Below are 72,089 nucleotides of genomic sequence, written 5' to 3'. Positions count from 1 at the left end.
GGAGCCTCCAATTCCAGCCACAGAACAGCTCCTAGGGTGGTTTGTGCTGCCAGAATAGGGTAATCACCAGTCTCCATGGCTTGGCCAGTAATTTCCTGGAGAGGCTGGTGCAGGTCCCCACAGCTTCCTCCCTGCTGGAGGTGGCACTGGGGCTTAGGCTAGAGCTGTGCCCTGAATCTAATGGACAGAAGCTGTTCCCTACCAGCAGTGTGATTTTCAGTCTACCCCACTTCCCCTCATTCTAGGTGTGGAGTTAAGATGGCAACCACTGGCTTCTTTCTGACTTGGACAGGTTCAAACTTTAGCTGTTCTCAGGATTATTCTTTAGCCTGCTGAATTTACTCATTAGTAGCTGAAGTTGGTGCCCAAGCATCTCTTCCTTCCCTGTTTTTGGGAAGTGGAGTTTTAAATTCCAGCTGTGGAATAGCTCCTGAGGTGGCTTGTGCCCCCAGTGGAGGATGGACACTGGCCCCCATGGCGTGGAGTGCTCTATTTATGAAGCTTCTCTGTAGATGGGCAGTCTCTACCTTCCATTCCTTCAAGAATGTGGCAGGATACTCTTCTGGCCTCCTGAAGCACCAAACAGGTGCTTCAGCTAGCTCCAGATAGCTCTGGGTGTTTACTAACTGCCCTGTAGCAGGAGCTGACTCTAAGACTTCCTTACTCTGCCTCCATCTTGCTAGTTGTTGAACGTTTACTTTTGAAAATGAAACTTAGCTTAGTATTATAGAGTGTCTAAGAGTTACCTCCTGAGAGCCTCCTTGTTGCTCAAATGTGGCCTCTCTCTTAGCCAAACTAAGCATATAAATGCATTACCTTCCTCCCAGCATGGGACATGACTCCTGGCAACGAGTCTTCCTGGCACTGAGGGATTACTACCAAGTACCAAGTAGCAATGCAACTGGAGGAAGACCTTGACCAAATGGGAGAAGAGGTAAAGACAAATGAGTTTGTATGGCTAAGAGACTTCAAAGTGAGTTGGAAGGTTCATTCCAGAGGTTACACTTATGCACATCTCAGCAGAATCTCACTGGCTGCCAAAGTACGTACTACCTCACATAGCAGGGCTTCTGAGGGCTCTGGAGACATCCAGAAACTATAATGAGGGCAGATAGCTCAGGAGCATGGTGCCTTTCCAGTGGGCCCTACTTTGGAATTTATGCTCTCCAGAGTGACAGAGTTGGACTCAGTTGTGATTTTCCCTGTACATGGCTTTTCTGACCCTTCTATTTGAACCTAAAGTTAGTACTAGAGTTGACAGGTGTACATCCAAGAGACTTTAATCTTTGAGCTGTCCATGTATCAGTTGGGCCTTGAGTCTCAACGGAGTTGCAACTCTTACTCTCCAGATTATTGGACTCATCCAGGACAACTAACAAGGTGATGATAATAGACAACAACCATCCCAAGAAACAAAGACAGCCTACAACTGCAAGCAAGAGAGTCCCATCCATATGCCCTATGGGATCAAAGTCCCCTCTCGATTAGAAGCGGAGTGAACGTCACCATCCCAGCATCCTCAGGATTGGGGAATGAACTATAAACTAAAGTAGAATTACTGGTATTCTACAATAGACTTGTGATTCTAGCAATTTAAGAACTTATATCATTGATGTGGAAGCAGTAGACACTAGAGAGGTCTGAGGGTGGGGGTGGGGGTGGGGCATTTTCAGGACTTGGGAATTATCCTGAATGACATTGCAAACAACAGATTCTGACCATTATATATCTTGCCATAACCTACAAAAATTTTGCAGAGAGAGTGTAAACTAAAATGTAAACTATAATCCATGCTTAGTGGCAATGCTCCAAAATCTGTTCATCAATTGTAATGAGTGTACTACACGAATGAAGGATGTTATTAATGTGGGAAAATATGAGAGGCATAGAGAGTGGGGCATATGGGAATCCTCTATATTTTTTATGTAACATTTATGTAATCTAAGTAATTTTAAAAAATAAAAAATACATATTAAAAATACTCTATATAGTCTTTTTTTTTTTTGGTGTTTTTTTGGGGGGGATCTTATTTATTTTTGTATAGCTGTCAAAAGTACCTGGTGCTTCCAATTCCATAAATTTTCAATGGTTCTGTGGCACATCTGCTCACTTCTTGGCCTTATACTTGCAGTTAAATTTCAGCTTTCTTTTCTCCACCCAGTTTTTAAATTCAGCTGCCACTCATTCATTGTCCTTTTCAGTTCCTAAATTTAGTGATACTTATAATCTACTGTCATCTGTCTCATTGTATTTTCCTCAAGGATTAATTCTTAAAATATTTTACTGTATTTTAGTCAAGTTTGGGGAGGAAATAAAGGTAAACACTTTATTTCATGTTTAACTGGAAGGGCATTAGTCCATCTCCTAATATTTAAACCTCCATGATTTCCTGAACTATCCTACTTAGATATATTCATACTTTAAATGCACACATTCATTGATTTCAGATGCTAATATTTTATTTAGAACATTTGCATTTTTGCCCATAAATGGGATTGACCTCTAATTTCCACTTTTTGTGCTGTTTTGCCTGGTTGAGATGTTAAGATCATCCAAGTCTCATAAAATATGTTTGGGAATTTTCTTCATTTTCTGTTCTTTGAAACGTTGGTATTAGAGACGAAATGACTGTCAATAATTTTGAAGAATACACATATATTGTTTTCTGGTCACAGCAAATTTTTACTCCTTTGATTTTGTGGGTAGATTTTAAATTGCTGATGCAAAATTTTTATTGGTTATAAATTGGTTAAGGTTTTGTATTTATTCTTGTGTCAGTTTTGGTAACTCATATTTTCTTTACATTTTGTCAATTTTGCCCAAGTTTTCATATTTTTTAGTTGAAGCTAGTCACTTGTATTTTTGTGTTATAAATTCTATTCAGTTACTCCTAATACTGTTTATTTTTACCATTGCTTTCATTTTCCTGATTAGTCTCAATAGCAATGTTTCTATTTTATAGTCTTTTCAGAGAACTATTTTTCTAGGTTTTGTGAATTCTATCTATTTTTCTTTGTTTTGTTTTTCATTACTTTCTGCTTTACTCTTTATTTTTTGCTTTATGATTTCTTTGTGTTCATTGTAAATTCTGATTTTGACTTACTGAGAACTATTAGCTCACCTATTTGCAGTTTTTCTTGCATTGTAATGTATTTAAATACAAGGCACTAAAAGAAGCAATTAAATCTTCTTCCACAAATTTAGATATCTAGAGCTCTTTAAAAAATTTATTTATTTATTTATCCCCCCCCTTGTGCCTTGCTTTCTGTCTGCTCTCTGTGTCCATTGCTGTGCACTCTTCTGTGTCTGCTTGTCTCCCTTTGTTGCATCATCTTGCTGCACCAGCTTTCTGCTGATGCAGCTGTCAGCTCTCCATGGGTGTGGGCTGTCAGCTCTCTGTGGGTGTGGGCCAGCTTGTCTTCACAAGGAGGCCCTGGGACACGAACCCAGGGCCTCCCATATGGTAGATGGGAGTCCAATCAGTTGAGCCACAGCCCCTTCCCAGATATGTAGTGCTTTTTATGTTTTATTCTGATGCAAATCATTGTTATTATTTTTAACCCATGAATTATTTAGAACTACGTTTTTAAGAAAAACTTTATTTCAATTTCAAAAAATAAAATAATAGAATTTCAGAAGTATTACATAAAAAGGTTCCATCCAGGCACATTTATCTTATTTAATCTGAAAAGCAAAGTCAATTGTTTCTCTAGTGTTCTGCAAGATGTATAAATGAGCACAAATTGGTTAACTGACATAATCAAGGTCTCTGTGTTAACGAAGGAAATGAAAAATTGCTTGATCATATTCACATCTCATAAAACAAAATCCCATATTCTTTTTTTTTGATGTTTAGCATTGATATAGTACCTTCTTTGCCTTTGCTAAAAAAATATTATACTGTTATTGTGAACTATATTCTATAAGTTGCATTAGTTGTATTTTCCCATATATAACCATATTCTTAACACCTTGTATAGCAGTTTGACATTGTTTACAAATTCCCAAAAAAAAAAACGGATATTGGATTATGTTTGTAAACTGGTCTGTTCCTCTGGGTGTGATTAAATTATGATTAGGGCTTTGATTGGGCCACATCAGTAGGACGTTGAGTACCCATGCCCTTGGTGGGCAGAGACTCACAGAGGAAACCACCCAACAGAGAAGAGAGTTGGAGTTTTGAACTGGAGCCTGGGGAATAAACCTGCAGGAGAAAAACACAGAGAAGCAGATATGTGAGGAAACAGAAAAGACTCCTTCAGACACAGCAGAGGCCCTGGGAACAGAGAAGAGCCGTTCTCCTGATAGTCTACAGCTGGCCTTGTGGCAAGAGCAGAGCAGCTGAGCCTAGAAAGAAACAAGTTCTGGGAAGAGAGGAACCCAGGAAGCCTGAATTCTTGCAGATGTTGGCAGCCACCTTGCTCCAACATATGGCAATGGACTTTGGTGAGGGAATAACTTAGGCTTTATGGCCTGGTAACTGTAAGCTTCCCCAAATAAATACCCTTTATAAAAGCCAACAGATTTCTGGTATTTTGCATCAGCACCCCTTTAGCTGACTAATACACCTTGTAATAGAGGAACATCCCTGTGTATGTATTATTAACCACAATCCTAATCTTTATTATCTTTTTAAAAGCTGTCTTCAATTTATTGATGCATTTGAAGTAAAAGAATGTGGTTTACATTATATTGAGTCTTTGGTGCAAAAATTTTATTGTGGTCTTTAACATGGTTTATTTTTATAAACATGTTATATATGTTTGAAAAACATATGAATTCTCTATTGTTGTGAGTAGAGTTTAATACATATCAAGGTTTCTTACTTTTTTATACATATAGTCCAGCCTCACTCATGGGTTTTTAAAAAATATAATAAAGTTTATTTTTGAAGAGGTTATAGGTTACAGAAAAGTTACATCAAAAGCATAAGAAATTCCCGTATACTACCCTCCCCCTCCCACATCTTCCCCTATTAATAACATCTTACAATTGCATACTACATTTATTACAATTGATGACTAATTATTGAAGCATTCCTACTAGCCAAGGTCTATAGTTTACACTGTAGTTTATACTTAATTCCATTGCCCTAAGAATGCCCTTTGACCCTCTCCCCTCAGAACCTCTGGTAACCACTATCTTTATATCAATGTTATATGTTCTTCCATTACTACAATATTAATAAGTTTACTTTGTCTATGGATGCCTTCCCCCCTTAATGTTTGTTCATTCCTCAACCTTGAGGATTTTGAGATGGTGATGCCCATTCTGCCTCAGATTGAGAGGGGTCTTAGATCTTATGTTGCAGAAAGAAGGAACTGTTTTGCTTGCTGTTGTAGATACTCTCTGACTTTTGGGATGGGGGTTGTCCTTCATCATCATTTTGTAAATGGTCCTGGATGAGTCCCATGAACTGAAGAGTGGGTGTTGGCTATGACTCTGCTTTGATTCAGTGCTCAGCCAGCATGTGAACACATGAAAATTTAAGTCTCTGAACCATATATTTAAAGGGTATAGTGCAAATTATAGGCTCAAAAAAAGGGGGTAGAAGTATCATGTGTAGGGAAATTATAAGTGAGTCTAACTCTGTTACATTGGGGAAATAAGTTATCATATATTCCAAGGTAAGATCCACTGACAGGGTGCTGATTTCAAGGGGTTGTATGCCTACAGTGTCCGGACGGCTTCAGTGCCCTCAAGAGCACCACTCTGAGGCTTTGTTCACAGTGGTAGTTAGTGAGACATACCTATACTCCAACAAATTACATAAGTGTAACCTCTGGAATGACTCCCAACTCATTTTGAGTGTTTAATGTTCCCCCCTTTTGGTCAAGGCCTTTTTTCAAATGCATCACTCATTGGTGCTTGGTATTAATCTCTCCATGCCAGGAAGGCTTACCCCTGGGAGTCATGTCCTATGCTGGGGGGAAGGTAGTGTATTTATATGCAGAGTTTGCCTGAGAGAGAGGCCACATTTGCATAACAAGGAAGTTTTCAGGAGATAACTCTTAGGTGATAGTTATTATTAGGCTAAGTTTCAATTTTACAAGAATAAGGTTCATAGTCACATTCATTAATATTAAGGTCATGGCATATTGGTCTGTTTTCTTTTATTAGGCACTGCTTATGTACTCAAGAGATTCTTCTTCCTCTCTTTGAGAATGTAATTTATCTTCCTAGGATGGAAGTTTAGTATTTTGTTGTTTATTGTATGGGTCTCCACCCACTGAGATAACATCCTATTACAAAATGAACATATTCATATTCCATAGGAGCATGCCCCAGGTGTACCCTTTCCCACACATCCATCCACCACAGACACCCTCCCCTGTCATATTTGCAAAAGTAACATTCTCACAATTGTATTTTCAATTACAAACCTCCACCTCCCCAGAGTTCACCTGTTCCTTATTTCAGCCCTCCCCACAGTTCCATGGATAGCCCAACCCATCCTCTAGTACTGTGTATCCTCACACTCCAGCACCATTGATCCCACTCACATTCCTGTACTATCACCCCTATCCACTGCCAAATCACCCCCTTCTACCTTATATTTTCTGCCCAGATTGATCATTGGATCACCAGTCTCTATTCCCTTTTCATCTCCTGGTAACTTTTGTTACAGACTCTATTTTTGTGAGTCTGCTCAGTATCCTTGGGTCATATCAGTGAGGTCATGCAATATTTGTTCTTTAGTGACTGGCTTATTTCACTCAACATAAGGTCTTCAAGATTCATCCATGTTGTTGTGTGTGTGTCAATACTTCATTCTTATAGCTGAGTAAAGTTCCATTGTATGTGTATACCACATTTTGCTTATCCATTCATCCTTTGAAAGACACTTGAGTGCTTCCAACTTTTGGCAATAGTGAAAATGCTGCTATTAACATTTATGTTCATGTCTCTGCTTTCAGTTCTTCTGGGTATATACCTAGGAGTGGAATTGCTGGATCATATGGCAGTTCTAGAGATAGTTTCCTGAGGAACTGCCAAACTATCTGCCATAATGGCTGCATCATTTGACATTCCCACCAGCAGTGGATGAATATTCCCATTCCTCCACATCCTCTCCAACACTTGTAGCTTTCTGTTTTTTATTATCAGCCAAATAGGTGTAAAATAATATCTCATTGTTCTTTTCATTTGTATTTCTCTAATAGCAAGTAATGTTGAGCATCTTTTCATGTGCTTTTTAGCCATTTTGTATTTTCTCTTCGGAAAATTGTCTATTCACTTCTCTTGCCCATTTTTAAAATGGGTTGTTTATCTTTTTACTTTTGAGATGCAGGGTTTCTTTATATATGTTAGATATTAGACTCTTGTTGGATAAGTGGTTCTTTCAAATATCCAAATATTTTCTCCCATGTGGTGGGCTACCTTTTCATTTTTTTGACAAACTCCTTTGAAGCACAAAAGTTTTTAATTTTGTGGAGGTACCATTTATCTATTTTTAAAAAATTGCTTGCACATTGGTGTAAAGTTTATGAAATCACTTCCTACTATAACATGTTATAGATGCATCCCTACATTATCTTCTAGGAGATTTTTTTTTGTCTTGGCTCTTATATTAGGTTTTTGATCCATCTTAAGTTCATTTTTGTATATAGAGAGTGAAATGTTGATCCTCTCTCTTTCTTTTGGATATGGATATCCAGTTCCCCTAGCACCATTTTTTGAAGAGGCTATTCTATCCTAGTTAGTGGGTTTAGTGGCCTTGTTGAATATCAGTTGGCTACACATGCATGGGTCTGTATCTGAACTCTCAATTTGGTTTCATTGGTCATTATGTTTATTCTTGTGCCAATACAATGCAATTTTGACCACTGTAGCTTGGTGGTATGCTTTACAGTCAGGTAGCATGGTTATTCTGCCTTCATTTTTCTTTTTCAATATGTTTTTTTGGCTATTTGGGGGCCCTTGCCCTTCCAAATAGATTTCATAATTGGCTTTTTCAGTTCAGTAAAAAAAATGATGTTGGAAATTTTATTGGGATTGTACTGAATCTGTAAATCAGTTTGGGTAGGATAGACATCTTAATGCTATTTAGTCTTTCAGTCCATGAACATGGAATATTCTTCCATTTATTTAGTTTTTCTTGGATTTTCTTTAACAAGGTTGTGTAGTTTTCTCTGTGCAAGTCCTTTATACCCTTAGTTAAGTTTATTCATAGATACTCGATTCTTTTTTCTAAATATTTATTTTTTATTTATTTCTCTCCCCCATCCCACCCCCAGTTGTCTGTTCTCTGTGTCCATTCACTGTGTGTTCTTCTGTGTCCACTTATATTCTTGTCAGCAGCACCGGGAATCTGTGTCTCTTTCTGTTGCATCATTTTGCTCCATCAGCATTCTGTGTGTGCGGCTCCACTCCTGGGCAGGCTGTACTTTTTTTCCACTGGGCAGCTCTCCTTTCAGGGTGTACTCCTTGTGCGTGGGACTCCTCTACATGGGGGACACCCCTGCATGGCACAGCACTCCTTGCACACATTAGCACTGTGCCTGGGCCAGCTCATCACATGGGTCAGGAGGCCCTGGGTTTGAACCCTGGACATCCCTTGTGGTGGGTGGACACTCTATCTGTTGAGCCAAATCCACTTCCCAGATAGTTGATTCTTTGAGTTGCTATTTTAAGTGGGATTTTTTTCTTGTTTTCCTTCTCTGTTTGCTCATTATTAGCGTACAGAAATGTTACCAATTTTTGCATATTGATCTTATATCCTGCCACTTTTCTAAACTTTCTTATTAGCTCTAGAAGCTTTGTTGTAGATTTTTCAGGACTTTCTACATATAGAATCATGTTATTGCAAATAGTAAAATTTTACTTCTTCCTTTCCAATTTGGATTCATTTTGTTTCTTTTCCTTGCCTAAGTGCTTGAGCAAGTACTTGAAATACAATGTTAAATAAGAGTGGTAAAGTGGGCATTCTTGTCTTGTTCCATATTTTAGAAGGAAAGCCTTTAGCATTTTACCCTTGGGTATGATGTTAGCTGTGGGTTTTTCATATATACCATTTATCATGTTGAGGAAGTTTCATTCTATTCTTATCTTTTGAAGTGTTTTTATTGAGAAAGAATGCTGTATCTTGTCAAATGCTTTTTCTGCACCTATAGAGATGATCATGTGATTATTTTTTTCTTTCAGTCTGTTAATTATATTGGTTCTATATAACCAATTATATTGGTTAATTTTCTTATGTTGAATCATCCTTGCATACCTGGGACCAAACTCACTATCATGGTGTATAATTCTTTTGATATATTGTTGAGTATGACTAGCAAGAATTTTGTTGAGGGTTTAGAGGGATTGGTGGCAGTTTTCTTTCCTTGTGTCTTTATGTGGCTTTGGTATTAGGGTGATGTTGGCATCACAGAATGAGTTACGTAATGTTCCTGCCACTTCTATTTTTTGGAAGTGTTTAAGCAGGATTGATTTTATTTCTTTCTGAGATGACTGGTAGCATTCACCCATGAAGCTATCTGGTCTTGGCCTTTTCTTGGTTGGAAGGTGTTTGATGACTAATTCAATCTCACTACTTGGAATTGGTCTGTTGAGTCCTTCTATTCTTTCATCAATGTAGATTGTGTGTTTCTAGAAATTTGTCCATTTCTTCTAAGTTACTTATCTTGTTGGCATACAATTTTTCAAAGTATCCTTTTATTATATCTTTATTTCTATGGGATCAGTGGTGATATCCCTTCTCCTGTTTTTATTTTATTTGCATATTCTCTCAGTTTTTCTTTGTTAGTCTAGCTATGTGTTTGTCAATTTCATTAATCTCAAAGAACTAGGTTTTTTATTTTTTATTTTTATTTATTTATCCTCCCTCCCTTGTCCCTTGCTTGCTGTCTGCTCTCTGTGTCCATTTGCTGTGTGTTCTTCTGTGTCTACTTGTCTCCCTTTGTTGTGTCATCTTGCTGTGCCAACTCTCCATGGGCATGGGCTGTCAGCTCTCCATGAGTTCAGGCGGTCAGCTCTCCATGGGCATGGGCCAGCTTGCCTTCACAAGGATGCCCCAGGATGTGAACCCAGGGCCTCCCATATGGTAGATGGGAGCCCAGTTGATTGAGCCACAGCTGCTTCCCAGAACCAGGTTTTGATTTCTAAAAAATTTTCTAGTGTTTTTTATTCTCTATTTCATTTAGTTCTGCTCTAATCTCTGCTATTTCCTTCCTTCTACTTGCTTTAGGATTTGTTCTTTTTCTAGCTTCTCCAGGTGTGCAGTTAGGTCTTTGATTTTAGTTCTTTCTTTTTTTAAAAAATATAAGCACTTACGGGAAATAAATTTCCCTCTATGCTGCTTTATCTGCATCCTCTAAGTTTTGATATGTTTTGTTCTCATTTTTACTTATTGAAAGGTAGTTACTGATTTTTTTTTTTTTTTTTGTAATTTCCTCCTTCACCCACTGATTATTTGAGTGTGTTGTTTAACTTCCATGTATTTGTGCCTATTCTGGTTCTCTGCCCCTAATTAATTTCCAGCTTCATTCCACTGTGGTCAGACAAATAACTTTGTATATTTTGAATCTTTCTAACTTCATTTGAACTTCTTCTGTGACCTAGCATGTGCTTTATCCTGGGGAATGATCCATGTGCACTTGAGAAGAACATATATCTCACTGTTTTTGGGTGTAATGTTCTGTGTGTGTCTTTTAGGTCTAGTTCCTCTAATGTATTATTCAAAGTCTCTGTTTCTTTATTAACTCTCTGTCAAAATGTTCTGTTTAATGGTGATAATGGTGTATTAAAGTCTCCCACTATGGTTGTAGAGGCATCTATTTTCCCTTTAGTTTTGCCATTGTTTGCCTCATGTATTTTGGGATAACCTGGTTAGGTGCATAATTATATATAATTGTTCTTTTTTCTTGATAGAGATACACATTATGTTTGTAAACTGTTCCTCTGGGTATGATACCCTTTGATTTACTGAAATTCAAAGGTTTTAAGTTGACTTAATTAAATCAATTCAGAGCCTTTCATTTGACCACATCAGTAGGGCATGGCTCAGGATTGAGTCCCTGCCCCCTTGGGTTATGTTAATGGACATTCAGTCAAGAAGAAGGCTCAGAAAGAAAGGGAGCTCTATAGACACAGAAGAAGAAGATATGGAAGAGGAGAGAACTAGGTCATGTGACAGAAAGGAGAAGGCTCAACAGCTAAAGCCCTGGGGAGAGCCGAGTCATTTGCCTGATAGGTTGCAGCTGAAGAGACCAGAGTCCTGAGCAGTGGGGAAGGCCTGGAAGGAAATGACCCCTCAGCCTATCACTTAGACTGGAAGCAGCTGGACCCACAGAGCCTTACAAGGATGAGGAAGGCTGAATCCTCACAAAGTAGCAACCATCTTGCTTCAACAAGTGACAACAGTCTTTGGTGAGAAAAGGTGGAATGAAATAAATGGAAGAGGGAAAAATGAAAGAAAGAAAAGAAAGACAATAAGATAAAAAATTTAAAAAAAGTAAAAAGAAAAATACAAAGGAAAAATAGGCCTCTTTTTTTTTCTTTTTTTTTAATTCATTTTTAAAAAAATATTACATTAAAAAAATATGAAGTCCCATTCAACCCCACCGCCCCCACCCCCCACTCCCCCCACAGCAACACTCTCTCCCATCATCATGACACATCCATTGCATTTGGTAAGTACATCTCTGGGCATCGCTGCACCTCATAGTTAATGGTCCACATCATAGCCCACACTCTCCCACGTTCCATCCAGTGGGCCCTGGGGGGATCTACAATGTCCCGTAATTGTCCGTGAAGCACCACCCAGGACAACTCCAAGTCCCGAAATTAGGCAGGCCTCTTTCTTAGGCCACTAGAAAACTCCTCAGGCTGCCAGTGCTGACCAGTCAGTCACCTCGCGGCCTGTCCTCTGCAAGTAAGGTTCTGGATGTAGAGAAAAAAAAGATAAAATAAACAATAAATACACAATTAACAAGGAAACAAGGCATAATAAACAAGAAAATATTAAGCTCCCATCCTGGTGAGTCCAGCTATGTTCTCAACTTGGAAGGCAAGAACATCTCAAGTACACAGGCATCATGTAATAAAAGAAAACAGACCAGTATGTCAAGTCTTCAATATTAATGCATGTACCTATGAATCTTATTGTTCAAAAACTGAAACTTAGTGGTTGTTATAGGTTCCAAGGGGAGGGAAGAATGGCAGTAACAAAGGGCATTTTGGGGGCATTGGAATTGTTCTGCATGATCTTGCAATGATGGATACAGGCTATTATATATTTGTCAGAACTTACATAAGTGTATGTTCAAAAGGTAAACCATAATGTAAACCACTAACCATGGTTAGTAGCAATGCTTCTATATTTGTTGATCAATTGTAACAAATATACCATATTCACGTAGGATGTTATTGGTAGCGAAGGATGGCGGGCAGGGGGGTGTATTGGAAATCTTTATATTTTCTCTGTGACTTTTCTGGAACCCAAACCTTTTTGGGAAATAAAGTGGAAAAAAAAAAAAAAAAGACACTGGGGGAACATACAGAAGAAAATACACAAAAAGTAACAGATAATACAGGGATGAAGGCACAATGCAAAAAAATTTTTAGCTTTAATTTAAAATTTTGGCTTTGTTTTTGGGGAGGTTTTAGATTGCATTAGTGTTACAACAGTGGCGGGGAGATCACTGGTGCGGGGTATCAGTGGTGGGGGTATGTGGGAAGAGGAGTGCACCTGGGATATGCCTCTGGGGAATATGAATGTGCTCATGTGGTCATGGGGTGTAGTCTTTGTGGGTGGAGACCCACAGAATAACTGACAGAATATTGAATTCCCATCCTTGGGAGTCCTGCTACATTCTCTCATAGAGTGGCAAGAATCTCTAGATTCTCTCTAGAGTACATGGGCACTGCCTAGCAAAGGACAAACCATTATGCCAGGTCCTTGATACTGATGTTTGTATTTATGAATCTTGTTCTTGTGAAATCTAAACTTAGCTTAGTAATATATATTGCCTAAGAGTTACCTCCTGAAAGCCTCCTTGTTGCTCAAATGTGCCCTCTCTCTAAGCCAAACTCAGCATATAAACTCATTACCTTCCCCTCAATGTAGAACATGACTTCTGGGGATGAACCTCCCTGCCACTGAAGGATTAATACCAAGTGCCAACTAGCAATGCATTTGGAAAAAGACCTAAACCATAAGGGTGAAATATTAAATACAAATGAGTTTTTAGACTTCGATGTGAGTTGGTAGGTCATTCTAGAGGTTATGCTTACCCACATCTGAGAAGGATCTGACTGACTGCCATAGTAAACAGTGTCTAGAGACATCTAGACACTAAAGGCAGGGCAGAAAAATCCAGGAAATTGACACCCTGTCATTGGGCCTTACCTTGTAATATACGATAACTCATCTCCCCAGTGTATCAGAGTTAGACTCATTTATAAGTATCCTACACATGGTTCTTCTGCCCCTTTTATTTGAACCTATAATTAGCACTATACCTATTAAATATATGCCCCAGAGACTTAAATCTTCTGGCTGTTCGTATGCTGTTTGAGCCCTGAATCTCAGAGTTGCAGCCAATACCTACTCTCCCGTTCATCAGACTCACCCAGGACAACTAACAAAGGATGATGATAACACACATTCCAAAGAAAAAGACCAGAGTATCTACAACTGCAAGCAAGACAGTTCCACTCATCTGCCCCATGGGATCTCAGCCAAGTGGGTATCATTATCCCCCAATCCTCAAGATTGAGGAATGAACAAACTTAAGAGGGGAAGGCAACTATGGACTGAAGTAGACTTACTATTACTCTAGTAATGAAAGAACTCATAACACTGATATAAAGACAGTGGTCACCAGAGATTCTGAGGGGAAGGAAAGGGGAGAATCAGTGTAACATGGGTCATTTTTGGGACATTGGAATTGTTCTGAATGATATTATAATGACAGATACAAGCCATTATCTATTTTGTCAAAACCTGTACAGTTGTGCAGTGTAAAGTGTAAACCATAATGTAAACTATAGACCATGCTTAATAGCAATGCTTCAATATGTGTTCATCAATTTTAACAAATGTACCACACTGATGAAAGATGTTAAGGGGGAAAGTGTTGGAGGGGCTTCTTTAAAAATAAAGGAAAAAAAAAAACCTTAAAAAAATCTCTAAGTTTCCTGTTAAGATGCTACTTCTCCTGCCGCCCCCCCTCCCCTAGGGAGCTGGCTGGCTGCTAAAGACCCGCTGGATCGCTCTCTGACCCCCTTCTCCTCTGGGCTGGTTGCGCGCCTGACAGCTCAGGGCTGCCTCTCTCGGTTTCCCTCTCACCTGGGCAGTTGTGCGCCTGCCAGCCCACCCCCCCCAACTGCCCCAGTTCCGCTCCCTCCCAGGGCGAGTGGGTATGACAATCCACCTGATCGGTTCGCGCCACTTTCCCTGAAGCTGCTTTAACAGGTTAGTGTCTCTCCCTTTGCAGCTGAGATCCGGTTTGCCCGCCCTATCTGCCCTCCCCGCCTACTCCTCTCTCCCCTGGAGCGGGCTGAGCGCTGGTCCCGCTTCCCCTTCCCGAGTGCCTGCTGGGCCCTGGGATAAACCCTTGGTCCCCTGGTGGCTTTCCTCACTGAGCCGACTGAGGGCTGTTCTTCCAGCCAGATCACTTCCCAGGCTTCCCTCTCCCTCAGCGCTGGCAGATGCTGGCTAGCCAACCCTGTCTCCCGGGGCTTCTCTCTCTCCGGTCCGACTAGGTTCGCCCTCCCTAGCGGCGCTCTCTGCTCGCCCCCGCGCTCGCGCGGCTTCCCTTCAGCCAGGTAAGCAGGCTTTCCTTCCGGCAGTTCCTGGAGGAGTGCAGCCTCGCGTTCCCTACTCCACTACCTGGCATCTCGCTCGCGGGCTTTCTTTAATGTTGTTATTGGCTCGACTTCTCAGTTGCTGCCAAGCAACAATTGATAGTCAGTGCAGCACAGAAGTTAAAGACGTGTGAGGGAAAACGGAAGCAAATCCCTGTTCTTTTATTCTCTAGCTGTGAGAAATTGGGCAAGTTACTTAGCCTATTTGAGCAACAGTTTCCTCATCTATAATTTTGGGATGTAATACAATCTACCCCTAGTGATTTTTTAAAACACTCATTTCTGTACTCATTTCACAAAAATTGATGGAACGCCCACCCCGTGCCAGTTATTTTCTAGGTCCATGCAATTCTACAGGAATGAAATAGGCAAAAATTCCTTCTTTCTTAGAGCTTACGTTCTCTTGAAGGAAGACAAAAAATAAGTATAAGAAATACTAAAATAAATAATATCTTAGAATTATCTTCTTTGCTATGAAAATAACGTAGTAAGGGGAATTGGGAGAGCTGAGGGTGGAAATAGGAGGCAGGTTCTTTCATCTAAGCAGGTCAGGCTAAGCATCATCCAGGTGATGAGTAGTGATCTGGAGGGAGTGAGGGAGCTAGCCATGCTGTTATCTGGGGCATGAGTGTTCTGGGCAGAGGGAAGAGCCAGTACTAAAAATATGGGGCCAGAAAATGCTTGGAATGGTGTAAGTTTCAGGAGGCCAGTTTTGTTGGAGTGTAGTGAGCAAGGGAGAGCATGATAGAAGAACTGATCTGACACGTAACGGGAAGTCCCATCTGTAGGGCTATTATTAGTAGTTTTGACATTCAATCTAAGTAAAATGGGAGTCAGGGGTTTTGGCAAATGGGTGATGCCATCTGACTTATTTATCAAAGAACCACCCTCACTACTGTTTTGGGAACAACTTGTATGGCGGACAGTGAGAAAGCAGTGAGACTAATTACAGGCTACTGAATGAATACAGGTGGAAAATGATGCAGCTTGGACTAGAGGAAAGCATGGGAGGGAGGGAGAGGTCACTGGATTTTGGACGTACTTTGAAGATAGAGCCAGCAGGAGTTCCTGACCTATTGGATATGGGATATGAGAGAAAATGAGCACTAAGGATCACTCCAAGATTTTTGGCCTGGGCAACTTGAGGAATGGAGCCGCCATCAGTTGAGATGGGGAGAACTGTGGGTGGGGCAAATTTAGGGATTGAAAATCAGGAGTTTGATTTGGGGTGTGTTAAGTTTGAGAGTCTATTAGACATCTACATAGAGATGCTGAGTAAGAGTAAATGAATTAATATATCGAGTATTTAGAAAAGTGCTTGATAAGCATTAATGCTATTGAATACTAAATTAGTATTAACTATTGTTAAGAGATGTGTTAAAATTTCACTCATCATAATGACAGATTTTCAAATATCTCCTTATAGTTTGGTAAATTTTTCCTTTATATAATTGAAGTAAGTTAAATGTGTACAGGTTTAGAACTCTTATATCATCCTCATGAATTGTTCTTTAATTATCATGCACTAAACTTCTTTATTCCTAAAATCCTAATGATAGGACTTTTTCTTTAAATTTCACTTTAAATGATATTGAAATAAATCCACTTCTCTCTAGCTGTGAGAAATTGGCAAGTTACTTAGCCTATTTGTGCTAGTTATTATTTGCTAGGAATATCTTTTCATCACTTAACTTTTAACCTTTCTGAATCATTATTGTTGAGGTATATCTCTTATAAATTACATATAACCAGATTTTATTTTATTTTCTGTATCCAATCTGAAATCTCTGTCATTTAAATGGAATTTTAATCTACTTGTATTTATGATGATTACTGACATATTTGAATTCATTTATGCCATCTTACTTTGTGCTTTCTATTTACTATGCATTATGCATTTTCTTTGCCTCCCCCCCTTTCCTCTTTTTATTACCCTCTTATTTATTTTTTTTCTACTGTTTTGTGATAAATACCATTAATTTCAATTTTTTAATTGGGATCTTTATATACTTAACATTTGTGGTAGTTTGGAGCTTTATGTACATGTACCCCAGAAAAACAGGTTCTTAAACTTAATCTGTTCCTGTATATGAACCCATTGTAAACAGGACCTTTTGATGAGAATCCATCAGTTAAGGTGTGGACCACCTCAATCAGAATAAGTCTCAATCTTATTATTGGAGTCCTTTAAGGTGGAATGAAATTCAAACAGAGAGAGAGAGGGAGAGAGACCAAAAGCCACAGGAAGGAAGAAGCTGAAAGTCAATGCGAACAAGAGAACAGAGAGGCCAAAAGAAGATGTCGTGTGCTTTGCCACATGACAAGCTAAGGACCAAGGATCATCTGACAGCTCCAGCATGCCACAGTCTTTGGGGAGAAAGCACTGACTTGATGATGCCTTTATTTGGACTTTCTTTTAGCCTCTTAACCATGAGCAAATAAATTCATATTGTTTAAGTCAAACCATTGCATGGTGTTTGCTTGACCAGTCTTGAAAACTAAAACAACAATCCATGAAGAGCATGTCATTTTATTTTCTCAGTAAGTAGGAAGGGGGAAGGTGGGGGTTTCAGATATGAGGAGAGTGGAGTAAAATAAAGCCATTATGGAGAGGGAGAGAATGGGTTGAATAGGGAATTCTATTTGGGGTGCCAGGTAATGGTGGGAGCCTGTTTGTGTTGGTGAACATGAGTTTAAAATGGAGTCATTCTATTTTGTTTTGTGATTTTCTTCAACCAGTATAGAGAATATAATAGTTGCAATCTAGAATTGAAATTTTCCTGACCAGCAAAAGGACAAGAGGACAAGAAAGTTTAGGGTATTTTAAGACAATCATTGAAATTATGGACCATGAAATCAAAGAGGGATAAGGAAGGAAGGAAGTAAAAAAGAAAAAAGATTTGGCAGCACAGACTACAGGCTAATGAAATAGAGATTTCAATGAGGGTTGAGTAAGAATCTTTCAGACAGCAAACTGGAAGAGAAGTTTGTGGGATACTTGAATAATTAATTGTACAGGAAGTGGAATTGGAGGATTAGGATTTTCCTAGAAGATAACTGGACATAAGGTATCAAGGCCTAAATAGATATTGAAGACCCTCAGGATGATGGTAGGACCTGAAGGGGCATAATCAGGAGGTCTGTAGAGAAAGCAACAAGGAAAAAGTTAGGGAATTACCCTCAAAGGACCCCATTTTTAAGATAAAAATAAAATTATTTTTAAATAAGGAGGTGGAGGATTTGTCACCTGGGAGAAACAATGTGGAGCAAGGAGGACCTCAAATCACTCTGTCAATGTTTTGTTTAAGTATAAAATCTGATTATATTTATGGAATGCCTTTGGAACATTTTTGACAGAGGAGTAACACGATCTGGCTTATATTTGAAAAGAATCAATTTGGTTTCTTGTGAAGTATAGACTAGTAGACAGGTGTGGAAGCAGGAAAATTAGTTAGGAGACTATTATAGTAGTGGAAGTGGAAAAGACGGTGGCTTACATGGTGGTACCCATGGCAGTGGAGAGAAGTGGTTAAATTCTGGGATTCTCAATGTTTGGTTTCCTTTAATAACTCACCACTCTAGAATGCTCACTTGAAGATCTTGCTTGAACTGAAGGTTTTGTCCATTTTCTGGAAAGCTCTTTCACACCCTTCATTAGGTCTCTTCATTTCCAGGATCTAGTTTCAACCTTTTAAATTAGTCACAGGCTATCTTTCAATCTGGACTCAGAGGGAAAGCAAACTTCTGGCCCCAGAAGCTCCTGAATCCAAAACCAAAATTGGTTCCATAGAGGAAGACACTGGCAAAGACCTCTTCTTCAGTTTTTCCAGCCTCTATAGCATCTCAGTGATGAGTATGCATTCTTGTAGTTCTGGGTGAGCAAGAGGTGTGCTATATTCAGCACACCACAGGGACTAGTCATCCTGACTAAAATGCTTGCAATGTATGGCAACACTACAAAAAAGGGTGTTCTCATTGGAGAATTTGCACTTAAAATTATCAACACAAAGTTATTCTTGGGCAGGTGAACAAAGGTGTCCTTATCCTTGCCTCAATGGCCAACTTCTCACTTTTTTGCAACTTCTCCTCAGGTCCAGGGTTTGAAGTCATCCTCTTCTCTTCTTTCTTCTCAGTTTGAAGATTCTTCTCTTCCTCCTGTTGAACTTTCTCTTTCCAGTGGGTGTCCTTCTTAGGCTAGCTCTCTGCAAAATTTTAGAGTCAGTTGAACCATATTCTCACAATTACAACTCTCCCAAGACAGTTGGAAATTGTAGTCAGTGGATGCAGATGAGGAACCAGTGGTTGATACTGGGAAGGCCCAACAGTAAAAGTTTCTGGGAACTACTTGTGGAGACACGGTGGGGTCCTAACAATGGTGGCATTAGTTAATGAATCATATTCACCCACCAGAAACATCCTTTTCTTCAAGTGGGCACCCATCAGCCCCAGTGTTTGCTTTACATCTTCTTTTGCATTCTCTGAACATGCTTATTTTCATGTGGTCAGATGGTAACAAGTAGGGGTGGGCAATTTTGCTCCCAACAAACCTCACTGATCACTGGTAGTCATGGTCTTTGCTCTTAACCATACAGAATCTATCTCACCAAATGTTGTAATGAAAATGGCAGGAAACTTGCAGGGTAATTCAGCTGGGAGACAGACTTCGTCAAAGAGGAGTAGTGCTGAGGGCCTGAGTGAGCTCCACTTTATTGAGAAGAGACAAGGGCCTTGAAGCTTGCCACTTGTTTCATGATTTCTTCACAGGATGCCAGCCACAATGAACTGGCAGAGAATGGGGTTAGAATAGAAAAATTTGGAATATGAGGCTGGCAGGAGTTGTTGATGGATTGGATGTGGGTTTGTGAGAGAGAAAGAAGTCAAGAAGAATGCTTTGATTTGGGGTCTCTTTCAACCATATCTTTTAAAATATTTCAAAAATTATTCTCTCAAGCTAAGGGCCTCTGCATTTGTTTGTTTGTTTGTTTATTAGTTAGTTGAGGAAAGGGGTCTGGCAGAAGCAGGGACTTAAAAGCTTTTCTAGTGGTAGAATTACTAGGGATTGACTAGTTCTAGTTCTCTATTTTCTTGTCTAGAAATCTCACTTCATAAGTCTCTTAAAATTACTACATAAGCTTATAAATAGAATAAAACTCTGAGACTGATAGCCCTTCACCCACCACTGATTGCTCATTTCAGTACAAATGCCAACTGTGCCTTTTAATCTTTACCAGTAAATTGAAATTGTATTTTGGGAACTCATGGTACCAGTTAATGAGATTTAGATTGGTATGATCTTTGAGTCTTAATTGAGGAGTGATTGATATCTTGTGGTTTTGCTATTGCATGAACATATGAATGCAATGAAGAAGAAAAAAAAAACACCCAGTAAATGGTATGAAATCTGGAACTTGAAGGAAATTTAAAAATCTAGGTGGCAAGTGTCTGCTCTCTTGAAGTACAAAACTTTTCTTCACAAAATGCATCAGATGGAGAAAGTATTCTCTAGCTTCTCTTTGTGATTATACCTCAAACCTAGGATTTTCAGGCAAAGTTGTGGAAAGCTTGGGTAAGCAAGGGATGTTTACAGAAATCACTAAGCTGGGAATTTTACCAGAGCTGAAGACTCCACAACCTAAGAAACTACTGAATTTGTGAAATCCTTTAATATTTACTTAAACTCTTCTCAAAAGAATCTTTTAAAAGTTCCCCAGAAGTCATCTGAATAAGAATGAATGGTTATGACCCTGGAGCTATATTATTCCCATATATTTAAAATCTCTGAGTAAAAATATTGTACATTAGGGTATTAGAATAGAGCAAAATGATTTTCATAATCTATTATCACTGAAATTACTAAATGAATCTATGTAACAGCTCTTGAACTACATGGAGGGAAATATTCTATGTGAATATGCTTCCTCAAAAAAACCTGGGAATTAAGTGTAAGTGCTCCTTTACAATTATAGAACAGCCACTTCAGCATGTAGTGTGTCCAACATGGAAAGAAGAAGTTTTAGGACTCATGGGAAGAATTGAGGTCTCATAACTCACCCAAACAAATTTGATTCTATTATATTATTGAATGTTATCTTAAAACTTTTTTTTTTAATGTTAGATCATTGATTGACAACAGTAAATTGGAGTGTCTCTGCTTTGTTTTTTACTGAATGCTCTCTCCAAAAATGCCCTCAAATAAAGTGTATTTTAGATTAGTAAAATCCTTCACAGTTCGTTCCTTTGGTTAGTTAAACTAACATCTTGTTGAGGCAGGAATAAATGAATAAATGTGGTGAAGAGCAAAAGTAGCTGCTTAAATCATGGATAGGAATAAATTATATAATAAGGAATGAATCCTTCAGTGGTTAAAAATAGTTGAGAAAGAACAGTATTATGTTAGAGCCCCTTTAATGCTTCTTGCTCAGTTATTTGTCTTCTAAAATGCTTGATTCATTTTCAGAAGTGAATTTGAGGTGTTTAAAAATATTTCCTTGTAAAACTGCTTTCTATATTCCCAAATAAATTGAGCATAATTACTACTATAATTGTATTGTGAATATAATCACTGTAATTTGATTTTTGTATGTGTATTTATTCTTTGAAAAATACCTGCACCTGAGTTAAAGAATTGTGGTGGTTATTATTATTATATTAATATAAAAAAAGGAGTTGTAGATTTCTAATTGAGTTGATTTCTTTCACCTGTGTAAAATGCAATTACTCCCATCCTGCTCTTTCCAAGTTCAGATAATCTTTATAATTGAGAGGTTGGATAACCGCAGTGTGGATTAGGGTTATTTTATTGCCTTTCCCTCTTTTATCCTTTTGAATTTTGGCATTCAAATGATGGTCAAGAATTGTCTACATTATGCCAGTCTAGAAATCATATTGGTCTAGTGCTATGTTACACTCAGACATTTTCATTTAATAGATTAAATAACTGTAATGGTTATTTTCTTAAAAAAAATTTGTGAGCATTTATGTTATGTAACATACTCTGAATTAGCCAGTTGAAACTAAATGATCTCATTACATTCTTATGATGCACTTGTGAGTTAAATGGTGGTATTTGTGAGCTATTGCAGAATGACTTCTGAGTTAGCTTAATTTAAAGACAGCCTGTTTCTTTTATCCAGGTGCGTTTCAACAAATTATGTCCTTTGAACACTAGTCTCCCAAAGAGAAAAAAAGAAAGACCCCACCTCCTGCCTCTTTCCATCTGGGGTCTCTCACCACCTGGGCCTTCATTTACTGGCTGGATAGTGCTGTTGGTGGGCCAGACATTGACAGCTCCTGCAGAGCACCACTTGGCTTACTGGAACCTCCATTTTCAGTTAGTTAACTTACTCTCGGGGCAGTTCTAAACTGGGTTTCAGAGTTCCCGCCTGGATTGGACATTAGCCATTTTTCAGAGCCCTCCTCAGTTCCTGTGCCCAGCAAAGGGGCACCAGTCTTTCTCCTTTAAGGCTAGAGTAAGAGAAGTGAGTGCTTACTCTTTATTGATGTATTTCTTCTTCAGTATTCTGTTGGAGGAATGAGGGTTTAATTCCATTTAGTGCAACTATTTTAATGTAACTTAGAGATAAGGTTAGCAATAGTAAAACTCAAAACATTTCTTTGCCAGGCCATTTTTAAAAAAATACATATACTTTTATTAGGGAAGTTGTCAGCTTACAAAATAATCTTGCATTATGTGCAGAATTCCCATACATTATCCCTCCACCAATAACTTGCATTGTTGTGGAACATTTGTTACAGATTATGAAAGGACATTATCAAAATATTACTTGTAGCTATGGTCCATAGCTTACATTTGGTATATTTTTTTCCATATCCCTTATCATTAACACCATATATTAGTTTTGTATATTTGTTATCACTCATGAGAGAATGCTCTCATACTTGTACAGTTAACCATAGTCTATCTTCTACCACATGGTTCACTGTGTCATACAGTCCCATGCCTTGTACAATCCATCCAAAGTGTACACTCAGTGGTTCTCACTTTCATCACCAAATTGTGCAGTCATTGCTTCAGTCAATTTTTAAAAATTTTCCTTAGTCCAAAAAAAAAAATCCCATATCTCCTATTATTTACCCTATATTGATAATCATTCCTCTTTGACACTGATACAAGAATATTACAATATTGCTGTTAACTGTAGTCATAAATTACATTAATTGTATTTTTCCCATGCATCACCATATTCTTACCACCTTGTAATAGTGATGTACATATTCCAGCTCATAGAAGAGCATACTTGTATTTGTTCTATTAATCAAAATCCTCATCCATCACCAAGGTTCACTTTTATTTAGTTCTTATTCTCTAGCTTTCTGTCAAATGACATTTATGTCCCTAAACTACCCCTTTCAGCCACAATCCCATTTAGAAACCATCCCTGTTAGTTATACTTACTTATTGTGGTACCATTAGCTCTATCCATTTCCACACTTTTAGAGTCAAGCTAATTAAAAACTCTCTATATATTAATAACCAGTACCTCTTTTCAGTCTTCATCCTATGTCCTAGTAACTTATACTCTAGGTTTTAACTCCATTTGTTTATTCTTTGCATTTACTTCATATTAGTGAGGCCTTACAATATTTGTTACCAGACAATTTTGAATAGTTTTAAAATAATCTAGTTTATGATACATTTTGAGCCAAATTGTATTCTGCACCCTGAATATTTGTATAGCCTAGACTTCTATTTTTCAAGGGGAAGAAAAAATAATCTATGAAAGAAAAGCCCCATCACACAGACTGATATCAGTTTTGTCCTTTGAGTTCTACTAACATAAGACAATTATAAATACAATTTTAGGAAATCTCCAGAACCATAGAAAACCTAAGATGGTCTCACTCAGGGTCTAGTGCTTATTCTGATAAACCATCCAATTCTTGGTGACCCTTGTGAAAATGCTGATTAGCAATTCTTTCTAAGTGGTGGGGATAAGGATGCTTTTTTATGATAGAGTATAACTTCATAGTTAAGATACAATTCCACCAGACTATACATTCCCTGTGGGCAACCATTTGCTTTGTTTAATACTACATCCCAGGTGCCCAGGTCCTCAATAAATATTCATTAAATGAATAAATTACTCTCAAGGGTATGGAATATGCAGTGAAGACAGTCTTCTCATTAGCTATGGCAAGCTTTTAAATTTCTCTTAATTTCAATGTCCTCCCCCTTTAAAATGAGGAGATATTATATTATAGGGATGTAGTAAAGATTAAATGGTATGATGTATTTAAAGTGCCTAGTGCAGTATCTGGGACACAGTAAATGGTCAAATGAAAGAGAAGCAGCTTAAACATGAGGTGAAAAACATCAGCTGCTCTTATTTCCGTAAGGTATAGAAAATGAGTATGTGCATTTTGTTGTTGCTATTAATTGCAAGTTATATTTCTCTGGAAGGATTTATGTAGTGATTTAGTATTTCTGTGAAGTGACTGCATATATGCTAACTTCAGTATGGTAATACTAGCATACTAGAATAAATATTAGTGCAGGTAGAGAGGGATCTACATTAGATTTAATCTGAAGGACTCATGCCTAAGAAGCAAGGTTTCCAACTTGAGGTCCCTTCTGAGGTCTCTGAATGTTCATAGAGCCCTATAGGCTCATCTGTCAAACCTTGGCATGGGAAAAGACTGTACTTAAAACATCACCAATTTGAATTTAGCTAAGTTAGGCAAACTTGTATGATTTCACCGACTACCTCATGTGTATCAGATACTGAAAATTAAATGTCTTTGATTTTAAAAATGGAGAAAAATGTGATAAATGTAGTAAAACAACAAAATGGACTTTGGTAATGAAAAGATAGGAAATCACCTTGCTACATAATAGGGGTTAGTCTTTGCTTAATGAAATGAAACTCCATCCGTCTTCTGTGAATTGGGTTCTAAAGAGAAGGAAGGGCTTTTGTTGTATATTATTTATTATAAAATATTAAAGATTGATAATTTAATTCTATAGATGGGAAAGCTGAATCCAAGATGTGGTTAACTTGTGATTTTTTAAAAAATTATTTATTTATTATTATTATTTTTAATTACATTAAAAAAAAATGAGGTCCCATTCAACCCCACCGCCCTCACCCCCCACTCCCCCCACAGCAACACTCTCTCCCATCATCATGACACATCCATTGCACCTGGTAAGTTCATCTCTGAGCATCACTGCACCCCATAGTCAATGGTCCACATCATAGCCCAGACTCTCTCACGTTCCATCCAGTGGGCCCTGGGGGGATCTACAGTGTCCTGTAATTGTCCGTGAAGCACTATCCAGGACAACTCCATGTCCCGAAAACACCTCCACATCTCATCTCTTCCTCCCATTCCCCAAACCCAGCAGCCCCCATGGCTACCGTTCCCACACCCATTCCACATTTTCTCTGTGGACATTGGATTGGTTGTGTCCATTGCACACCTATGTCAAGTGAGGGCTTAGATTCCACATGGGTACTGGATGCACTCCTTCCGCTTCTAGTTGTAGACACTCTGGGCTCCATGTTGTGGTGGTTGACCTTCTTCAACTCCATGTTAGCTGAGTGGAGTAAGTCCAATAAATCAAAGTGTAGGAGCTGAAGTCTGTTGAGGCTCTGGGCCTGGGTGTCATATTATCAGTCCAGAGATTCAAATCCCCTACATATATCTTAAACCCAGCACCAACTACAATTCCAATAAAGTAGCATGCAAGTCTTGTGAAAAGAGATCCCCTCTGAGTCCAATTCCATCACGCAGAAACACCAGCTCCAAAGAAGGGCCATCTGTCATGGCAGTGAACCCCTTCTGCCATGACCATAGAACCCGTGGGTCTCTTTATCCCTCAAAAGAACCAATACCTGGGGTTGTATCTACCTTATCTGTCTCTTAGGCTCTGTTCAGTTGTACATAGGGGTATTCCTTCCGACAACCTCCAGACTCTTTTTTAGAGACTCACAGCCTTATAATCTCATTTCTCCTTTCCATTTCCCCCTTACATTAGGTCAAACCACTTCCCGAAGTCATGTTATTATATGTAGACAGGTATATTCTGCTCTTCCGCATTGAATCTTTAATTCAAGGTCATTTTCTAGTTGCTTCTTCTGCTGGTATGTGGTAGTGATCCCTCGGTGCCAGGGAAGCTCATCCCCGGGTGTCATGTCCCACGCTGGGGGGAATGCATCGCATCTACACGCTGAGTTTGGCTGTGAGAGTGGCCACATTTGAGTAACATGAAGGCTGTCAGGAGGAAACCCCCAGGCACAATGCTACTCTAGGCCTTGTTCTTATTGCAGGTGTATAGGCTCAAAAGTGTAGCCATTAGTATCAAGAGCCCACTGTTGGGCCTTCCTGGTTCTTGCCGTTGCACCTGGAGGATTGCCGCTGCTCTCCCAGGGCCCACAACAGTGACCCCCCGGTCAGGAGCCCAGTACCCCCCCAGCTGTTGTTTTCAATTGTTTCCACTATGAGTATATATAGACATTACCATATACCCTGGGCATATGCCCTGTATAACTCCCTGTCAACCATATATATCCTGTCAATAACATCCCATATCAGTATTCCTCCGCTGCCATTGTTGAACCACTCTGTGATCCAAAACTTCCCGTAAAGTGAATCCCAACATAATGTCAGCTTCAGAAGAGTCTTAGATCACCGAAATTCATATATACAATATACAGTATTTCCCCAGATCCACCATAAAACCTTTTCCCTTTCACAGCAATAATCTTTTAACTTATTCATATCATATTTCCTGAAACTGATGTACAGATTCCGAAACTAGTTTTGAAACAAGGTGACATTTGTGCTTACTATGTGGTCCATACTTTAGGTTGTACAGTTTTCTAAGTTTTTTAGTTATCCTATGTTTTGTCTTATGGTTTTCATTATTAGTTTGTCGTCCCCTATAAGTTTTTGGTGTAATATTAGCTGTTTTATATTCATCCTCGTGTACTCTCACATAGCTCCTCTTTTGCCCCCTTATTTACCTTTGTTCCATCCATTGCACATCCATTTTCCCCTCCCCTTAGGGCCCACAATGCCTGCCAATCTAATGCCCTGGGAGCTGTCCTTTCTCATGAGAGATACAGTTCTCTCTATTCGACGGCATTAGTCTTCCCCAGGATATGGGTCCACCCCACCCAATGGTAGAACCCACCTTGGCAAAATGAGCCTTCAGCTATTCCCTCCGGAGTCCATCCCACATCAGACCATACCCCCTGAGCGTCCTAACCAGGTAACCCTCCTACTTATACTTTGATATGTTTTACTCAACATTTAGTTCTCAACGAACTTCTGACACTCTCCCATGTTCGTATGTTGCCCCTCCCTCCCACCTATTTCTTGGACCATATTACCCCTCTTCTCATCCCCAGCCCCCTTGAAACCCAGAAAACCCCACCTGAAGGTAACCCCTTGCCCCCATTTTGTCCCTTCTTTGTGCTCATACTTACCGCCAGCTCATCACAGATTCCACCCCTGCAGACATTAACTCACATCCTTCCTCCACCCCCCGATTTCCTGTAAGCCACTTTTCCAGACTCTAGCTCTCAGAGGCAGTTAACTTATTTCAAATCATTGAGGTCATATAGTGTTTGTCCTTCAATGCCTGGGTTGCTTCACTCAACATAAGATTCTCAAGGTTCATCCATGTTATCACGTGCGATTGTAGTGTATTGGTTCTTACAGCTGAGTAGTATTCCATTGTGTGTATATACCACATTTTATTGATCCACTCATCTGTTGATGGACATTTGGATTGATTCCAACTTTTGGCGATAGTGAACAATGCTGCTATGAACATTGGTGTACATATATCGGTTTGTGTCCTTGTTTTCAGATCTGATGGGTATATACCCAGCAGTGGTATTGCTGGGTCATATGGCAAATCTATGGATAATTTTTTGAGAAACCACCAAACTGTCCTCCAGAATGGTTGGATCCTTCTTCATTCCCACCAGCAATGGATGAGTGTTCCCCTTTCTTCACATCCTCTCCAGCATTTGTATTCTACTGTTTTTTTCATGGCTGCCAATCTTATGGGAGTAAGATGGTATCTCATTGTAGTTTTGATTTGCATTTCCCTGATAGCTAGAGATTTGGAGCATTTTTTCATGTGCTTTTTAGCCATTTGTATTTCTTCTTTGGAGAAGTGTCTGTTTAAATCTTTTTCCCATTTTTTAAATGGGTTGTTTATCTTTTTGTTTTCGAGATATATGAGTTCTTTATATATGCAAGTTATAAGTCTCTTATCAGATATATGGTTGCCAAATATTTTCTCCCATTGTGTGGGTTCCCTTTTTACTTTCTTGACAAACTCCTTTGAGGTGCAGAAGGCTTTAATTTTGAGGTAGTCCCATTTATCTATTTGTTCTTTTGCTGCTCGTGCTTTTGGTGTGATATTCATGAAGCCATTTCCTATTACAAGGTCCTGTAGATGTTTCCCTACACTGCTTTCTAAGGTCTTTATGGTCTTGGCTCTTATATTTAGGTCTTTGATCCATCTTGAGTTGATCTTTGTATAAGGTGTGAGATGGTAATCCTCTTTCATTCTTCTACATATGGCTATCCAGTTCTCCAGGCACCATTTGTTGAATAGGCCATTCTCTCCCAGTTGAGAGGGTTTGGTGGCTTTATCGAATATTATATGGCTATATACATGAGGTTCTATATCTGAACTTTCAATTCGATTCCATTGGTCTGTGTGTCTCTCCTTATGCCAGTACCATGCTGTTTTCACTACTGTAGCTTTGTAGTATGTTTTGAAGTCAGGAAGTGTGATTCCTCCTATTTCGTTTTTCTTTTTCAATATGTCTTTGGCTATTCGGGGCCTCTTTCTATTCCAAATAAATTTCATAGTTAGTTTTTCTAGTTCCTTAAAGAAGGCTGTGTTGATTTTTATTGGGATTGCATTGAATGTGTAGATCAGTTTTGGTAGGATAGACATCTTAATAATATTCAGTCTTCCTATCCATGAACAGGGAATATTCTTCCATTTATTTAGGTCTTCTTTGATTTCCTTGAACAATCTTGTATAGTTCTCAATGTATAAGTTTTTTACCTCTTTAGTTAAATTTATTCCTAAGTATTTGATTTTTTTATTTACTATTGTGAATGGTATTTGTTTCTTGATTTCCTCCTGATCTTGCTCATTATTGGTGTACAGAAATGCTACTGATTTTTGCGCATTGATCTTATAACCTGCGACTTTGCTAAACTCATTTATGAGTTCTAGGAGCTTTGTTGTAGATCTCTCAGGGTTTTCTATATATAGGATCATGTCATCTGCAAATAATGAAATTTTGACTTCTTCCCTTCCAATTTGAATGCCTTTTATATCTGGTTCTTGTCTCAGTGCTCGAGCAAGTACTTCCAAGACAATGTTAAATAGGAGCGGAGACAATGGGCATCCTTGTCTTGTTCCTGAGTTTAGAGGGAAGGATGTCAGGATTTCGCCATTGTAAGCAATGTTGGCTTTAGGTTTTTCATATATACTCTTTATCATGTTCAAAAAGTTTCCTTGTATTCCGATCTTTTGGAGTGTTTTTATCAGGAAGGGGTGCTGTATTTTGTCAAATGCCTTTTCTGCATCTATAGATATAATCATGTGGTTTTTTTCTCTCAATCTGTTTATATGGTGTATTACATTGATTGATTTTCTTATGTTGAACCATCCTTGCATACCTGGAATAAATCCCACTTGGTCATGGTGTATAATTCGTTTAATGTGTTGTTGAATACGATTAGCAAGTATTTTGTTAAGTATTTTTGTGTCTAGGTTCATTAGAGAAATTGGTCTGTAATTTTCCTTTCTTGTGGTGTCTTTGTTTGGCTTTGGTACTAGGGTAATGTTGGCATCATAGAAGGAATTAGGCAGTGTTCCTTCTGTTTCGATTTTTTGGAATAGTTTCAACAGGATTGGTGTTAGTTCTTTCCGGAATGTTTTGTAGAATTCACCTGTGAAGCTGTCTGGCCCTGGGCTCTTCTTAGTTGGGAGATTTTTAATAACTGATTCTATCTCTTTGCTTGTGATTGGTTTGTTAAGATCATCAATTTCTTCTTTCATCAGTATGGGCTGCTTATGTGTTTCTAGGAATTTGTCCATTTCCTCTAAATTGTCATTTTTGTTGGAATATAGTTTTTCAAAGTATCCTCTTATGATAGTCTTTATTTCTGTGGGGTCAGTGGTGATATCACCTTTCTCATTTCTTATTTTGTGTATTTGCATCTTTTCTCTTTTTTTCTTTGTTAGTCTCGCTAAAGGTTTGTCAATTTTGTTGATCTTCTCAAAAAACCAGCTCTTGGTCTTGTTTATTTTTTCAAGTGCTTTCTTATTTTCTATTTCATTTAGTTCTGCTCTTATCTTTGTTATTTCCTTCCTTCTTCTTCCTGTTGGATTACTTTGTTGTTGTTTTTCTAATTCCGTCAAAAGTGCAGTTAGTTCTCCAATTTTTGGTCTTTCTTCTTTTTTGATATATGAATTTATGGCTATAAATTTCCCTCTCAGTACCGCTTTTGCTGCATCCCATAAATTTTGGTATGTTGTGTTATCATTATCATTTGTTTCAAGGTAGTCACTGATTTCTTTTGAGATTTCCTCTTTGACCCACTGTTTTTCCAAGAGTGTGCTGTTTAATTTCCAAATTGTCGTGTGAAGTCTGGGTCTCTGTCCCTTGCAAATTTCCAGCTTCACTCCACTGTGGTCAGAGATATTGTTTTGTATGATTTCGATCTTTCTGAATTCATTAAGCCTTTCTTTGTGGCCTAGCATATGGTCAATCTTGGAGAATGTTCCATGTGCGCTTGAGAAAAATGTATATCCTGCTGTGTTTGGGTGTAATGATCTATATGTGTCTATTAGATCCAGCTCTTCTAATATACTGTTCAAATGTTTTGTTTTTTTAGTGATTCTCTTTTGAGATGTTCTGTCCAGAGTTGATAGTGGTGTATTAAAATCCCCCACTATAATTGTAGATGCATCTATTCTTTCACTTAGTTTTTCCAGCGTTTGCCTCACATATTTAGAGGCACCCTTGTTAGGAGCATAAATATTTATGATTGTTCGATCTTCTTGACAGATTGTCCCTTTCACTAAAATATAGTATCCTTCTTTGTCTCTCACAATTGTTTCGCATTTAAAGTCTATTTTGTCTGATATTAATATAGCTACTCCTGCCTTTTTTTGGTTGTTGTTTGCTTGTATGATTGTTTTCCAGCCATTCACTTTCAACCTCCATGAGTCTCTGGGTCTAAGATGTGTCTCTTGTAGGCAGCATATAGATGGGTCGTATTTCCTTATCCAGTGTCCCAGTCTGAATCTTTTGATAGGTGAGTTTAATCCGTTGACATTCAGTGTTATTACGTTTAGAGAGTTATTTATGGTAGCCATATTTTGGTTGGATTTGTGTTTGTTATATTTTGTTTGTATTATTTTATTTTCCCCTTCTATTTTTGTCTTTCTTTTTGCTTTTACACTCTCCTCCATCTCTGACTGTCCTGTTTTTTCCTTTCTTCCTGCAGAACTCCCTTTAGAATTTCTTGAAGGGGAGGTTTCTTGTTGATATACTCTTTCAGTTTCTGTTTATCTGTGAATATTTTGAACTCTCCATCATTTTTGAATGCTAGTTTAGCTGGATAGAGTATTCTTGGTTGGAAATTTTTTTCCTTTAGTACCTTGACTATATCATACCACTGCCTTCTTGCCTCCATCGTTTCAGATGAGAAATCAGCACTTAATCTTATAGAGTTTCCCTTGTATGTGATGGTTTTCTTTTCTCTTGCTGCTTTTAGAATTTTTTCTTTGTCTTGAGCATTGGATAATTTGACAAGTATATGTCTTGGGGTGGGCCTGTTGGGGTTTATGACCAGTGGAGTGCGCTGTGCTTCTTGGATATGTACATCTGTCTCTTTCAGTAGATTTGGGAAGTTTTCATTCATTATTTCCTGCAACACTCCTTCTGACCCCTTTCCCTTCTCTTCTCCTTCTGGAATGCCTATAATACGTATGTTTGAGCGTTTTGCATTATCATTCAGGTCCCTAAGTCCTATCTGGATTTTTTCTACCTTTTTATTGACCACTTCTACTATCTGTTTGATTTCCAATGCACTGTCTTCCACATCACTAATTCTCTGCTCTGCCTCTTCTAGTCTGCTGATATTTGCTGCAACTGTATTTTTGATTTCTTGAATTGTGGTGTTCATTTCCATCATATCTGTTATTTTTTTGCGCATGTCTGCAATTTCCCCTCCAAGTGTTGTCTTCATGCTGTTAACCTCTTTCATTACTTCATCAAATTTGTCGGTGATAAATGTTCTGAGATCTTTCATTGCTTGTGCAAAGTCCTGCCCCCTTTCCTGATTTTCTGTTTGTTGATTGGATTCAGCCATGTTTTCCTGATTACTGGTTTGGTTTGTAGATTTTTGTTGCTGTCTTGTCAACATTTTTTCTTGACGGGTTTAATCAGTTCCTTAGCTTCTTTGTCTAGTCTTGGAGATTAATTAGCTGTTGTTTTTGCGTAAGTATTATATCTTCTCTTTGTCATTTTGTTCTTCTTATTCCAATTTCTTATTGCTAGTTAAGCTCACTTTAAAGGAAAGTATTAGTGCTGGGGAAAGGCAATTGTGTAAGGAAGGAAAAAGTGTGAAGTAGTATTGGTGATCTATGTTAACAAAGCAACAATATGAGTTCTGGGAGGATGGAGGTTAGATCATGTAAATTGTGTAGAGTTATAGTAGTAGGAAAGTACCTATAATGAGGTAGACGACTGAATATGGGAGGAATGTGGTACGTACTAAGAGGCTATTGTTTTCGTGAGAGAGGGAAAGAGAAAAGAAAGGTAATAGTTTCAGGGACGAATACCAGATGGAAAACTAAACAAAGGTATTAGAAATTAAGAGTTAGACACTTTGTGGATCAAAGAAAGGGAGATGGAATATAGGAGAGATAGCAGATGGTGGAGGATATCAAGTTGTAGGGGAAAGGGGATAGTGTAGATAGGCTAAATCTATTCACAGAGAAATGGGGCAGTGGAGGGTAAGGAAACCCAGCAAATATGAGGTATTTCCTGTAGGACCTATTGTATTGTTAAGGTAAAATAGTATAAGAAGAATATTAGGGACAAGAAAGAGAGGATTAAAAAACAACAACAACAACAACAACAACAAGAAATAAAAAATAAAAAGAAAACAAAAAACAAAGAACAGAAACCCCGCCACCAGGCTTGGCTGGGCTTGGCTGGGCTCGGCTGGGCTCTAGTCCCCCGCCCGCCGCCCGCCGCCCGCCGCGGCTTGGCTGGGCTTGGCTGGGCACGGTTGGGCTCGGGTCCCCTGCCCGCCGCCTGCCGCGGCTCAGCTGGGCTCGGCTGGGCTCGGCTTCCCCGCCCACCGCCCGCCCCAGTGCAGCGGGGCTCGGCTTTCCCGCCCGCCGCCCGCCACGGCGCGGCTAGGCTCGGCTGGGCTCGGCTCCCTCGCCCACCACCCGCTGCGGCACAGCGCAGCTCAGCTCTCCCACCCGCCACCCGCCACCGCGCGGCTGGGTTCGGCTGGGCTCGGCTGGGCTCGGCTGGGCTCGGTTCCCCCGCCCGCTGCCCGCCACGGCGCAGCGCGGCTTGGCTCTCCCGCCCGCCGCCCGCCGCGGTGTGGCTCGGATCCCCCGCCCGCGGCCCACCGCGGCCCAGCTAGGCTACCCTGGCCGCCGCCCGCCGGGGCTCGGCGCGGTGCTAGCTGCCTCGGCTCCGCCTACCCAAGGAGGGAATCCTCCACACGTAGCTGGGATCTCTGTGTATATTTCACAGACGGATCCTCTCTGTTACCTTCCCTCCAAATCGATGTCCAGACACCTCCGGACCAGGAAAAATCCCGAAACAGCCCGGTCCCAAAGAGTCTCCGACGCCTCCCAGCCGATTCCCCCCAGGAGCTAGTAACCCGGAAGTTCACTCAGCCGCCATCTTGCCTCCTCTCCTAACTTGTGATTTTATGTTCTGTTATATTGCTATAAAGATGGAGCTCTGGCCTGGGTCTCTGGAATTCTTTCCTTGAACGCATGCTCTTTTAGTCAGGGTTCTCTAGGGAAAGAGAACTGACAGAAGTTATGGGTAAATACGAGATTTTTATAAGAATTGTCTCATGCAACTGTGGGGATAGGCAAGCCCAAATTCTATAAGGCAGGCTGTAAGCTGGGAACTCTGATGAAGGTTTCTTTCTTTCTTTTTTTTTAAATTAATTAATTTATTTTTAATGTTGCATTAAAAAAATACGAGGTCCCCATATACCCCCACCCCCCTCACCCCACTCCTCCCATAACCATAACCTCCTCCATCATCATGGGACATTCATTGCACTTGGTGATGATGAAGGTTTCTGGTGAATTTCCCAGGAGAAGCTGTCTGGCTGAAGTAGAGATGGAAATTCTTTCTTCTGACTGCTATAATCATTATTTCTCCTTATAAAGCCTTCAGCTGATTGGATAAGATATTTATCATTGTTGAAGGCAATCTCCTCAGTTGATTTTAGATGTAATCAGTCATAGATGCAGTCAAGTTACTGATGATTTAAGTCCACAAAATGTCTTTACATTAACAAATTAGGCCAGTGCTTTCTTCTTTTTTTTTTTTTTTAATTTTATTAACTCCATCAAATCATGTGAATTCTTTTTTTTTTTTTTTAAGATTTAATTTTATTTATTTAATTCCCCTCCCCTCCCCCGGTTGTCTGTTTTCTGTGTCTTTTTACTGCGTCTTGTTTCTTTGTCCACTTCTGTTGTCACAGCGGCACGGGAAGTGTGTGCGGCGCCATTCCTCGGCAGGCTGCTTCCTCCTTCGCGCTGGGCGGCTCTCCTTATGGGTGCACTCCTTGCGCGTGGGGCTCCCCTACGCGGGGGACACCCCTGTGTGGCGCGGCACTCCTTGCGCACATCAGCACTGCGCATAGGCCAGCTCCACATGGGTCAAGGAGGCCCGGGGTTTGAACCGCAGACCTCCCAAGTGGTAGACGGACGCCCTAACCACTGGGCCAAAGTCCGTTTCCGCCAGTGCTTTCTTGACCAAACAACTGGACACTATAATCTGGCCAAGTTGATACATGAATGTAACCATCAGAGTCCACCCTTGTTAACTTGGCAGTCATACTTATCTCCTTAAAGCATACTTAATCTCTAAATAAAAACAACAGTCATAATTCTACCTGACAATACTCAACTGTCCTGCATACAACTGGAAACATATTGGCTCTCCAGAATAGAGTGCAAGCCTTTTGGTAATATTTACTTCTAAATTTGATATCCTATAAATTAAATACTATGACATGAAACTTATACAACTTATGTCATGTGATGAGGGGATAAGATAGGGAAGAAAAATACGATATTTGCTTTATGCTCACAAATAAACACATACATAACAAAATAAGGAAGAACTATTCATAACCATTATAGTCCTCATTTCTGTAACTGGTCATATGGTTGTAGTTTGTGTTTATTACTACCTTCTGCCACTACCCATTCCATATTCCCTTTACACTCAGGATGCTCCTCAGCTGGCTCTGGTTATTTGCCTGGTGCGGTGACCCAAACTTTCATTCCTGAAGTTTCTGGGGCATTGGTAGTTCTAAGAGACACCATAGGGGATCTCTTATATTCCAAGCTAACTCTTCTTTATCTCCTTTATGTAGGTGCAGTCCTATTTCTCCTGACTGATAGTCAGGATCAATCACCGCAGCCAGTACAATAATTCCCTTCTTTACCTGTTGATTCAGAGGCATGAAAAGCACAAAGTGGCAAGATGGCAGTCTTAACTTCCAGTTCAATGGAATCATTGTTGTGTCTCCTGGTGAAGGCACTCTTCCTCTTGGAACTGAAACCTGTTAGACCAGTTGCAGGGGCAGGAAGCAAACATTTTTCTAGTGATCACTTGAGGATAATAGTGAGTGGTGCCACTCGCATTTCCACCCCTTGATTCTTGGACCTGTAATTCCTGACTATTCGGAAAAACCGAATCTGTGGATGCTGATTTAAAGCATATAGCTCCCTGGAGAATATTGCCCCAGACCTGCAAGGTATTTCCACCTTGCCATTTCACTGTTCCATCAATCCACTTGCTTCAGGATGATGGGGAACATGGTAAAACCAGTGAATTCCTTGAGCATGTGACCATTCCTGCACTTCATATGCTGTGAAGGGGATTCTTGATCAGAAGCAATGTTGTGTGGAATATCAAGATGGGTGAATAAGGTATTCTGTTAGTCCATGGATGGTAGTATTGGCAGAAGCATTGTGTATGTGTCTATTCCAGTTAGAACAAATCATTGCCCTTTCCATAATGGAAGTGGTCCAATGTAATCAACCTTCCTTTAGGTAGCAGGCTTATCAATTTGGGGAATGGTGCCATATGTGTGACAGAGCGTTGGTCTCTATTACTGGCAGATTGGGCACTCAGCAGTGGCTATAGCCAGAATAGCTTGGATGAGTGAGAGTCCACTTTTCTGAGCCTATCCATAACCTCCATCCTTACCACCATTGCCACTTCTTTCATGAGCCCATTGAACGATGTCAGGATGGACTAGGGAAAGAGGTTAACTTGTAACCACACACAGAATGGGTCATCCCATCCACTTGATTATTAAAACCTTCCTCTGCTAAAGTCATCCTCTGGTAATCATTTGCATGGGAAACAAATATCTTTATTTTTTTGCCCACTCCAAAAGATCTATTCACCTAGCTCTTCCCCAGACTTCTTAGTCACCAATTTTCCAATCATGTTCCTAACAAGTCCCTGACCATCCAGGCAAACTATTGGTGATAGTCCATGAATCAGTATACAATGCATCATTGGCCATTTCTCCTTCCAAGCAAAATGAACAACCATGTTCACTGCTTGAAGTTCTGCTCACTGGGAGGATTTCCCTTCACCATTGTCCTTCAGGGATGTCCCATAATGGAGATGTAGTGCTGTAGCCATCCACTTTTGGATGATACCTGTATTATCCACTATAAACCAGATCTGAGTTTTTTCTTCCTCAGCCCACTGATTGTAAGGAACTCTCCAAGAGGCCATAACTGTGGGCTGGGAAAGAGAAGGCAATGAGGCAGAAGTGGGGATCATGGGCATTTGAGCCACTTCCTCATATAACCTACTTGTGCTCTCAGGACTTGCTCAAGCCCTATCTCATATCCATTTTTTGTTGGAGCTTTGCTGTGAATGTTCAGCTTTATGGCTTGGCAGGACAGAAAACACCCAGCTCATGATAGGCAACTCAGGTCTCCAAAAGAAGAGTAATTATCTGCCAGGAAATGCCAAGGCTTCGCTCCAAAATACACTGTGTTGTGATTCTCATGTCCTGCCAGAGGCTCTAGACTCATCTCAATTTGCCACTGACACTTCCATATGATTCACTACTGCTGGATCATATGACCAAAGTGGAAGAGCAGCTTGCATAGCACACTGGACCTGCCACAGAGCCACCTCTTATTCTGGTCCCCACTCAAAACTATCGTCTTTTCAGGTTACTCAGTAAATGGGCCAGAGTAGCACACCCAAGTGAGCAATATGTTGCTTCCAAAATCCAAAATCCAAACTAGGCTTTGTGCCTCTTTTTTTGGTTTTCAGAGGGCCAGATGCAACAGCTTATCCTTCACCTTAGAAGAGATATCTCAACATTCCTCCCACCACTGGACACTTAGAAATTTCACTGAAGTGAAGTCCCCTGTACTTTTGTTGGATTTATATACTATCCTCTGAAGTGCAAATGCCTTACCAATAAGTATAGAGTAGTTGCTATTTCTTGCTTACTAGGGCCAATCAACATGACATCATCCATATAATGAACCAGTGTGAGGGAGAGATCATTAAGTTCCATGTGGACTCATTTGTGACATAGGGCTGACAAGTTGATATAACCCTGAGGTAGGACAGTCAAGGAGTTATTGGCTTTGCCAGCTGAAAGAAAACTGTTTCTGGTGGCATTTACTAATAGCAATTGGGAGAAAAGCATTTGCCAGATCAATAGCTTCATACCTGGTACCAATGGATGTGTTGATTTGCTCAAGTAATGATACCACATCTGAAACAGCAGCTGAAATTGGAGTCATCCTCTGGTTAAGTTTATCATAATCCACTGTTATCCTCCAAGATCCATCTGTTTTCTGCAGAGGCCAAATAGAGTTGAATGGGGATGTGGTTGGAATCACCACCCCTATCCTTCAAATCCTTCATGGTGGCACTGATCTCTGCAAACCCTCCAGAAACTTGGTATTGCTTTTGATTTTACTATTTTGCTAGGTAGGGGCAGTCTTCTACTTGACCTTTCCTTCCATAATAGCCTTACTCTGTAAGTCATGCATCCAATGTGGAATTCTGTCTGTTGCTGAGTGTGTCTATTCCAATTATGCACTCCAGAATTGGGGAATTAACCACAGAATGGGCCTGGGAACTGACTGTACCCACTGTGAGACAGATGTGAGCTAAAACTCCATTGATCGCCTTACCTCCATAAACCCCTACGCTAACTGGTGGAACACAGTGATATTTTGGATCTCCTGGTATTAATATCATATCTCAGTCAGTATATACTAATCCTTGAAATATCTGGTAATTTCCTCTTCCCCAATGCACAGTTACCCAGCTGAAAGGCCAAAAGTTTCTTTGGGGGGAGGCTAGAAGAAAATTAACAGTACAAATTTTTAGCTGTGTTAATAGGGTCCTTTCCCAAGGGGACCTGGCCTTGATTAAGGGGCCGTGACTCTCTGTTCTTTGTAATTCAGGTTAGATGTTTTGTTCATTTGACCTAGAATTCTTCTGCTTATACAGATCAAGTAAGAATTTAGTAGACTGCCCCTCCAGTTTACTTCCAGTACCCCATGATCTTCTAGCTAATGCCATATGTTTCTGCTTTGAATCTGCTGCCCATTATGGTAGCCATGCCCACCTTGTCTTAGCCATTTACGTTTTGCCACTTGGCTTCTGCCAACCTGGGATCCATTGTGTTTAAGGATCTAAGTTTAGTGGCAGCAGTTTCCTCGGTAATATCTTACCTACAGAGAAGAGCAACCACAGAGCTCTTCAGGCATGATGGAGAGGCTCACAAATTTATAACTCATGTCCTGGTGAAAGGTGTGTCCTCTTTCCTTAACTGGCTGAGCAGGTCTTACATGATAAAACAACTCTAACATTCCAATCTCTCTAAGCCTTTGGATCCTCTCATTTACATCATACCAGGTAATTTTGACCTCAGGTATATGTCAACCATCTTTTGGTCCATGTTTTAGTCAAATACCTGAACAAACTGTTGGAGCCCTTTTTAACCCCTTGTGATGGTTAGGTTAATGTACCAACTCTGCCATGTAATGGTGCCCAATTGTTTGGTTAGGCAAGCACTGGGATAATTGTTAAGGGAATCTCATGGACTTTAGTCATCAGTGAGTTGATTGCATAGATGGCTGGTTAATCTACAATCAACTGGGGAGATAGCCATCAGCAATGAGTAACTTCTCATCCAATCAGTTGAAGACCTTAAAAGGATATGTGATTTCAGCATTCAGAGAGAGAATCCCCATCTCTATTTCAGATAGCCAGTGTCTCCTGGGGAATTCAAAGAAGACCTTCATCTGTGTCCCTGACTTGCAGCCTGCCTTACAGAATTTATTTATTTTTAAGATTTATTTATTATTTATTTATTTCTCTCCCTTCCCTCCCCCTCTCTCCCCACAGTTGTCTGCTCTCTGTGTCCATTCGCAGTGTGTTCTTCTGTGTCCTCTTGTTTTCTTGTTAGCGGCCCTGGGAATCTGTCTCTTTTTGTTGCGTCATCTTGCTGCATCAGCTCTCCGTGTGTGCTGCCCCACTCCTGGGCAGACTGCACTTTTTCATGCAGGGCAGCTCTCCCTACGGGGCGCACTCCTTGTGTGTGGGGCTCTTCTACACAGGGGACACTGTGCGTGGTCCAGCTTCACCACACGGGTCAGGAGGCCCTGGGTTTGAACTTTGGACCTCCCATGTGGTAGGCAGATGCTCTATCCCTGAGCCAAATCTGCTTCTGCGTAACAGAATTTAGACTAGTGTATCCCCATAGTCACGTGAGATGGTTTTATAAAATTTCATACCATTTACACATTTCTCCTTTCAGTTCTGTTTTCCTAGAGAACCCTGACTAGAAACCCTGTGAGCCAGAACATTGACTCCAGAATTTCTGCTTAGTCAACCAATATCAATAAACTCAGCCTGACCAAATTTATATTCCTTCCACCATTATCCCACCCCCTTAATATCCATTCCCATACATAATCCCTTGATTTCTGGCTATATAAATTGTAATGCTCATGCAGTTCTTTTTTTTTTTTTTTTTGCTGAATCTATACATTTTATTTTAATTTCACTACTTTTTCCATTAATATCCTCTTCTTTTTTCTGCTCCAGAATCCAATCCAAGGTCCCACATAGTGGTAGATAAGTATTTTACAATATTTCTAACTATTGATAAATATTTATAGATGCAGTATTTTTAAAATTTCATTTTCTAGTTGCCATCACTAGTATATAGTAATAGAATTGATGTTTATGTACTGACCTTCATGCAGTTCTTTGCGAGTATAGCACATCTCTTCATGGATTGCACTTTGGCTTGGCTATTTAATTTTTTATTTTTAAAGAAACTTTAGATCATATAAATGTTACATAAAATTATAGGAGATTCCCATATGCCCCACCTCCTTCCCCTCCCACACTTTCCCACATTAACAACATTTTTCATTAGTGTGGTACATTTCTTACAATTGATGGGCATATATTGAAGCATTGCTACTAACAGTGGACTATAGTTTACATTATAGTTTATACTCTGCTCTGCACAATTTTATAGGTTATAACAAAATGTATGACTTGTATCCATCATTTCAATGTCATGCAGGGCAATTCCAATGTCCTCAAAATTCCCTCATGTTTATACCTATTCATTCCTCTCTGCCCCCTCAGAACCTCTAGCAGCCACTGCCTTTACATCAATGATAAAATTTCTTCCATTGCTGGAATAATAAGACATCTGTAGTAGAATATTAATAAGTTTACTTTAGTCTATTGTTAATTGTCCATACTTGAGGATTTGGGGATGGTAATACCCACTCTCTTTCTAATTGAGAGAGGGCTTAGATCCCATGGAGCAGATGGATAGAGCTATTTTGCTTGCAGTTGCAGACCTTCTCTGTTCCTTGGGTTGACCAAAGATTAAAGTTTCTGAGACATGTATTTAACAAGTTTAGTGTTAATTATAGGTTTGAATAAAAGGGGCATAAGAGCCATGTGTAGAGAAATTATAAATGAGTCTAACTCTGTTACATTGGAAAGCATAAATGCCAAAGTAAGTCCCACTGACAGGGTGCCAAATCCCTGATTTTGTCTGCCCTGCTTGTAGTATCTAGCTGCCTCTGGAACCCTCAGGAACCCTGCTGTTTGAGGCACTGTTTACTGTGGCAGTCAATGAAATCCTGCTGAGATGTGCTAAGCATAACCTCTGGAATGACCTCCTGACTCACTTTGCAATATCTTAGCCATAAAAACTCATTGTATTTAATATTTTTCACTTTTGGTCAAGGTCTTTTCCTAGGTGTATTGCTAGTTGGCACTTGGTAATAATCCCTTGGTGCCAGGGAGGCTCATCCCCGGGAGTCATGTCCTTGCTGGGAGCTGGGGTGGGTGGGAAGGTAGTGCATTTATGTGCTGAATTTGGTTTAGAAAGAAACTACAATAAGGAGGCTTTCAGGAGATAACTCTTAGGCAATATATAACACTAGGCTAAGTTACAATTTCACAAGAAATGGTTCATGAGTATAGTCATCAATATCAAATGTCTGATTTAATTGTCTGTCTGCCTTCACTAGGCACTGCCCATGTACTTGAGGAATTCTTGCCATTATATTACAGAATGTAGCAGGACTTCCCAGGATGGGAATTCAATATTCTTTCTGTTATCGTGTGGGTCTCCAACCACCATTACAATGCTCATGTGTCACACTTTTTATCTCACTTTTTGGGACCTTTGGGACCTCAGTATAGTTACAATCTGGAAGAGAAAAGGAGTGGTTGGAGTAGGTCACAAGAAGAATTAGAAGTGTCTTACAAGCCACCTATCTCAGGGCATTATTTTGCAGTTTCATCAGGTGAAACATGTTTAATCTCTTTAGACAGAGAAGTGAGGGCTGTTTGCTCAGGAGAGGTAATTACAGGCAGGTGTATCAGGCTGAGGAGAGTAATCTCTTCAGATGGAGGTTGGATGGAAGATTACTTAAGGCAGACCATTAGAGGTTTATCTGTCAAAGACTCAGCAGATTCTTGGGTTTCAATATCCCACCACTAACATTATAAACGCATATATCCCCATTCCAATTTTCAGGATTCCATTCTTTTCCAGTTAATGCTCTCACTTTAACATTAGACACCCTGCAAGGTTTTAGTTTATGTTGTAATTCAGTGAGCTGCACAATAAGACTCTGGGTCTGGTTTTCAGAAATCTCAAGACTGTGGCTACCCAAAATAAGATATTCTTTCAGGCCACACATAAAAGATTATATGTCCTTCATGTGGTGCCTAAGTTGCAAATTTGAAGCCTTGAGCTCTTTTCTTTCATAACTCATCCAATGTATTTAGGAACATCCAGCCAACATCATCATATCTTTTAACTCCACAAAAGTCTGTCAAGGTGTCAAAAAACACTCTCATCCTTGCCTCTTACAAGTATTTGAGTAGCCATAGCCAGTGGTGATATTTTGTGTATCTCTATTATCAACACATGCAGTGGAGTATCAGTGTGCTCTTGTTTATTGGAAATAGTTATTAATGCCTTTGAATCTAATCAGATTAGAGAACCAATTCCCCAAATCTCAGAACCAATGCAGAAATTTCACCCTTAAGATTCTGTTTTAGTCAGGGTTCTCTAAGAAAACAGAACCAAGAGGCAGTATCTGTAATTATGAGATTATTTATAAGAGTTGTCACACATGACCATGAAGATGGGCAAGTCTAAATTCCATAAGGGCAGTCTGCGAGCCAGGAACTCCAATGGTTTCTGATTAATTCCCCAGAAGAAGCTGGCTGGCTAAAGTAGAGATGGAAATTCTCTATTCTGACTGCTAAAACCATGACTTCTCCTTATAAAGACTTGAACTGATTGGGTAAGATATCTCTCATTTTATTTCCACATTCTGAAAACACAATACTAAATTTAGTGCCACGTATTAGGGACACAGCTACTCCTCTTTCTAAAGAGCATGTGCCTCCTAGTTATAGCAACACTCTGATATCAAATTCATGGTTTAGTTGTCCTAGGTGAGTCTGATGAATTGGGGGGTAGGTGTTAGCTACCACTTTGCTGAGATTCAGGGCTCAACCAGTGTATGAACAGCTAGAAGATTTAAGTCTGGGACACATATATGATGGATATAGTGCTAATTATAGGTTCAAGTAAAAGGGGCATAAGAACTATGTGTAGGAAAATTATGAATGAGTGCAACTCCAACACATTGGTGGGATAGGTTGTAATATATTCCAAGGTATGGCACACTGACAGGGTGCCAAATTCCTGAGGTTGTCTTCCTGCCTATAGTGACCAGATGTCTTGAGATCCCTCAGGAGCCCCCATGCTTTAGGCTCTCTTTACTGCAGCATCAGTTATATCCTCCTAAGATGTGACTAAATGTAACCTCTGGAATGACCTCCCAATTTACATTGAAATCTCTTAATCATAAAACTCATTTGTATTTTAATATTTCCCTCTTTTTGTCAAGGTCTTTTTCCAAATGCATTGCTAGTTGTCACTTGATAATAATCTCCTGGTGCTAGGGAGGCTCATCCCTGGGAGACACGTTCCATGCTGAGGGGAAGGTAGTGAGTTTATATGCTGAGTTTGGCTTAGAGAGGCCACATCTGTACCACACACTTTTATAAGTTCACACAAAATGCATTATGACCAGTATCCATCTTTGTAAGATCAAGCAGAGCAACCAATGACCTAAAAATGCCCCATGTTCCAAATGTCCATCCCCCAAAACAGAGTATCTATGACTGCAAGCAAGACAGTTCCACCCATCTGCTCCATGGGCTCTAAGCCCCTCTCATCTGGAAGCAGAGTGGGCATCACCATCCCTAAATTCTGAAGATTGAGGAATAAACAACCATAAGGGGGAAATGCAACTATGGACTAAAGTAGATTTATTATTATTCTAGTAATGGAAGAATTCATAACATTGATATAAAAACAGTAGACACCAAACATTCTGAGCAAAGTGAGAGGAAAGAATAGACATAATATGGGGTATTTTGGGGACATTGGAATTGTTCTGCATGACAATGCAATAACAGACATAAACTGCTATACATTTTGTCAGAAATCTATAAAATTGTGGGGTGGAAAGTGTAAACCGAAATGTAAACTATAGACCACTGTTAGTAGTAATGCTTCAATATGTGCTCATCAAGTGTAATGAATGTACCACACTAATGAAATATGTTGTTAATGGGAAAAAGTGTGGGAGGGGGAGATAGTGGAGTATATGGGAATCCCCTATATTTTCAATGTAACATTGATGTAATCTAAAACTTCTTTAATAATAATAAAAGAAAAAAGAAAAAAATTATGTTTTACATTCCTCATACTCTTTGTAGTGTTTCTTTAAGCCCAACAGAATGCCAGGATTTTCATCCTCTGTGCTGCCTCTACATTCCAATCTGGAGTTCTTTAGGCAAGTGACCCTTGCATTCCTGAACAGCTTTGCTCCTTGTTTCCACATTTGCATGTAACATCTATTCCAACATCTATTTCTAAATAGAGTTCTGAACTGAGCTTGTATGTTGGACTGTCACCTGAGCTGGCATCCTTAGGGGCTCAATGAAGAACAATATGCCTTCTGCTATGTACCGTGTCTCCTGCAAACCTTGCCTTTCCTTGGATTTTTTTCCTTTTTTTTAAAAAAAATTCTTAACAAAAAAGCAAACACTTTCCATGAATTTTGAATTCCTTTGTTTTGATAAGCTTCCTTATTTTGATGGAGCACTAATATCACTTCCTGCAATTCCTTTTTCTCTGGAGTAATATGCCTTTTCCTCAGTTGTAGCTGAGAAACAGGATAATGGAGAAAGCAGTGCTAAGTCATCCTGTATACCAAAGTTTCTGCAGAAGCTGAGTGAAGCTTGCTAGCTTTGGAAGTGCATTGCATGCCCACCAGACCTGCAGCTGTTCTTGCAGTCTCTATTTTGACCAATACCACATAAACGGATCAAAGTCTTCTCTTAATGCATGGGCCTGATTCTTTCTTCACAAAGGGCTTAGCTTCTGAGAAAAATCAACTCTACTGCAGGTTGGTGTTACTGAGTGATACAGACTCCCAAACCTCTGATACATACCTGTTTGCCTGTCATGTTAAACCATGTAAAATTGTCACTTTTGAAGTTCAAAATGGTCAGTTTTAATTTTATATGGTTCGACATAATATTTGAGCTGTTTGTAAAGACAAATTTGTGTTTTATGTGGGAGCTGTGAGAACTTTTGCATTCTAGTAAAACACTATGAATATTAAGTGGCCCCCATATCCTCTGGAACACACCTTAGTGCCAGCTTCATTTTTAGGCAGAGGACAATTTGCCTACAAATATGACTTGACAGGAGATAGTGTTCTACTATTTCAGAAATATTTTTATAGTACCCTACCCTGATAACAAAAGGAAAGATTGGTAGATATAGTTAAGTATTTTAAACCTCAGGTGGTCAAATGCAGCACAATCAAAACAGGTACATTTGAAAAAGATATTTACAAGTTGTTAATATTATTACTATATAAAAAGAACTCAGATCAATAAGAAAAATGCCAATAAGTGACTAATTAATGGTTGATAGGCATTTAAAAATATATTTAACATCTTTAATAATAAAGGAAATGTAAAACAAAACAATTTGTTTTTTGGCCTTGCTGTATTAGTCAGCCAAAGGGGTGCTGATGCAAAGTGCTGCAAGTCTGTTGGCTTTTATTTATTTGGGGTAAAAACTTACAGTTACAAGGCTTAAAGAATCCAACTCAAGGATGCTTTCTCACCAAAGTCAGCTGCCACATGTTGAAGCAAGACGGTGGGTGATCTCTGCCTGGTCTCTCCTTCCTCCTTCCTCTCAAGGCTCCTTGGGCCCAACTTCTTCTGATCTCAGCTGTAGGCTGGCATAGGGCTTGTCTCGTCGGGCTTCCGATATCAGCCTGGCATAGGAATCGTTTCTTTTCAGGCTTCCTCAGCTGCTCAGCTGCAAACTATCAGGCGAATGGCTCATCTTTCCCCTGGGCTCCAGGATTAAAACTGACAAAGTTCTCTCTCTCTTCCTCTTGTATCTTCTTGAGTGAGTGCCTGTTTATATCAGTCCACCAAGGGGGCTGGGACTTAACCTGAGTGACGCTTACTGATGTGGTCAAATTAAAGGCCCTAAATTGATTTAATCAAATAAATTTGAAACCTTTGAATTTAATACAATCAAAGGGTATGACACCCAAAGGAACAGATCAGTTTACAAACATAATCCTTCTCTTCTTTGGGATTCATAAAGTCTCAAACAGCTACACTTGCCTCATTTTCAGTTTTCTTTCTTCTCTGCTTTATTGAGACATAATTGACATACAATAAACTCCACATGTTTGAAATATACAATTTGGTGAGTTTTGACATATTTATAAACCTCGGAAACAAAGTCGTAATCAAGAAAATGAACATATCCACCATCTCCAAAAGTTTCTTTAGCCCCTTGGTAATCCCTCCCTAGATTTAAAAAAAAAACCAATGTGGCAAAAATTAAAAATATTGATAAAACCAGTGTCAGTGATAGTGTAAGAAAACAGGCCATTTCATATATATTATTAATGGCTTGTAAAATGATACAACCATTTTGGAGAAAAATCTGAAATTATATGTCCCTTTTGATCCAGGAATTACACTGTAGGAATTTATGATGTAAAGTGCATAGAAGTATAATAAAAATATTTGAAGTATTTTTTATAATAATAAAACAGAAATATGGAAACAAATTAAACACCAAAATGGATTGGTTAAATAAACTAGGAAAATAAATACATTGAAAAACTATGTTTTAAAAAGATAGGTTCTGTGTATAGTCAAAGTATTTTAATAACATAAGCAAGTTGAAGGGTATTGTTTAAAAATAATCTAGTGTTCATAAAAAGTCTGTATAAATAGTGAATATTGGGAAGTGGACTTGGCCCAGTCGTTAGGGCATCCGTCTACCACATGGGAGGTCCGCGGTTCAAACCCCAGGCCTCCTTCACTTGTGTGGAGCTGGCCCACATGCAGTGCTGATGTGTGCAAGGAGTGCCCTGCCACACAGGGGTGTCCCCGTGTAGGGGAGCCCCATGTGCAAGGAGTGCGCCCCATAAGGAGAGCCGCCCAGCGTGAAAGAAAGTGCAGCCTGCCCAAGCATGGTGCCGCACACACGGAGAGCTGACACAACAAGATGAAGCAACAAAAAGAAACATAGATTCCCGTGCCGCTGACAACAACAGAAGCGGACAAAGAAGAAGATGCAACAGATAGACACAGAGAACAGACAACTGGAGCGAGGGGTAAGGGGAGAGAAATAAAATAAATAAATCTTAAAAAAAAATAGTGACTATATGCAAGAAAATATTAGCAGTGACTATGCCTAAGTGGAGACATTAAAGACTGATTTGATCTTTATTCTTTATACATTTCTATGCTGTCTGAAAAAATTTTAAATTACTTATTTTTTTATAATCTGAAAAGAGATACAGAGGTAAATCTATTTTTATTTTGAAGGAGATAAAAATATAAATAGCCAGTCTAGGCTATTATAACCTATGAACTCTTATTTTAGCATGTTTGCTTGGACATACATTTCCTTTGGTTTAATTGCTTAATGGTCCATGGGTGGATAGTACAGTGCTTGTGGATTATTTTGTTCCTCAAGACACATAGATCTAACTCCACAGTTACCAAAAAACAGTGATAGCAAGCAGCCCATTCAGACTAGGCAATTACACAATTAAAATGATTAGTTGCAATTATACCTACATTTCCAATTTAAGGATTAATTTCCCTCTGATGTGTTAGTGTAAGCACATACTAATATTTAACTTTAAGAAGCTCAACTAAGGAACCTCCTAATTATCATTATCCGCTACTTACCATGTATTTATAGTGTCCTGGAATCTAAGTATACTTACTTTACCTAGCTTCCAGTCAATAAATTAAGTACATTTGAGTTGAATTTATCCTTTTTCTAAATGGCCAAAATAAAAATAAAATAAAATAAATAAAATCCTTCTGCTTGAAATATCTATTTTAATCAGAGATGTGCTGCAACAAACCAATTACATCCCCAAGGTTAGATATTGGCAAAATAGTTACTAAAGAAGTTTGTGTGATTCAAATGCAGTGATCTATTCATAGTTTCTCTCAATTCTAAATTTAAAAAGGTAAAATAGTCCCTTGATTTTTAATAAGAATTTCTCAGTAGAAAAATGTACCCACACCTGTGATTTTTCTGAGATTGCCATTAGGTTATCCCTTTTTCTCCTTAGGTGAGGTGGACAGCAGAAGATATCCTACATGAACAGGCTGAAATCTACCTGGTGTGTGGTGTGATGCAAAGATGAGAAGTTGTAGAGTGGACCAATCAATAATGGTATGGCAGTATAAATAAGGAGGACATCCTAAGCAGGCAGTAACCTCAAGTAGGAGCTGCTGATTATTAAAGTTTGTGTTTATAACATTTTTTTTAAACATAAACAAGCACTTTCCCTGGATTTTGAATTCCATTGCTTGGAATAAGCTGTGTTACTTTGATAGTAACACTAATATCGGAGCCATTATATAATTGCATTATGGCATGACTTTGGGAAGCATAATTATTGCAGTTATCAAATTATTCCTTTCTATGACTTGTTCATTAATGAGGTTGTGAGCTGTATGAAGGGAAGGACTGGCCATTTTTGATCCTGTTATGCCTCGCACCTAGTAGAGGTTCCATGTATTCTAAGCAAAATGAAATTTGGTTGGGTAAAGCATGAAGGAATATGGAAAAAAAGCATAATCAGTAACTTGGGTCTTACTTTATGCAAAGTAATTCCTTGAACTTTCCTGAAGGTTTAGTCAGTCAAGTTGGGAGGTCAGAAAACAAATAAAGGAAACTTCATTTATCTGACATCATTAAGGAAATGAGATATTGTGAAATAAGAGCATTTTGCAGGTAATGAAAGCTTTCCTCTTTGGAGCTTAACTACTGTTGATGGAAATCTTTCTAAGATGTAGTGCACATGTACACACTTCTTTGCTTTAGTAAAAATATATTTAGAGAATTGAAGTTTTGTTGACTTTAAGTCATCATGTTAAATCCATTATAGTATTGTACCTTTAGGATATTGTACCTATAGGTAATAATTCCTACTCTTCTTTTGGGTCTCATTTTAGACTTCTATGCCTCTGGAAACTTTCATTAATGCACCAAATTCATGCCCTCCTATGCTTCTCTTTTCTTACCTTATTATTCTTGATTATAATCATCTACTTACTTCTGTGGTTTTCCTACTATGTTGTACTTTCCATAAGAGTAGGGGTTTTCTCTTTTTTGTTTACATTGTGTTGACACCACCTGGAACAGGATTGGTATGTAATAAGCAGTAAGTAAATATAGAAGGTCTAAATTTTATTCTACCAGATTTAGCATATGAAATGTCACATTTCACAGTTTTAAAAAATAAGATAACTCTGCTTCTGCGTTACCTTCTCCTCACTGCTGGATCATAAGAAACCCACTCAGTCTTGGTCGAAAAGTTTCCTCCCTTTATCTAGGGTCATGCAATGACAAAGGGAATCTTAAATTATATACAAATCATTTTGGGAAAGGGCTCAAACCTCTCCAGTCTTCACTGGTCACTATTGCTATGCACATTTTCCAAGCTCAGAAAATCCATCAAAGGCAAGAGAATCCACAGATTCCTCACCAAGTTTGGGCATGGAGTTAGTTGTGAAACCTCATACCAGTCTGCATCTTACAGATTTCTTCTAGTTCTTTCACTTTCTTAGTACACTCTGGACTCTGTTTCCAACAACATCCTTTCCCAGTCTTTGAGTAAATCGAGTATATTATGTCCCTTCCTATTGGCAATTACCAACTGCTGAATTTGCCATGCAGCATAAAAACCCCAAGACAAATACACATTAGCCTTTAATGGGGAGTGATGAAGACATGTGACTATGAGAACAAATCTCAGATCTATATGTCAGTAAATGATTCTTTCCCACAATCATTTAATAAGATTGAAAGAATATCTCAAATCCCATTGTGATTACAGGTTTCTAGGTGATTTTCTACTTCATTTCAAAGTTATTTATTTATTTTTTAAAAGATTTATTTATTTATTTAATTTCCCTCCCTCCCCTGGTTGTCTGTTCTTGGTGTCTATTTGCTGCGTCTTGTTTCTTTTTTTCCCGCTTCTGTTGTCGTCAGCGGCTCGGGGAGTGTGGGCGGCACCATTCCTGGGCAGGCTGTACTTTCTTTTCACGCTGGGCGGCTTTCCTCACGGGCGGGCGCACTCCTTGCGCGTGGGGCTCCCCCACGCGGGGGACACCCTTGCGTGGCACGGCACTCCTTGAGCGCATCAGCACTGCGCATGGCCAGCTCCACGGGTCAAGGAGGCCCGGGGCTTGAACCGCGGACCTCCCATATGGTAGACGGATGCCCTAACCACTGGGCCAAAGTCCGTTTCCCGAAAGTTATTTCTGTATCTGAATTCCGTTAGGTAGTTTCCATCTTTTATTTTATTTTTTTAAAGATTTATTTATTTCTCCCTCCTCCCTCCATTGTCTGCTCTCTGTGTCCACTCACTGTGTGTTCTTCTGTGTCTGCTTATATTCTCATTAGGTGGCTCCAGGAGCTGATTCTGGGATGTTCCAGAATGGGAGAGAGGCGATCATTCTCTTGCACCATCTCAGCTCCCTGGTCTGCTAAGTCTCTTATTGTTTCTCCTCTGTGTCTCTTTTTGGTGCATCGTCTTGCTGTGTCAGCTCTCTGCCTTGGCCGGTACTCCCACATGGGGCGGCCCTCTGCGTTTGCCAGCCTTGCCACACTGGCCAGCTTGTCTTCACCAAGAGCCCCAGGGTATTGGCCTCTGGACCTCCAGCATGGTAGATGGAAGCCCAGTTGCTTGAGCCACATCTGCTTCCCTCTTATTCTTATCTATTCTTTTCTTAAGACAATGGTGGGACCAAAATATGTGAGGGAAAACCAGCTACCTATGTTTGCTCAACCAGAGACTTTATTTCAATAAAATATTCCAAGTATTCTAAAGCTGATGTCATTCTTGTTTGTTCCCTCAGAACATGGATTAAATTCCCCTGTGAAGGATTGTTGTAGATCCCACACATTTGCTATTGTTTATACTTTGAAGAAATCTCAAACCTTCTCTGGGTATAGGCATTATAAACCTGATAAGAGATAAAACATTCTTCAAGGTATTATGCTGAAGCAGCTCATTCATTTTTTTTTCATTCTAAAATTTCTTATTTAATACCTTCCTTATACCAAGCACTTAGATTAGAAAGCAAAATACATGTCCACAGAGTGCTTGTATTTCAGTAAGGAGACAGTCCATATATATAGGCATACCTTGTTTTATTGCACTTCTCTTTATTGCACTCACAGATACTATATTTTTACAAATGGAAGGGCAGTGGCTACCCTAGTTTTAGCACCAATAGTCTATTGGTGCCATGTTCCAACAGCATGCCTCATTTCCTGCCTCTGTGCACATTTTAATTAAAATATATACATTCTGTTTTTTAGATATAATGCTATTGCACACTTAATAGACAACAGTATAGTGTAAACATAATTTTATTGCACTGGGAAACCAACAAATTTGTGTGATTCACTTTATTGAGATATTCACTTTATTGTGGTGGTCTGGAACTGCACCCATGATATTTCTGAGGTATGCCTATAAATACATGAATAATATAATGTCAGGTAGTGGTAAATGTTATGAAGAAAAATTAAGCATGTTAAGAAAAGAAAAAGTGCTGGGGAGGTGATCTTCCAGATAGGTCTATCAGGAAGATCTCTCCAAAGAGTGATGTTTGAGAAGAGACTGAATGAAGTAAAGAAAAGAGCTATGCCAATATCTGGGGAAGAATATTCAAGAAAAAGGAAATAACAAGTACATTAAGTACAGGGTTTGGAATATGCCTAATCTGTTCTAGGAACAGCATCTTCCAGGTACTTTCAGGGAACAAGAAGGATGCCACTGTGGCTACAAAGAATGAGGTTGAAAAATTAAACAGTGAAGACTATTGACCCTTTTAGGATGCGAAGAGGATTTTAGCTTTGTTTCATATACGATGAGAAGCTACTGGAGTACACTGGAGCTTATGTTGAGAATTATCTCAAACATAGCCTAGTAACCTATGTATGGTGTGTCCCGAGTAAATATTTTGGTTTTATTTTTGTGATTGCTGACTATATTCTACCTTGTACACACCCTCACTGTTAATACCTACACTTCTTAGACTTTTGGATTGCCTGGTTTCTAATAGGTTACTTGTTTTTATTCTGTGAAGTAGGCCACTGATAATAATCAACCCAAGACCACGTGGTATATTGAAAATTCTTATTTTATATAATTGGTGCCATCATTTTAAAAAATCAGTAGTTTTATTTACTCCAAAGAGGTTGTAAATGTATTAATTCAAATGCAATTTTGAGAAGTAGGGCAGTGGTAGTAGTAGGAAGTTGTTTTGTTTAATTAGCGAAGTTGTAAGTTTATAGAAAAACCATCTACCTCCTGCCCCTGCTACCCATATACACAATTTTCCCTATTATTAACACATTATATTAGTGCAGTACCTTTCTTACAATTTATGAAAAATATTATTACAATTATATTTGTGTTGCACAGTCCTATGGTTTTTAACAATTTTATTCTAGTAATACATATAAATGACCTAAAATTTCCCCTTTAAAATACATTCAAATATATAATCCAATGCCATTAATTACATTCACAATGTTGTGTTACCATCACATTATTAAAACTTTCCTATCACCCTAACAGAAAACTCTGTACCAATTAAGCATCAACTCTCCATTCCTTACTCCTACCCCAACCCCTGATAATCTATGTTCTAGTTTCTGATTCTATTAATTTGTTTGATCATAAAATATTTGTCCTTTTATGTCTGGCTTGTTTTACTCAGCTTGTCTTCAAGGTTCATCCATGTTGTTGCATGTATCAGAACTTCATTCCTTTTTATAGTTAATATTCCATTGTATGTATACACCACTTTTTGTTTCTCTATTTGTCTATTCTTAGGCACTCGGGTTGCTTCCATCTTTTGGTAATTGTGCCTAATGCCACTATGAACATTGATTGGTGTGCAAATATTTGTTCAAGTTCCTGCTTTTCAGTTCTATTGGGTAAATACCTAGAAGTGGGATTGTTGCGTTATATGTTAACTCTGCACTTAACTTTCTTAGGAACAGTCAAATTGTTTTCTATAGCAGCAGCACCATCTTACCACCAACAATGGGCAGGGTTTCTATTTATCCACATTCCCTCCAACATTTATTTCCTATTTTTTTTTTAATGATAGCCATTTTATTGGTAGTAAAATTTATATCATTGTGGTTTTTTTTTTAAAGATTTATTTATTTATTTCTCTCCCCTCCCCCCCCCCCCCGCCACGGTTGTCTGTTCTCTGTGTCTATTTGCTGCATCTTGTTTCTTTGTCCACTTCTGTTGTCAGCAGCACGGGAATCTGTGTCTCTTTTTGTTGTGTCATCTTGCTGCATCAGCTCTCCGTGTGTGCAGCGCCATTCTTAGGTAGGCTGCACTTTCTTTCGTGCTGGGCGGCTCTCCTTACGGGGCGCACTCCTTGCGTGTGGGGCTCCCCTACGTGTGGGACACCCCTGCATGGCAGGGCACTTCTTGCGCGCATCAGCACTATGCATGGGCCAGCTCCACATGGGTCAAGGAGGCCTGGGGTTTGAACTGTGGATCTCCCATGTGGTAGACAGATGTCCTAACCACTGGGTCAAATCTGTTTCCCATCATTGTGGTTTTGATTTGCATTTCCCTAATGACTAATGATGTTCAGTATCTTTTTAAGTATTTATTAGCCATTTGTGTGTCTTCTCTGGAGAAATGTCTATTCAAGTTTTTTTTACCCATTTATACATTTTATTTATCTGTGAATCTCTTAATCTCTTACTCATTTTTGTAAGGCATTCTCACTGGATATACAATTCTTGCTTGGCAATTGTTTTCTTTTAGCAACCTAAATCTTTCATCCCAGTGCATTCTTGCCACCATGATTTCTGATGAGAAATCAGTACTTAATCTTATTGGGGTTTCCTTCTTCATAACACATTGCTTTTCTCTTCAGTTGCCATATACTCTCCTTGTCCTTGGCATTTGACAGTTTGACTCTTATGTGTCTGGGTATGGTTTTCTTTGAATTTATTCTGTTTGGGGTTTGTTTGAATTCTTGAATGTGCATAGTCCTGTCTCTTGTTAAATTTGGGAACTTTCTGCCAATATTTATTTAAATATTTCTTCTGCTCCCTCCTTTCTTTTTTCTCCTTCTGGGACTCCCATAATGCATGTGTCATTGTATCCTGCAGGTCTCAGGCTCTGCTTACTTTTTTAATTCTTTTTTCTTTCTGTTCCTCAGCCTGAAATACTTCAATTGCCTTGTGTTTGAGTTCACTCATTCTTTCTTCTGCCAGCTCCAATCTGCTGTTAAAATTCTTCAGGGAATTTTTCATTTCAGTTATTGTGGTCTTCAAATCCAGTATTTGTTTGGTTCTTTTTAAAAATTTCTATGTCTTCATTGAGAGTCTCATATTGTACATTCATCATTTTCCTTATATCCTTTTATTGTTTTTTTTTAATTTTAAAATTTAAAAATTTTTTCCTCTTTTTTTCTTTCTCTGTGTTTTCTCTTTTCTCCTTGAGCATATTGAGGATCATTTTTTAAAAATATTTTTCCAATATGTTCAATGTCTGTCTTCTTCTTTGATGGTTTCTTGTTTTTTTTATCTTGTTTCATTGACTGAGCCATCATTTATTTCTTTGTCTTGTAATCTTTTGGTTGCACACTGTACAGTTTAATATTTTAAAGTGTTAACTCTGGGATTTAGACCCCAAACTCTCTGTTCCTTAAATTTGAAATCCAGCTACTGATATGGCAAATTTCCTTGAGTGCCAGGAGCTAACAAGAACAAACAAACCATAGTAAAAATCACCTTTCCCAGTATTTTCAAATTGGTTTTGTGTTGACTGGTGTTGTCCTTCAAAGTTTAGCCCTCCTATCAAGAAGTTTGACCCAAGGCGAAAGTGAAATGCAGGGTCCTCCCAGTCTTTTCTGAGCTTGCTTTCTTGTCCTGGGATTGTGCCTGCTCATTCCCTTAGGAATTCCCTTCTTTACAGGAATTGGAATGCCTCCTCTACTCCATATTAAATGGACTTCCTGTCATGCATCATGCCCCTTCCTGGATGCTCTACTGTATTTCCTAAAGCAGGTATCCTTTATCCAGCCACTTCAACTTAGTAGTTTCTTATACTGCTTTAGCCGGGCAAGTTCTTGGTAGGTGAGCCAAAGAGTTTCCTGGTTCAATCTCTGCTCTGTTACCTCCAGAACAGGGAGAGGGACCTCCAATGTGTATTCAGACTGAATCGAGAGGGTGCTGTTGGGAGATTAGAGGTATGTGTCAGTAAGGGCACCAGAAACTTCTACCATTTTTAAAGTTGTGTTTTCTTGGTTTAGTACTCTCCTAGTTACTGAAAACTTTTACCTGTTTTCTGGAGTTTTGAGAAAGATGGCTCTGTTGTATTTGCTAATTGTTCAAAGACTCTGTGGGGGAACAACACTTGGGAATATCCTATATCACCATCTTGGTTGACTTGGCTCTCTGGTAGGAGTGGGCATTTAAAATGCATCTTTATTTCTTGGAATTTACATGGGCTGCCTGGTTAGAAATAGATCCTGGCTTGCTGACTTACAGGGAAGAGGTGCATTCCAGAACAGCAGTGCCTTTTGAAATACAGTCCAAATATTATTTTTAAAACAGGTGATCATTTAAAAATACAATAGGAGTTGATTTAGAATATTTACATTATGTAACTCCCTCCTCCCAAAGCCAGAGACATATTATTTAGAAATTGAGTTTGTTGCAGTAGAAGAGAGGAGTTGTGAGATGGCAATGCTGGGTTAATACTGAGGTTTTTTAATGCACAGTATCTCCCATGAGAAGCTGCTGTTGTTAGAAAATGTGGCAACCCTTTTCTAGAAGCTCTTTTCTCTATTTTCAGAAGACCAACATTGACTAAGCATAGTTCATATGCCTTCTTTGCTTTTTCTAAGCTTTCAAAGATACAGGATAGCTACCAAGTAAAGCAGGACTTGATAAAAACATGTAAGGAACAACTTACCAACTTTTTCCTTTTTTTGTTTGAGAATGAATGTTTTTTAATATGCCTCTGTAGCTTTTGAAGATCAGCAGTGTGGCAGTTTGAAATTATTTTATAAATTCCAAAAAGAAAAGATCATGTGTTTAAACTAGTATATTCCTGTGGGTATGATACCCTTTGATTGCATTAAATTCAATTAAGGACACAGATTAGATTACTTGATAAGATTGATTTAGGGTTTTTGATTGGATTATATCAATAGGGAGTGACTCAGGTTGAGTCTACCCCCTCTTTCTGGGTCTGATATAAACAGTGACACAGGGAGAAACAAGCATAAACACAAAGGAAGCGGAATCCTTCAGGATGAGAGAAAGCCCTCCAGTTTTGCCCACAGCTGAGCTTCAAGAAGAGAAGCCTTCAAGAGGATCAGGAGCTGTGGTTCAAGGAGAGGTAAGCCATACGCCTGATAGCTTATAGCTGAATTTGGGAAGAAAGCAGAGCACCTGAGACTGATAAGAGGAGGTCCAGAAAGAGAAAAAGCCATATCTCTGGTTGCTCATACCTGAGCTCCAGGAGCTGGGCTTCAAGAGCCAGTGAACCTGTAGGGGAAGGCTGAGAGCCTGGCAGAGATCAGCAGCTGTCTTGCCTTGCCACATGCCCAGACAACAGGATCAACACTAACTGATTTTGATGAGAAAGCACCTCTGATGGTGCCTCGGTTTGGAGTTTTCATGATCTTGGAACTGTAAGCTTTTACCCCAAATAAATCACCTTTATAAAAACCAACCCATTTCTGGTGCTTTGCATTGGCAAACTAATACAAGCAGAAACTAAGTCTCATTCATTCACAGGACAGAGTGAGATTGTGTGGAAGTCTGGTAGCCTCTATTCCTTTATCTGGTATTTTGATTCTTCGTTATAATCAGCTTTGAATGGATACTGAAAGAATAGGTTAAGGTTTCAATCATAGGACTCTCTTTTGAATGACAGAAAGGTAATCACACCCTCCTTCCACAGAGTTTCTTATTTCAGGACCTGTGAACTAGGACATTTTATGTATAGGTGAGCTCTAAGACACCACTGTAACTATTGCAGCCAAACACTCTAAGCTTTCCAGTGAAAAATATTCTCTGGAACAGCAAGTAACCACTAAGGAAACGGTTGATTCTGATATTAAACAAAATGAACTGCATTCCTGCTGTAAGGCTCAGAATATGATGAAGTGATGGCCAATAGAATTCTAATTATCTCTCTATATTTCTTCCATATTTCTTACTCAGAGAAAGGCATCACTGCACATTTTAGAAAACAAATGTGTGTGTGAATGTGTAGAAGGCAAAAATAAAAATGAGGTCCGGTCCACTAAATGAGTACTAAAGGGGATATCTATTTGTGATTTCTATCTGTTTTTCAGGGCTTTTAATAAGACAGTGGCGGAAACGGACTTTGGCCCAGTGGTTAGGGCGTCCGTCTACCATATGGGAGGTCCGCGGTTCAAGCCCCGGGCCTCCTTGACCCGTGTGGGGCTGGCCCATGTGCAGTGCTGATGCGCGCAAGGAGTGCCGTGCCACACAGTGGTGTCCCCCGCATGGGGGAGCCCCACACGCAAGGAGTGCACCCATAAGGAGAGCCGCCCAGCGCGAAGGAGGGAGCAGCCTGCTGAGGAATGGCGCCGCCCACACTTCCCCGCTGAAGACAACAAAGTGGACAAAGAAACAAGACGCAGCAAAAAGACACAGAAAACAGACAACCAGGGGAGGGGAGGGGAATTAAATAAATAAAAAAATAAAATCTTTAAAAAAAAAAAATAAGACAGTGGCTCTGCCATTTTAAACTAATTTTCATTGTTTCAGATAATGATTTTACAAATTTATTTTACAGCTTCCTTACCTGCCTCTCTGCCCCCTCCCCATTGTTTTCATTAATATTGTAACTAAACGCGGACCCCCTTGGGGATTTCTGACATGGATTATTATAGTACTCAAAACACCCTTATGTAATAAAAGGGTTCTCGTAGTTGTTTTCAGAGAAGTTTTACAGAAACAGCTCTTTATGACTTTGTTCACAGAATCTAGCAGAGAAGCTCATTTTTTGGCCTGCTGGTATCATGCATTTGTAATGGGAAGCATGAGATACTCATTTCTTGGCCTGCTGCTATCATGCATTTATAATGGGAAGCATGAGACACAATCAAGTAACCATGAGCACAGGTTCCTGTATACCACTTAAACTTATTCATGCCTTTTCACAATTCTTTCCAGGTGCTTTTGTTTTCTGAATGGTAGTTTTGGTTAGACAGTGAAGAAAGAAGTAAAAGAAATTTTGAAATGTTTGCTAGATTTATTTAAATCATCTTACTGATTAGTGCCTGAGGCTATCATTCAGACACCTAAGCCCTTTTATTTCTGAATAAATATAAAATATCCCATCAAGACTCAAACTACTAAAGCTGAATGAGTAAAATATTTTGCAACGGTGTAGGAGGAAAGTAATTAAATAATGATGATGATAATTGTTGTAAACGGTGTTTTTTTCCCAGGCAAGTCATCAAAATTGTATTATTATACATAACACTGAGCCTTTCTTTCTGGCCCAAATTTCTTTATTATATTAAACTCAGTTTTTGAAACCTATTGATTATACCATTGTGATGATTTGAAGCTATGTGGACACCACAAAATCTTTTTCTTAAAGTGAACCCATTCTTCTGCATGTAAACCTATTGTCAGTAGGGTCTTTTGATTAGGTTACATTAGTTAAGGTATGGCCCCAGGAGGGGGTGTCTTATTTTTCTTACTGGAGTACTTTTTTAAATGAAGGAATATGGACAAGCACAAAAAGAGAGAAAGCCGTGGAAGCCAGAAGATAAAAGCAATGAAACCTGGAAGAGTAGGGAAATACCAGCCAATGCCACCATGTGCTTTGCCATGGGAGAGAGTCCAGGATCACCTGCAGCCATCTTCTGAGAGAAAGCATCACTTGATAAGGCCTTGATTTGGACATTTTCAAGGCCTCAGAATTGTATGCTTGTAAGCTAGTAAATCTGCATTGTAAAAGCCAACCCATTTCATGCTATCTTTATTTTGATACCCTAGCAGACTGAAACCCCATTCTGCTAAGATATATTTTTTTCCACCTTTTTCATTTTTAGAATTATTCCACAAAATTTTCTAATTGACTTTTCTTCTGCCTTTTCTTTCCTCCCTGTCCCCGCGACTTGTTTTTTTAAAAGTTTTTTTAAAAAAAATTATTTCTCTCCCCTTCCTCCCTCCAGTTGTCTGCTCTCTGTGTCCATTTGTGGTGTGTTCTTCTGTGTCCGCTTGTATTCTAATCAGCGGCTCCGGGATTCTGTGTCTCTTTTTGTTGCATCCTTTTGCTGAGTCAGCTCTCTGTGTGTGCGTCGCCACTCCTGGGCAGACTGTACTTTTTTTGTGTGGGGCAGCTCTTCTTACAGGGCACACTCTTTGTGCGTGGGGCTCCCCTATATGGGGGACACCCCTGTGGGGCACATCATTCCTTGTATGCATTAGCACTGCACATGGGCCAGCTCACCCCATGGGTCAGGAGACCCTGGGTTTGAACCCTGGACCTCCCATGTGATAGACAGATGCTCTATCAGTTGAGCCAAATCTACTCCCCCCACAGCTTATTTTTAAGGAACAGTCTCACTCTCAAATTTCTTTCTAATTAAAAATAAGATATTACTTTTTTGAGTATTCAACATTCCAAAAATTTAGCCCTTCTTGATAAACTAACTCATTATCAATTTTCCTTCTCCCATCTCTCCATGTTTTTTAATGTAAATGACACCTTTTCTATTAATTCAATTCCCTTTCTCATCATTAAAACACATTTAAAAAGTGCAGAATAAATGAACCAAAAGTGATAAAAAAATTTTTTTCATTGCAATTTCTGCTTCATCTCATTCATTTAAGTTTAGGTCCTAAAAGGAAGAGTTTGACTTATGAAAGTTAACTGATGTACGTAACAGGAGGAATTCAAAACACTTGATTCTCAAATAGTCATTTGAGGGACCATTAGCCATCCTGAGAAGTCCTCCCAAGGATCTACTTTCCTTATCTTTCCAATTAGTGGTCATAATATGCCTTTTTAACTTCTAACATAAATCAAGCAATTTCTTATGACAGTCTCACCAAAAGCTATACCATTCTCTCTCCCTGTTTCAGTTTGCTAAAAGCTGCTGGGAACAATATACCAGAAATGGGTTGGCTTTTATAATGGGAATTTATTAGGTTAAAAGCCTACAGTTGTGAGACTATGAAAATGTCCAAATCAAGGCATCATTAGAGATGTTGACTCACCAAAGACCAGCTGCTAGTGATCTTGGATTCCTTCCACATGGCAAGGCACAAGGAGGCATTTGCTTCTCTGGGTCTTTGCCTTCTCCTCCACACTTACCTTGTCCCTGAGCTCAGCTGTGGATGATCAGGCATATGGCTGGTCTCTTCCCTCTCTGGGACCTCTTTCCAAGCCTTTGTGCATGGCTTCTGTCTAGCCTTCTGTCTCCAGAACCTCTCTCTCAACCTGTCGGGGTTTCTTTGTCTCTGCCACCTCTTTCTCTGTGTTTCAGTCCTCCATTTGTAAAGAACTTCAGCAAGAGGACTTAAGGCTCACTGAAGTAATCCAATCAAAGCCTCCCAACTGAATCTGATCCAATTGAAGGGTCCCATCCATACCCATAGAAATAGATTAGCTCCAAGAACATGATCTTTCCTGGGACCCATAAAAAGCTTCAAACTATCACATTCTCTAATCTCAAAGAGGGTTTCTATTTCTTTAGTTTGTTGTTTTTGATGCTTATGAGATGGAATCATGGAATAGGTGTATTAGATGAGGTTTGAAATGAAAAGACATCTGAACCTAAGAAGACATCAGTAGAAGCTGATTGGGTAGCCTCCATTACAGGGTCTCCCTCACAAGTATTTCTTTGGTGGATTTATGAGAAAGTGATCCTGAACCTTAAATAATTAGATATCTGATTTGACAGTATCTCTAAACTGGTTCAAGGAATGGAAGAAATTATATCACTGATGTGGAGACAGTGGCCACTAGAGGTGCTGAAGGCATGGAGAGGGAAAAAGAGGTTTAATATGGGGCATTTTCAGGACTTGAAATTGTCCTGAATGACATTGCCATGACAGATACAGGCCATTATATATCTTGCCATAACCTATAGAATGGAGTGGCAGAGAGCGTAAACTACAGTGTAAAGTATAATTTACGCTTAGTGGCAATGTTCCAAATGTGTTCATCAATTGCAATGACTGTACCACACTAATGAAAGAATTTGTTAACAGGAAGTGTGGGGAGTGGGGTATATGGGAATTCCTTACATTTTTTTTTGTGTTACATTTTGTATAATCTAAGTATCTTTTAAAAAAATAAAAAATATATTAAAAAATAATCTGGTTCAATTTTTCAGGCAGGAATGAGTAGTAAACAAGTTCAGCAGAATGATGGATAAACAAGAATTCCCATTTATCGATTTGCATAGCAAATTATAATGGTCATCTACCTTAGAATGGTTCTGTCACCATAGCTGGCACATTCTCCCAGTTGGGTGCTTAATGGTTGATAGTGGAACCAGAATGATAGCCAAGCCTCTGGCAGGTACATCAAGGAGCAGGTACTGTGTGTTCAGCAGGAATGTGGTCAGCAGGAGAGGGCTGCTTTGAATTTTATGTTCCTAAGCTCATGATTAAGAAGACAAACTTCTTAAGAAATGGTCCATGAGTGGCAATTTTTTGGAGATCGGGTATGTACTGAAAACAACTTTATTTTACTCTCTTGATTGATACCTTTATTTCATACAACCATCTAGGTTGGAAATTACTTTCCATCAAAATTTTGTTTCTTGCTCCTAGTGTTGCTGTTGAGAAATTCCTGATATTTTGAATATGGCAAAATATATCAGTTGATTCCTATATTTTGTATATGATCACTTATTTCCTTCTACTCTGGAAGCTTTTAGAATCTTCACTCAGCATTCTGAAATTTTATATTGGTATTCTTTGGTGTGAATTAATCTCCACACCTTAACTGGTCCTTCCAATCTGACAAGTTCTGTCCTTTAATTATGGAATATTAAATGATTTCTTACTTTCCATTTTCTCTTGTTCATTCTCTGTGGTAAGACTAGTGCTTCAGTTTTCTGATAATTTTCTTTCTTTCTTTTCTTTTTTTCAAAGATTTATTTATTTATTTATTTATCTCCCCTTCCTCCCCACCCCAGTTGTCTGTTTTCTGTATCTATTCGCTGCGTGTTCTTCTTTGTCTGCTTCTGTTGTTGTCAGCGGCATGGGAATCTATGTTTCTTTTTGTTGCATCAACTTGTTGTGTCAGCTCTCCGTGTGTGTGGCACCATTCCTAGGCAGAATGCACTTTCTTTCACGCTGGCGGCTCTCCTTATGGGGCGCACTCCTTGTGCGTAGGCTCCCCTATGCGGGGACACTCCTGCGTGGCATGGCACCCCTTGCGCACATCAGCACTGCGCAGGGGCCAGCTCCACATGGGTCAAGGAGACCTGGGGTTTGAACCGTGGACCTCCCATATGGTAGATGGATGCCCTAACTACTGAGCCAAGTCCGCTTCCCATCATTTTCTTTCTTATTTTCTATTCTTTTTATCTTTTTCCTCTACTCTCTGAGTTACTTCCATAAATTATCTTCTAACCTTTAAAAATTTTTTACTTTTAATTTCTGTTAGCATATTTTAAGATTCCATGGTCTTTTTGTCTTTGATTTTTTAAAAAAATGTCTTTTAGTTCTTATTTCTTGATTTCAGCATCTTACCTCTCTGAGGATATTCATGATGGTTGTCTAAATTGTTTCCTCCTAGCTGTTTTTGTCAGTTTCTTTTTTAATCTCTTTCCATGTTAGAGACTTCACTCAGATATTTGGCAATCCTGAATATCTGCTCATTCAAAGTGGATCATTGCTTTCGTTTCCTTGGCTACTCAAGCAAATACCATGCAATGGACTGACTTAGACAACAGGAATTTATTAGCTCACAGTTTTGAGGCTAAAAGAAAGTCCAGATCAAGGTGTCACCAAGGTGATGTTTTCTTCCCTGAGACTGGCATTCTGGAGCTGGCTGCTGGCAATCCTTTGTCCTTGGCTCCTCTATCACATGGCAATGCATGGGCAGCCCCTCCCTTCTCTTCAGGTTCTGTTGAATTTCAGCTTTTGGCTGCTCTCTCTAGCTTTCTCTTTCTCTAAGTGAATTTCATTCTGTTTATAAAGGACTACAGTATTAGGATTAAGACCCATTGTGCTTTGAGGTAGGCAACATCTTAACTGAAGCAGCCTCATCAAAGGTCCAACTTACACTGAGTTCATGCCCACAGGAACGGATTAAGTTTGAGAACATGTTTTTCTGGAGTATATATAGGTCCGAACCACCACAGCCATTTTGGAGGAAACCTTTTTAGATGTTTCCTGTGGAAAAAATCAGATTCTCTGTCTGAACAGTGAATGTCAGAATACTGGATTTTCTGGGAGCCAAGTGGGACTCAAAGGGAAGGAGGGTTCTGCATAATCTTAGGTAGCTTAAAAGTTACTTAATCTGTGTGTACTTAGTACCTTCTACTATGCTTCATGTTTCCAGCCCCCTCTTTCTTGAAAAATTTCTTTGCTATAGTTTTAATAGAATTTGGGGAGGTAATAAAGTAGCATGTAGGTGTTCAATATGCTATCTTAACTTGGAAAATACAAGTAGGTTTTCAGACCATCTCTTCCACAAGAAAGCCTACATCGATACTATAATGACAACATTTAATTATAAAATTTAAAGTTGGTAATGGTTATTTTGTACAGCATCCTGTTTTACAGATCATCTAACTAATCTTTGGATTTGCTGGGTACAATGTAACCCAGACTCAGAGAAAACTCTAACCTATTGATTTTATATTAATGAATGGCAAATATGGATGTGGAAAAGAGGAAATATGAGATATAGAAACAAGATATGGTATAAAGAACATTGGATTCCTTTTTGCTCTGAAAATTTGAATTATTTTTCCATTGCCTTTATATTTTATATAGTAAGGGAGACTTCTGCTCATATGAGGCCTGAAAATAGTACCCTTATTCATATAAGGTGATTTTATTGAAGTCCTATACCTGAGAATATATCCATGTGGTGCAGCAGTGCTCCAAAATGTATTCAACAAATGCAATGAATGTGCCATGATGATGAAAGAGGTTGCTGATGTGGGAGGAGTGGGGTGAGAGGGGGTGAGGGGGATATGGGGACCTCATATTTTTTCAATGTAACATTTAAAAAAAATAGAGAGAGAAAAAATTTAAATAATAATACAGCAATGGAAAAATAATACCTTGCACAAGGAGAGCTGCCCTGCGTGGGAATACCGCCTCACCCGGAAAAAACTCCCCTGTGCAGGAGTGCTGGCCGATGTGGAGAGCTGGCACAGCAAGATGATGCAATGAGACAGAGGAAAGAAAATAAGAAGACATAGCAGAAAATAAGAAGACATAGCAGAACAGGGGAGCTGAGGTGGCACAACAGAGTAATCGCCTCTCTCCCACTCTGGAAGGTCCTAGGATTGGTTCCAGAGCTACCTAATGAGAATACAAGAACACACAGCAAGTGGACACAGAGAGCAGACAACAAGGCGAGTGGGGGGGGGGGGAGAAATAAATAAAAATAACTTAATTAGTTGCAAGGGATATAATTTGTAGCATACTGTAAGTACTTAATTTATTTACAATATTTAAAATAAAATGTTGATTGCTCTTTGGAAAAAAAAAAAAGAATACCTTGCACAGTTTTTCCATACACTTTGTTATGGATTGAATCATGTCCTTCACAAAAATACATCCTAATCCCTGATCTGGTAGATGTGAACCCATTTGTGGAAAGGATCTTTGAAGACATTTTTAGTTAAGGTAAGGTCCAACTGAATCAGGGCGGGCCTTAATCCAATTTGACTGGGGCTGTTACAAGCAGAGGATATTTGCACACAGGAGTAGGGAGACAGAAGGAGACAGATGGCCACGTGATGGAGGTAGAGATTGAGTTATGAACTGCCAGCAAGTTACCACGAGAACACTTAGGAGTAGGAAACAGCCAACACTTTGATTTTGAACTTCTAGCCTCCAAAAGCTGTGAGATAATAAATTCTTGTTGTTAAGTCAATTAGTCTTTGGTACTTGCTTACAGTAGCCCTGGCACACCAAGACACACTTTTACACCTATTTTGAAGGAATCTTGCTTTGTAGGTCCATGCTTTTGAACTCTTTTTGGGTGAAATTCTCAGACTTATAAACAGAGATAACATGTGGCAGAAAACTGAAACAAAGGGAGTGTGGGGAAAACTGGCAACAAACAGCCTTTGTGGGTGGTCACATTTAAAAACAGATGGAAAACTAAATATTTAAAGTCATGTTTTCCAATTACAAATAAATATTTAAGAGTAAGAAAATTACATTTTGAAAGTTTTGATAAGAACTTTCTTTCTAAGGACTTGAATTGCTTTTAAGATAAATCAGGTTTTGAAAACCGTATAAAAATATTTTCTGCGAAATAAAAATTTTTTCATCCTTCTGGACACTATAGGTAGGGCAGACAACCCAAGGAAATCAGCACCCCCTTGGTGGTCCTTACCTTGGAATATATGATGACTTATCTCCCTAATGAAACAGACTTAGACTCATTTATAATTTCCCTACACATGGCTCTTCTGCCCCTTTTATTTTACCCTATAATTAACACTATATCCATTAAATATATGTCCCAGAGACTTAAATCTTTGGTCTGATCATATGCCGGCTATGCCCTGAATCTCAACAGAGTTGCAACACCTACTCTCCAGTTCATGGAATTATCCAGGACAACTAACAAGGAGATGATGATGGACAACACACATTCCAAAAAACAGAGAGTATCTACCACTGCAAGCAAGACAGTGCCATCCATCTGCCCCATGGGATCCAAGCCCCCTCTCAGTCGGAAACAGAGTGGGCATCACCACTCCAAAATCCTCAAGATTGAAGAATGAAGAAACATACTGGGGGAGTGCAACTGTGGACAAAATAAACTTATTATTATTCTAGCAATGGAACAATTTGTAACATTGATATAAAGAGAGTGGTCATCAGAGGTTATGAGTGGAGGGAAAGGGAAGAATAGGTGTTACATGGGACATTTTGGAGACATTGGAATTGTTCTGTATGATCTTGTAATGACGGATACAGACCATTATATATTTTGTGAAAACTATAAAATTGTGCAGTATGAAGTGTAAACTATAGATGATGGTTTGTAGCAATGCTTCAGTATTTGTTCATCAATTGTAACAAATGTACCACACTAATGAAAGATGTATTAACAAGGGAAAATGTGAGGGGAAAAGTGGGTGAGGTATATGGGAATCTCTTAAATTTTTGATATAAGTTTTCTGTAACCTAAAAGGTCTTTAAAAATTTTGTTAAAAAAGTTTGTCATCTTGATATTTCAGTTATACTTTACTTGAGAGACAAGGTTCTTTGTATTCTGATAAATATATAAATATCTTACTGACACACGATCAAGTCCAGAGCTCTAGACATCACGAACAATAAATAATTATTACCAGACTGACTGGAAAAATGGGAGAGGTGATATAGAGAACATGTTTGAAAGGGATTATTTTTATAGCAAGTTATTGGTGGAAAATTAACATATAGAGTTCTTAAGTAAAAGTAGAAATTATAGCTTAGTTATGTGAAGTTTAAAAAATTTTTTTTCTGTTTTCATATTAATTGTATCCCTTCTATGGGAACACCTACACCAAACATATTTAGGGAGTTTTTCCCTTCAATTCTAAGATTGCTCTTATGAGTCTTCTGTCAGAGCTAGACAAATATAGTAAGAAGACATTTATTCACAATATGTCTGTGCAAATTTACTGCCAGCAATCTCAGTGACCAAGACAGCACGTTTAGAATTGTCTTAAACAAGGAAATGGTTTCTCTCAGTATAAGTTTTAAGCTGCAGCCAAATTCACTTAAAACTTTTTACTATTAACCAGTCTGATGGCAGAAAGTGCTATTTTCTCTTTCATCTAGCATTCGTTTGAACAATGTCTGTCTTATATGGCATAAAAATGGGCCTTTTAAAATTCTGCAGATATACATTAAAGGATTTCAGAACAGCTGGCACAGAACAGAGAGTCAGTGGGGGCAGCCTCCTCATGTTATAGAGCTTATATCTGTGGGAGGACGTTCAAAACAACTCACTGCTCTTCAGCTGGATGCAGGCTTTCAATCTCTATGTTCTAATCTTTCCTTTGGTCTTTCGAATACCTAATATGGTTTTCCCAGAGTATGATTTCTTTCAAAAGGAATATCGAACTCTAATAATAGCTCTTCCACTTCATTCCAAACTGTGTCCATGCAGAGCATGTGTGTCCAGAAAGATGTTAACTGGTATACTGTGAAATAAAGACTGAGCTAAAATAAAGTTGAGAGTGTGGCTTGTGGAGTCCCAGCTTGGAAGGCCACTAGAGCAAAGCCTCTTTGCCCTTCCAACGCCCTTGCTGCTGTAGCCAGCTTTGCACAGGAATCCTGACAAAACTAGTTTGACCAAAGAAACCCATTTCTGCAATCTGGGCTCTTTTCTGGCACTCTCCGAGGTGATCTGGAAGGGCCAGGGAGTTAACACCTCATGGGCCTCACTTGGCCAACACGACCCAGAGGATAAAAGCTCTCCTCTTCCATCTCTCCGTGGAATGGACAATGCTGAGGTGCATTCTACATGGCTTTTCAGGGGGTTCCAGGGAATTCTAGTCCAGTTTCCCACAGCAGTGGCTGGCTGGATAACCTTGTATTGAATTCTTCTTTCCCTTTTATACTATTCTCAGTCTCCCTCTCCTGCTCTCTCAGACCACGTCCCAAAATAAACCACCTCAAACAAGCCATTGTCTCACAGATTTTTCTTTCTGTGAAGGGAAGGGCAGGCTAAGGCAGTCACAATAAACATTAGCTTATTGAAGAGAGGTCCTGCATTTAAAAAAGCAAGCAAGTGAGCAAACAAGCACACAGACACACAGCACACAAAGCTTTGTTGAATGTTATATTATCTGTTGTTTCCTAAGTTATAGCTGTGGGACCTCTTTTTCTGCTCACATATTGTTATTGAACACAGAGCATTTTCAAAACCTGGGCCAAGGCTCTGAGTTTAGAAATGTGCAGAACTTGGTTTAATGCTCTTCTGTCAATTTTTGAAATTCTTCATAATTTATTAACAAGGGCTTCCATGTTTTCATTTTATACTGGGCCCCACAAATTATGTAGCCAGTTCTGACCTAGTCTAAGTAGAGAGAAATTTAGATAAGAGAGTAGGTCTTTTGCAAGCCTGGAGACTTAATTGATAGAACCTGCACTAAAAAAATGGGATTCTAACCCTGCTTTTCAGTTTGTGCACCTGGGCTAGTAATTGAACCTATCTGGACCTTAATTTTCTTGGCTGCACATGACTGGATCAATTAGATTAGCAGCTCTTAACTCTTTTGTACATTAAAATGAACTGAGGAGCTTTGAGAAATATCAAAGCTTGGGCCCCATCCTTCAAGAGCCATATTTTAAGGCTCTCCTCAGTGGTTGTAATATTCAGTTAGGGTTAAAAATCCAGGACAGGATAATGTCCAAGCCTCCATCCAGCTCTGATTCTCTGTGTGCAACTACAGTTATAATATAGTCCAGGCTCAAGCTACATAGGTGCTCATGGTTCTCATTTTATGTGCAGAATAAATTTTCGAAAGTATGTTGAAAGCTACTTGTAGCACAGTAGCTTTGAGGGAGAAAAATTTAAATTTTCCTAGAATCATATTATTGGAAGATATCTTGGGGGTTTATTGCTCACCTTCACACCTAATATATCTCAGTGTTTATAATACTCCAGCTATACTGACAGAGAAACAATGAAAAGAGTTGTAGGAGAGGGAAGCGGAGTTCGGAAGAAAGGGGGAAACCTCCATGGCTTTAATATGAGAAATTGCTTGAGTATGCTGTGAAACCAAACAAACAAGGAAGCAAATAAAACTAAGTATTGAACCACCATTCATTTCAAGGAAAAAAAACAGTTCCACAAGGAAGCATCACCAGAACCATCTGGAGGCTTTCAGGGCTTGGGCAGAAGAGGATGTTCTTATTTGGGAATAGAATAACTGCATCAAAGACAGGAATGAAAAGAAAAGGAAACTAGTCATGTAAAAACAATGATCAAATAGTTGTTTCTACCCAGAACATGGTAAAGCTCTAATTGATGTGCAAAATAGACTCATGAGTATTTTTTTATAGGAAAGATACAACTGAATTATTTCTCAGATTTTCCTCTGATGTTATGGAAGGAAATCATTAAGAATTCATTGTCTGGAGGCGGACTTGGCCCAGTGGTTAGGACGTCCATCTACCACATGGGAGGTCCGCGGTTCAAACCCCGGGCCTCCTTGACCCGTGTGGAGCTGGCCCATGCGCAGTGCTGATGCGCGCAAGGAGTGCCTTGCCATGCAGGGGTGTGCCCCGCGTAGGGGAGCCCCACATGTAAGGAGTGCGCCCCGTAAAGAGAGCCACCAGCGTGAAAGAAAGTGCAGCCTGCCCAGGAATGGTGCCGCACACACGGAGAGCTGACACAACAAGATGATGCAACAAAAAGAAACAGATTCCCGTGCCGCTGACAACAACAGAAACGGACAAAGAAGACTAGCAAATAGACACAGAGAACAGACAACTGGGGTTGGGGGGAAAGGGGAGAAAAATAAATAAATAAATAAATAAATAAATAAATAAATAAATAAATAAATAAATAAAAATTCAATGTCTGTTAGAAGTTAGAGTCTTTTTAAAACCTAGCTTTCATGTTATTAATATGTGCTTCACTGTATTTTATCCACATACCAATTATTTTGGGGTGGGGAGTAGAAGGAGTTAGTTGCCTGCCATTTTTTCTAATATCTACTTAAGTTCAGGGGCATCAATAAGAGTATTCATAAAAATACACCTATTTTATTTTCCTTCTAAGAAATAATAATGTAAGAGCCCACTCTGCACTCCAATTGCTGGTTTTGGTACCGTGCCTAGTTCTGCAGGCAGTGTGACTCGCTTTGTGCGGAAGACATGCTCCACAGTGATTCAGAACAGCCCAGCCCTCTCCGTGTCCTCACCAACTGCCAAGTTCACCTGAGCTTTTTATTCTTTCTTTTCACTCTTACTCAACTTCAGAAAAGTCCTTTTCTTGAAGCACAATCAGCTCAGCGAATCAGATGATATCAGTCTGTGAATCTAGGTACTTTTGTTTGTCTGATTCTTCTAATCTTCCTCTCATCTTCTGCCCAATCCCTCAAGGCTCTCTGGAGACACCCTCAAATAGGCTTTTTATGCCAAATCTAGTTTTTGTTTCTTACTGTGAAGGCTCACATGGGCCCTATTGATTTTTGGTAAATGTAGTGAGGTTGATAATGCCAGTTATAATGTTGCTCAGGAGGGCGAATTTTTATTTAGAAAATGAAATAAAGAGAAAAGAAAAGATTGGGCAGTTTTAATTTTCATTTTTGTAAAATCTGACACAGGGACCCACTGATATTCTGTATTCTTTTTACTCAGAGCAGACGTCAACAGAATGACATGTTTAAATGACTCCAGTGTGTTGAGATAGAGAATATGATTCTGAAGGAATCTAGGAATCTTGCTTTAATTCTCCATTCTATGACTTAGCTGTATTTCGTGCTTTATATTTTTGTAAAGCCAATGATAAAAGATGAACATTTTGAAAAGATTTATGCAACATGAAGGTATTTCTACAAAAGATTTATGCACCATCTATTTCCCTAGTGCATGTGTTATATATATATCATTATCTTAAATCTTTATAATATCCATGTATATTTATAGACTGAGAAACTGGGGTGCAGAAAGCTAAAATATCTTGCCTATACTCACTTCCTCTAGAATTCACAAGCCTTTTTAGTTAAGTACTTGCTGGGTTAGTCATTTTGCCTTTTAGGTATTTTTCTAGGCTGAATTATTTTAATAGATGTATACCAAAAAAAGCCCAAGTGATACTTTTTAACACCTATCATACATTAAAATATATGGTATGTGTGCTTTGTTGAGTATATTTTTATGATAAAGTACTTAACAGAAAAGCATAATTGTTAGTGACTGTTACAGTGACCAATAAAGTAATTTAAGCATGAAATCTAATTCTTTGAATATTTATTGAAATGAGCTATGTCATATAATCTACTTCATTCATTTCCATTGGAATTGATTTAATGTTTTTATAATGGAGGTCTTCATTTGAACTCCCAGATTCACATCTATCCCTTATTTCAGGCTTTGCAATTCTTGAAACAACACAAACCTTGTTTCTTATATGTAGCAGGCTCATTAGCTTACAGGATATTCTTTCAGCCTGGGAATTTTATAATAAGAATGAAGATACCCATCTATTGAAATCATAAAAACATGAGTTTTAAGTGGAGAATTATGTAATATATACAGAAAATAATGATTAACAATGAACTTTATACAGAAAAAGAATATACTTTATAAGCATGGCCACATACCACTTTGGTTATTTAGGTCAATAAAAAATTAAATACTCAGTTTTTTTTTTAAATGTGCAAGAAGTTATTCATCCTGGTTCATATTTGCATAGGAATAGAATGAGAAGGCAATCATTTTACTATGAAGTCCTTAACTTGATGCTATTTGGGCCTTAATACAAATGCTGACCAGTCAAATGTTAGCAGGTTACCCTATTAGATCCTGGGCCCAAGTTTGGGTCTCCATTGTCCTTATCTCTGGAATTT

The 72,089-nt window shown here is 39.0% G+C and overlaps 1 long non-coding RNA gene across 3 annotated transcripts; it reads left to right on the top strand.

Annotated features, from left to right (window-relative positions):
• The first annotated feature begins 14,338 nt into the window (after nucleotides 1-14,338).
• On the top strand, nucleotides 14,339-58,043 carry LOC139440000 (uncharacterized). 3 transcript variants are annotated; one of them, XR_011650104.1, is made up of 4 exons: nucleotides 14,339-14,419; nucleotides 48,371-48,474; nucleotides 56,571-56,707; nucleotides 57,672-58,043. It is a non-coding gene; the product is annotated as an uncharacterized lncRNA (long non-coding RNA). The 3 variants fall into 3 exon arrangements; XR_011650102.1 differs by lacking the exon at nucleotides 14,339-14,419 and adding an exon at nucleotides 14,489-14,772; XR_011650103.1 differs by lacking the exons at nucleotides 14,339-14,419; nucleotides 56,571-56,707 and adding an exon at nucleotides 14,489-14,772.
• The last annotated feature ends 14,046 nt before the right edge of the window (nucleotides 58,044-72,089 follow it).

The sequence above is a fragment of the Dasypus novemcinctus genome, chromosome 11 (genome assembly GCF_030445035.2).
Source record: "Dasypus novemcinctus isolate mDasNov1 chromosome 11, mDasNov1.1.hap2, whole genome shotgun sequence".
NCBI classification, from domain to species: domain Eukaryota; kingdom Metazoa; phylum Chordata; class Mammalia; order Cingulata; family Dasypodidae; genus Dasypus; species Dasypus novemcinctus.
Note: the sequence above shows the minus strand (reverse complement) of the source record. Positions and strands in the feature narration are given on the sequence as shown.